At 42.8% G+C, this 53,204-nt stretch overlaps 2 protein-coding genes across 2 annotated transcripts; both read left to right on the top strand.

The window, feature by feature from the left end:
- The first annotated feature begins 11,480 nt into the window (after window positions 1-11,480).
- LOC116504912 (CCN family member 1-like) lies at window positions 11,481-24,558 on the top strand. The gene is made up of 4 exons (XM_032212157.1): window positions 11,481-11,949; window positions 14,773-15,099; window positions 19,468-19,673; window positions 20,491-24,558. Exons 1-4 carry the CDS (start codon window positions 11,673-11,675, stop codon window positions 20,797-20,799), a joined length of 1,119 nt encoding a protein of 372 aa, XP_032068048.1. The 5' UTR covers window positions 11,481-11,672; the 3' UTR covers window positions 20,800-24,558.
- A 10,908-nt stretch (window positions 24,559-35,466) lies between these two features.
- Window positions 35,467-49,379, top strand: PRR36 (proline rich 36). Its single transcript, XM_032239032.1, has 6 exons — window positions 35,467-35,501; window positions 36,051-36,523; window positions 36,974-37,019; window positions 40,550-40,704; window positions 41,849-44,419; window positions 47,219-49,379. Exons 2-6 carry the CDS (start codon window positions 36,124-36,126, stop codon window positions 47,629-47,631), a joined length of 3,585 nt encoding a protein of 1,194 aa, XP_032094923.1. The 5' UTR covers window positions 35,467-35,501; window positions 36,051-36,123; the 3' UTR covers window positions 47,632-49,379.
- Window positions 49,380-53,204: the final 3,825 nt, after the last annotated feature.

Raw genomic sequence — 53,204 nt, 5'->3', positions numbered from 1 at the left:
GATTTGCACACACACACACACAGTGTGCATCGCCTGCGTGATGCTCCACCGAGCAGCTAGAGCATTGCAGGGCAGTGGGTGTGCATGCATGTGCAATGCGTGTGCCTGTGGTGGACGCCCAGCCCATGAAAGCCAGCTGGGGGGCCTTGGGCCAGTCATTCTTTCTCAGCCCAACTCAAGGATTTTTTATTATGGGGGAAATAAGAGGAAGATGTATTGGATATGTTTGGCACCTTGGCTGGTTTGTAAATATAATAAAGGAGGGATACAAATCAGTAGTGGTATTCAATTTTTTTTTTACTACCGGTTCCGTGGGCGTGATTTTGTGGGTGTGACTGTGTGACTTAGTTTGGTGGGCATGGTTTGGTTGGCGTGGCAGGGGAGGGATACTGTAAAATCTCCATTCCCATCCCACTCCAGGGGAAGGTTGCTGCAAAATCCCCATTCCCTCCCAGGAGGCAGAGAATAGAAGGGGGCAGGGCCAGTCCGAGGTGGTATTTGCCGGTTCTCTGAACTACTCAAAATTTCCGATACCGGTTCTCCAGAACTGGTCAGAACCTGCTGAATACTACCTCTGATACAAATAAATAAAACTTGTAAGTTTCTCTGTAATTTCTTTGATCTTAAAAAGCTTTCCTTTCCTCCTTTCTTTTTATATTTCACTAGAATATTGTAGACATTATTGACTAAGATATTTATCGTTGTCTCTTTTTGCTTAATGTAAGAAGTTTGCATTCATATAATGTTTTTACATAATACATACTCTTGTTACTTAAAGTCTTCCATCCTCCATCTTTTCCTAATTATGACAGTTTCTTCTGAAAGCAACCTACATCATTTCTTCTTTGAAATATGAGGACATTTCTTTACATTATACTTATATTGTGACACATGTACTACAAATGATATCTCTAATGGAGCCCATTTAGCTGCAAGATAAAAGAGGATGATTTTTTTTTTACCTTTTAAATATCTAATTTTCTTGGTCTGGGATTTTGAAAGAGGAAATTGAATGGAAACTTCAGACAGATTTGTTTAGTTGAGATCAGAAGAGGAAAAGAAAAAAATGATTTGTTTTTTTCATTATATATTTCTAAAACTCTCGCTGTCAATACCTTTTAACTAGGCAACATACAGCAACAATTTTTGAACTAAGGTACTACAATTGGGCTAACACAGAATGTGGCCAAAATCTGGGACACCTTAGGAAATGAAATTTGGGGAACTTTTGGCCACATCACCTATTGGTTGTGCTGGCTGCTGCTTCAGTCACATGATCTTCATTTTCAATATTGTGTGACAGTTTCCCAGCCAGTCTTGCAATCCCTTGCTCCCTCCCCCAACCAGCAGCAGTCACTTACCTATCTGCTGGGAAGGGAAAGGAAGGGAAAGGAAGGGAAGGGAAGGGAAGGGAAGGAAAGGAAAGGAAAGGAAAGGAAAGGAAAGGAAAGGAAAGGAAAGGAAAGGAAATACAATTGGGCTAACTTACAGAATGTGGCCAAAATCTGGATCACAACTACTTAAGAAATTAAATTTGGGGAATTTTTGGCCATCTCACCTATTGGTTGTGCTAGGCTACTGCTGCAGTCATATGATCTTCATTTTCAATGTTGTGTGACAGTTTCCCAGGCAGTCTTACAATCCCTTGCTCCCTCCCCCAACCACCAGCAGCTGCTTACCTGTCTCCTGGGAAGGGAAGGGAAGGGAAGAGAAAGGAAAGGAAAGTTCCAACACACCCTGCCAGATTATCACAAGGAAACTCAATGGGGAAACTGGCAGGAGGTTTATCCTGCTCCCACTGTTTTTTGTTTTTTTTTTGGTCTTGGTTATTCTGTTTCTTTGTTTAGATAGAAAAATATTTCTGAAACGATGATTCAATGGGGCATGAGCTGTCTAGTATTTACTATTTTTGTATTTGTTTTTGTTGGAAATTGGGGTGAGGAGGTTTATACTGTACTTTTGGCATTTCCATTCTGGGAATCTATGTTTTTCTAGTTGCTTTACTTTCTCCTCTCTTATTTTTATTGTTTTCCTTTTTTTCTGGTTATTTTTTTTAAATATATTTTTCAAATTTGCTCTAAAAATACTTTCTAAAACTCCTTCTTTCTTTTTATTCTATTTGGGAATTTTAATTGTATGGGTGGGTGTGTTCATGTCTAATGTGGCCTCAGTTGTATAAACATTACTTTTTTACTTCAGTCTTGACTCAGTTTTATAGTATGTCATTTTTAGTGGTTTCCTGGACTGCTAAAAGCTATAGGTGTCTTTTCAAGAGTAAACACATTTTAGTAAACTAAGTCATTTAAAACCCAAAGCTGCATTTTTACAAGAAATGGGGCAAAACTCACTTAACAAATGTCTCAGTTAATTGTGATTACAAATCGAGAACTATCTGTAAAGCATACCACAATCTATGTGGAATACACGTTGGTCCAGAAGGATGCCTGAGTCAAAGGAGATTTACTCGTCAAGTAAATATATAGGATGCTTGATTTTAAAAATCCCATTATTCCAGGCTAGTTTCGCCTTCTGTTACAGAATGGAGATGGCAAACTCTGTCTTCTAACCTCCAGGTAATCCCACAGGGAGAAAAACTGTACCTGTAATACCGGTAACCAGACACTGAGCTTATCGATCAGAAAGGTTGGCAGTTCAGTGGTTCGAATACCTAGTGCCGCGTAATGGAGTGAGCTCCCGTTACTTTCCTGGCTTCTGCCAACCTAGCAGTTCGAAAGCATGTAAATATGCAAGTAGAAAAATAGTAATCACCTTTGGTGGGAAGGTAACAGCATTCCATGCTCCTTCGGTGTTTAGTCATGCCGGCCATATGCCACGGAGACGCCTTCAGACAACGCTGGCTCTTCAGCTTTGAAACGGAGATGAGCACTGCCCCCAAGAATCGGGAATGATTAGCACATAAGTGTGAGGTGAACCCTTTACCTTTGATACCAGTAATAACCTGAGGCTGGAAAAGACCCAGAGAAGGGATTTGCACCCAAGGTCTTCAATAAGGAGAGGAGGTTGTAATGGGCCAAGGAACGGAAAGGAAGTTAGTAGTCTTGAAACTGGACCATGTAGAAGAGGAAGAACAGATAGAAGGCAAACACTGAATTAGGCGATCTCGGATTGCCAAAAGATGCAGGATACAGAATGATTCAAGACCACCAAAGCAGAATTCCTATGTCAGAGAGAGAAGGAATCAGCAGGGAATCTGTCTACCTAGCACTGATACCCAGAGAGATGCAAGAACCCAAAGGCATGGGGGGGGGGGAGGGAGATCAATGTGTCATAGATGTAATAGATGATTTAAGTTTAATTGAAAACCCTTGACTGGTTTTCTGGAGAATTTAATAATATCCATATTTTTAGCAATAGCTTAGTATAGGCACACTGCCATATTGGCAGAAGCAAGCAGGGAGATAGTTAACCTTGAAGTAGTAGAGCAATTAAGCCATTAAGTAATTCACTGCATTCCATTCTCCTTGGAAAGCAGATGCCAAAAGTGGGAGAGGGAACTGAAGTCTGGTATGGTTTGACTAAATCCACTTGCATTCAATTATGTGACCAGCAGAATCGTAGAGAAACCAATGTCTTCCTATCCCTGATATGCTACACATAAGGATTCACAAGAAAGACCCCATGTGTTGCGAAGCTCTGATCAATCCGGAGAATCTATATAACACTTACCATCAAATGTAATTCTGCATTCAAATTTTATTTCAAACTCTGCAGCGTGCACATTTGTCACAGAATTCATAAGTGAAGTCTATTAAATCGATTTGATTTTGAGTAAATATGCCTAGTAGCTTTCCCAAGTTGGTTGTCTCGTGTGTTAAATTAAAACTCCTGCAACATCTAACAGACCAGTTAATATTTATTTATTCATTCATTTATTTATAAATACAGAAATAATAGCTTCTAAGTAGAAGTTAATCCCATAAATATTTTCACTAAAGGCCTATACTATGCTCTAGAATCTTCTCCTAGTAGTACTTTTAAACTTCAAATGTCATCTTTCTTTTAACTTTTTTTGTGCTTCTATTTTGCCTTCAGTTGCATTTTTATTGCTAAATAAAAATAGCCACAAGGTGGAGACAAGGAGACGCGATCCAGTTAAGTGCTCCCTCCCCCCCCCCCGTTTGTCTGTGTGTGTGTGTGTGTGTGTGTGTGTGTGTGTGTGTGTGTGTGTGTTTTTCCCCCCTTAGGAAAGTTCTTTTCCCCAGGCTAAAAAAAATATTCTTCGTTTTTTTCTGATCCTACGTAGCATGCAGAGAAGTGAATCCTCTTCCTCACCAAAGGCTGCATAGATAGCACAGAATTAAGTGGATCCAAATCACAGTGGCTGATTATAGTGCCCCATATTTTTTTTTTACAGAAGAGCAATGTCTCTTGCAAGTCCCTGATGGAGAGACTGACAGATCTCCAAATCTGAGCACATAAAAAACTAGTAAGAATTGAAAATCAGATGGATTTAAGATACAGGATTTCGATAAGAGAAAAGTGTTGTGGGCCAACACTATTAAAAAGTGTTTGCCACACTGTTATTAATAGGCAGCGTGTTTATCAGTCTCGCTTTCGCAGGTATAGGGAGCTGGTGATCTGGCTCTGCCGATGGGCCACTTAATCCCAAGGGGCTTATAATGGGAGCCTTAGCCTAAATTTTCCATATGCTCCATTTTTATCCTGTTTGTAGGAAATCTCCACACACACAAACCCTTTGTTTACAATAGTTATTGAAACCCAAGCTGGGGGAGGGAAAAATAGAAGTTGGCAAAGGGCCATGTTTACAAGCTCTGTTAAGAATGTCGCTAAGGGAGCAATCCTATTCCTATTTATTTGAAGCAAGTCCCCTGACTTCAGCGGATCTTCTTTTAGAACAGCCACCCGTATGATTGCCATGTTTCTGGATTGTTGCCTATGACTGATCCGCAGCTCGAAACCTCACCCAGTTCCTGGTCCTTAAACTGTTTTGGTAGCCGGAATGAGAGCTCAGATGAAAGGGAAAAAATAGTGCCATCCCATTTCATAGAGTTTCTAGCTCCGGCTGTGTAATAGCTCTCGCCCTGTTGTCTCATTCCGTGGCAGCCTCCTGTTGCGGTACACAAACCACCAGTCCAAGATCTGCACCTAGGAATGCACAACCCGCCTCTCAGATGTTTATGCTGATTTCCATCTGTTGCACTCCCCCAAAGCGAACATCCACCGGTTTTGCTATGGTTTCCTGAGTGACAATCCAGCACTCTGAGCAGCAACATACCACCTTTCCATTCTTCAGAATTCTGGGGGTGCACATGTATGGTACGTGCACCTGGACCCTTCCACAGGGTGTGTGTGTGTGTGTGTGTGTGTGTGTGTGTGTGTGTGTGTGTGTGAAGGAACTGCACGGCCGATGCAAAGAGAGCTGCTTGCACACAGGATTCTTTGTCCTACAAGGAGGTTTGCCAAAAGGAAACTGCCTGAAGGTTCCACAAGCATTCCCGGAATCTACAGAGCACACAGGCTGATGGATGCATGGATAGGTAAGCAGCAAGAAGGAAGGTTAGGGTGGCCTCCATTTGTGTGTGTGAGTGTGTGTGTGTGTATCTATCTATCTATCCATCCATCTATCTATCTATCTATCTATCTATCTATCTATCTATCTATCATCTATCAATCTATCTATCTATCTATCTATCTATCATCTATCTATCTATCTATCTATCTATCTATCTATCTATCTATCTATCTATCTATCTATCTTCATTTTTTCAGACAGGATCACACCATTCCACAGAATGCAGATCCAGGTTAGATATAGGTGTCTGTTCTCCAGGTGAGAAGCATGCAGCCTAGCTGTAGCAATCGTGGCATGGGGTGGAGGGACTTGTGGGTCAGGGGTGTTTCCCTGAGAGCTTTTATTTGCACACAGGATATACATTGGCAGAGGGATGCGGTCGCTCAGTGGGCTTGTTGATCAGAAAGGTTGGCAGTTCGAATCCATAGCGCTGCATAATGGAGTGAGCTCCCGGTACTTGTCCCAGCTTCTGCCAACCTAGCAGTTTGAAAGCACGTAAAAAATGCAAGTAGAAAAACAGGGAAGGTATTGGTGGGAAGGTAACAGTGTTTCATGCACCTTTGGAGTTTAGTCATGCCGGCCACATGACCACAGAGAAGCCTTCGGATAGCGCTTTGGCTTAGAAACAGAGATGAGCACCGCCCCCTAGAGTCGGGAACGACTAGCACATATGTGGGAGGGGAACCTTTATACATTGGCAAGACAATTCTAGCTTTATCTGCTCTCAGCAGTTCCAAATCATTCTCCCTATTTCCCAGTCTCTCCCTGCTCCACCCCCTACAACATTTTTTGACTTGTTCACTTTTCAGAGATAGATCACCCAACATTTCCTTGTTCCTTAAAGTTCAGCATACCATAGCAACAGCCAACAACTTACTGGAAACAGTAAACAGAACAATTGGTAAGGCCAGTGTTTTCTCAACCTTTGCAACTTTAAGATGTGTGAATGTCAAGTTGCAGAGCATACATTCTTTGAGTTTGGGTGATCATGGTAGAGTAAAGTTTTAAAGAGGTTAAGGAACTGTACACAAGTAAATCACAAGATGTATTTGTAGTATAATGTTCTGGGCATATCCAGGAAGTTCTATGCTCGGGGATGGACTATTTCATCATAACTGAGTGGTGTGTGCCCAATTCCAAGGCAAATATTATGATCTATAAGAAAGAAAACTGACATATGGAGTGATCTGTGGAGGCCCAATGTCTCTGGGATGGCAATGAGAAAGTAGGAAACGACAGATCATAACTTGAATTATTCTAACAACTCTATGTCTCTCTGATGAGTTTTAATAAATGTAAAGTTTTAGACATGGACACCTTCCTTTTCACCCTCACTCTCACTAAACTCAGAGTGTAGGCTAATATATAGAACTGAGAGCAATATAATTACAATAGTAATAGCAGTAGCACTTAGATTTATGTACCACTTTACAGTGCTTTACAGCCCTCTCTAAGCGGTTTACAGAGTCAACATATTGTCCCAACAATTTGGGTCCTCATTTTACCTACCTCAGAAGGCTAGAAGGCTGAGTCAACCTTCAGCCTGGTGAGATTCGATCTGCCAAATTGCAGGCAGCTGACAGTCAGCAGAAATAGCCTGCAGTACTGCACTCTAACCACTGCGCCACTGTGACAATTTTATTAGCAGAAGGCTCTTTATCTCTTGGAGACATATTATAAAATAAAGGAGTTTAAAAAATAGACCTCTTTTATCCCAAAAATGTAGGAAGAAGGCATATCTTTGATAAAAGGTCCAGTCTTCAAAGCCATGTTCAAAGGCTGGGAGATTTGAGAAAAGCAGAAACAAACCAGAATATCCTGGGGTGAAATCAAAGTTGTTGGGAAAGGAAGGGTATTTGAGAGGATAAATTGGAGGCCAAAAAATAGCACTTGTGAAAGCTCAGGAAGGCCTCCCTGGATCTCTGGCTGCCTAGGCATGTGCTCCATAGAATTGCTTTGGACGAAGAACTTTGAGTGGATGTGGAGTAATTCCATGAAATCAGAATAGCCAGAAAGAAATATCTGAAAACAGAAAATGGTATAAGCCTTAGAACTGTAGACAAAAAAGGAAGGTATACATTTATTTTAGCTTGAAATGCCTTTTGCAGTGAGAGACGGGGGAGGGGGGGAAAGAGGGAGATTATGAAACAGAATCTCTTCAGAATTTAGAAACCATTTTGGTCCCATAGACATGGTACACGGCCAGAGTCTATCCCAGGGGTCAGCAACCTTAAACACCCAAAGAGCCATTTTGACCCATTTCCCACAGAAAACACATTGGGCCACAAAACCCTTCCGGTGCCTGACTATTTCTGGAGTGGCCACAAAACTAGCATATGTAGTTGAATTAAATGTTCTGTTTTCGTCTGAAACTTTTATTTTCTTGGATTTATCCATGGTTGGCCTACCGAGAGTTGAAAAGCTCAGTAAATCACGTGCTGGCAGGTGCGACACATTGGCGGTTGTGACATATATGTTGAGTGACAGGGAGCCGCAACAGAGGGATAAAAGAGCCACCTGTGGCTCCGGAACTGTGGGTTGCTGACCCCTGGTCTATCCACTCTCAGTACCCAGGCATGGCAGCTGGGAGGAGCTGTCCAAACTAGTTGGTGCTGGATTCCTGATGGGCTCTTCTTATCTTCTCAGGTGCATGTTATAATAGCCTCTTGTTTTCCTTGGGAAGCTATAAAGCAGCATGAGCCAAGATGAAAGAGTCTAGCTTCGTGTTATTTTGTTTGCAGTGCTGTGCAAGCAACTTGCAAGTGTTGTGAGATGTTGATTTGGCATGTTTCAGAAGACTAGGCAACAGCTGCTGAGCTGAGCATAGATTACAAGAAGGAAGATTATAAGAGAAGGACACAATACGCATAAGTCACCAAACACTGATTGCAAGGTGACAAAAATATGCTCCTTAGTGCAAGTAAACTAATACATTTCCTTATTCATCAAGTGTTAAGTAATTCTAAATCCATGTTTAAAACCTGTCCCAAAGCTTCAGTAAAAAGTGACAGGTTGGACTCACTTCACAGAATCATAGAATGGGAAGGAGCCATCAAGCAAGTCCCTTGCTAAAAGCAAGGAACTAAATTAAAACCACTCAATGGCTGTGCAGCTTTTACTTATGGTGATGGGAGGGGGAAGACTTCTTTTACTTCTCTGGCTAATTGCCTCCCCTGTTAAACTGCTCTTAAATTAGGAAGCTTTTTCTAACATCCAGTTGGATTCTCTCTTCCTGCAACTTAACTTAAGGCCGTTATTCCATGTCTTATGTTATGGAATGATGAATCAGAGATCCTGACCTTATTTGTGACACTATTTCAGCTATTAAAAGAATGCTCTCATATGCAGCCTCCATCTAACATTTGGTTAACATAGAAGCTGGCACAGTCATGATTATTGGAAGCCAGATACTCATCTTTGGTTGAGAAAAGTCTAAACCTGGCTCACAAAAGAACAAAATTAAGATCCACTCGACCCAGGCCTCTGCTGGACTCAGTTGAGGTCCCGAGGGCAGGCACTTTTGTCATTCTAATTCTAGTCTGCCCTTTGCAAAGATATTAATGGATACCCATTTCTGGGTATGTGGAAAAATAGGTCAACATGCGGGGATGCATGGGGAAAATTGTATTTTGAGAGGATCGAAGCTAGGAATAACCCCCAGGACTGTGCCAATTGTTCACCCAGGCAACTACTCTGTATAGCCAATAAAATCTAAGTTTGTTATCTTAAAGTTTTTTAAACATTTGCAGATAACGGAATGTGCTGTGTTTTATTTTCTTCTGAGAAATTGTTGTAGCAAAATCATTCTACATTTTATGGAAGTGGCAAAGGTTGTTTTTAAATTAGTTTATGATTTTATTTCCTTAGTTTAGAGATTTATTATCTTACAATCCAAAGTTATGCAATATAAGAGCTATATATATATACACACACATTCCAATATAATGAAAAACAAAGCCATCCTGCTTGTGGTTAAAACAGCAAAGAACATATTTCATAATTCCAAAGGTGGGCCTATTGAAAGGCCCTTCATCCCTCAGCATGAGATGTATCTGCATGAAACAGGACCGCAAAGATTGCCATATGGCTTCATAAAAAATGAAAGTTGATAAATTAAACCACAGTATGCAGGTAACCCTAGGAATTGTTTTTCTTCCTCCGAGGAGTTGCGAGCAGAATAGATGCCAGTCTTCTCCGCTTCATAATTGTGTTTTGCAGTACTTAGCCCTCATTCTTTCTGGTGCTGTCTATGTGCATTTAAGATTAAATCAGATTCATTGGTATAAATTCAGCCTGATCTGACACTTATGCATTCTCCCAAAACTGCACAGAACATCTCCCAGGCACCATTCCATTCAGATTATCCATAGGTATTTCAGGCATCTGATGTTCCCGATTCCTAGAGCCTTTGAATCTACCTGAGAATCAGATCAGAGATTCGCTCTGCGAAAGGCAGCGTTGGCCTCCTTCCGTTTATTTTTTCTTCTTCCATGAGGTTTTCCTTCTGCCCAATTTGTTTTTTTGCAGGTCAGGAATGTTTGTGGCTACTCCTCACACTGGATTGCCTATGCGGCGTGATGTGCCCCATGAGAGCAAGAACCTTAATTCAACAGTTTGCATAAAAAGTGCTTCTCTGCTAGCGGAACAGCTTGGCCCGCGCGAGACTAAATGCACATCGCCTCGGAATGCACTGGCTTTCTAATTTTATGAATGACTCTATTCATGCGGCCCCTCCTACCTTTCCCAAGTCCCACCCCTGGAATGTTTGGAAGTGCGCCACCGTTGCTATTGGCTGACAGGAGGTTCCTATTGGCCCTCAGCCCGGTAGGTGGGAGGGCCTGGGGAAAATATAAATACAGAAAGAAGGGAATTGCACTGTAGGTACTGAAAGTAGCATAAAAGGGGGTGTGCCAGGGTCCAGAGACTTTATAGAGGCAAGGGGCTGGGAGACAATTTTGCATCAGCTCTCAATTCTGGCTCATCCCGATCCTTCATCCTTCAGGAGTTTGCTTCCCTGGTGCTTTTGATTCTCTCCTTCAGCAATAGTCACCCTCCTCCTGGCCATCTTTTCTCATCGAACAGGAATGAGAGCGGCTGCCCTGACTCTCGTGGCTTTCCTGCTGGGTTTCTCTCAGGTGAGTAATCAGCTAGACTAGCCCTTTCCCCTCTACTTCGATAACTGAATTGGGGGTGCCACGTTATTGTCAATATGATAGTAAACAATGACTAGCTGTCAAACAGCGGAAATCATAATGGGTTTGGGTCAAATAGCAATAACACTTGTATACCGCTTCACAGTGCTTTACAGTCCTATCTAAGCGGTTTACAGAGTCAGCATATTGCCCCCAACAATCTGGGTCCTCATTTTACCCACCTCGGAAGGGTGGAAATTCTCATTAAATGCCCAGTAGCAGCTTCTAGCTTGTTTAGCCCCTAACGCTCACCTTCCCTGCCCGGAAATTTGCCTGACTCGGAACATAACCAGGTGACAGGTGTACTTCCATTCGTGTTCCGGCTTCATCTGGCCACCGAATTCGGCTTGACAGAGTAACAGAACGACCGAATTGGAAGGGACTTTGGAGGTCGTCTAGTCCAACCCCAAGCTCAGGCAGGAAGCTCCACTACACCATTTGACGTCCGAGCTCTTGCTGAGGGTGTTCCGCAACGCACCAGGAGGGGATCCGGCCAAACGTCACCGCTTGCTTAAATCCGGCAGCTCCACGTCGGGCGAGATCGGGAATAGCAGCAGCCCGTCGAGGGTGCGCAGCGCTTTTGTTTTCCGCCTCCGCCGAGTTCCAGAGGTGCGGGTCGCATGGCCTCCGCTTGTCACTGTGGCCGGACGCTTTGATTTGTCTCCAGAACGATATCCCCGCGAGGTCGACGGGATGGAGACCTCGGCGCGGTTGGTGGAGGGGGCTGGGGAGGGCGAGGGGAGAATGCCGGGATTGCGCGGCACGCAGCGCCCTCTAGGAAACGGTGTCGCCTTTAAAAGGGGTGGGTAGGTGGGTGGAAGCAATGAGTGGGAAGGCGAAAGCCTTCGCTCCTGAAGAGCCAAAGGTACGAAGGGGATTCGTGGTTTCCTTCCGAGCTTGGAGGCTGCTGGGAGTCGTTTAGCTGGATGTTTTCCTCCCGCGGCTGCCGAAAGAAGTCGCCTTTCCCGGCCGCTCTCGCTCTTTTGCAGGTCGCGGGCCGCTGCCCTTTCCCATGCCGCTGCGCGCCGCGTCCCCTTCGCTGCCGTCCGGGTGTCAGCTCGGTTTTCGACGACTGTGGCTGCTGCCAAGTATGCGCCCGCCAGCTCAACGAGGACTGCGATAAGCTGTCGCCCTGCGATCCTCATAAAGGCCTGGAGTGCAATTTTGGGGCCGACCCCTTTGCGAACCGGGGCATCTGTTGGGGTAAGAGCGGCACGATAGCCTTAGCTCAGCATATGACCTGGAGCTGGAGGAGGCGTTGCTAATTGGGTGCTTCTAGATGAGGTGGGTGGCAGCTTCCTCCATTCCCAGCGACCATAGACGGTACCATGCTGGAAGAGGGGGTCAACAGATTAACAGAGTTGGAAGGGACCTTGCAGGACATCTAGTCCATCCCCCTGCCCAAGCAGGAGACCCTACATCTGCCTCTACCGAGGATCGAACTCACAACCTCCCCGTTGAGAGCTCCACCTCTAGGTCAGAGCAGCCCAGAAGTGGCCCTCTGAATGGCAGAAGGTTGGAGTTCCAGGCAGGAGTTGTATGTCTAAAAATCTACTGCTGGGAGAGAAGTATCAGTGGATTATTTTTAGCAAACTTTTAAAAAGTCAGATAAAACAATTGTGTAAGCTTTTATACTGGGATTCCTGCATGTTTGTCCTATTAGAATACCTGTGTTAATAATTAAGAATTTGCAGTGAAGTTTTAAATGGTTCTGGCTCATAATAGACAGTGTCCACCCCAGTGAAGTTTCTAGGTGATTAATGCTTGACTGAAAAATGCTTGAGATAGTGAACAACGGATTAGTTACCCTGAGTTTCACAAGAAGCAGCATTTTATTTGGGTAGCAGGGAATGGATCCAAATCCATCTGTCTTAGAAAGCTGCCTTCATTCAGTGCTTTGTGGCTGATTTGATAGGGCACAATCTTTGCAAACCAAAGGTCACAATATGCTGGATGGCTGGTGGCAGGCTTATAGCACCACTGCTCATCAATGTGTGTAGACATATTTGGCTAGATGGACCAATGGTTTAACAGAAGGCAAGTCTGTCTGTTCAGGCTATTTGTCATATAAATGTGAGCTGGACTGATTTTGATGCCCAGTGATATGTTAGGTGAATTATTGGAAATAGGGAGATCATTCAGAGCTAATGAAGATAACTTGTGTGATGGAATGTACACCTGGAGGAGCAATGGGGGGGGGGGGCACGGCAACAAAGAGCTTTCCCAGAAAAAGGCCCAGATTAAGAGACTGCACAGTCGTGAGCTGGATGCAGAAAGGGGAAAGTGGTTCAGGATAATCACACCCTAGAATCTCTCAGGATACATCTATTAGCTTAGAAAGTTACAGCTTTAGTTTGGCAAGAGCCTGCCCATTAGGTGCAAGCAAATAAAGCGTTGGACTTGATTGGATATCAGTGTCTTGTCTCTGGGTTTCGACCTTACAGTAAATTTCCAAAGTACTGTGTCTTATCCCAGCTTCCTCTAGATTGCTGGCAAATAAGATCACTCTGTAGTACCTTGTAACTTCTGTACTCAATAGTAGAGTAGTATAGAAAGAGATCGGGGCAGTGATATAAATCCAGAGATTTGAGAAAAGAGACATTTATGCCGAAGTGAAAGTAGAAAGAATGCACATAGAAAACCAGATTGCATAACCGAAGGAGGTTTGCTTCTTAATAAGCAGAGCAGATGAAACTTTTTATTTCCACAGGTAAGACTTCCAGGATGTACATATATGAGCAGACTTGCTTTAAAAACTGACTTCCAGATGATCTAGCCCAGGGATGTCAAACTCGATTTCATTGAGGGCTGCATCAGAGTTTGACCTCGGGGTGGCCGAGGTGGGTGTGGCCATCTCAATGTCACTCATCAAGACTCCGTTTTTGGCTGAGACAACCTTCCCAGGTTCCGTTTTCAGGCATGATGGCCTCCTGCAGTCCTCTGCCAGTGAAAACGGAAGTCAGAGAGGCCACGTTCAGCCTGCTTGGGCTTCGTTTTAGCTGGCAGAGGGCTGCAGGAGGCCATCGTGGCCGGAATGGAGCCCAGGAGGGCCACCAATAGCCCTCCCAAGGTCCATTTTCATTGTCAGAGCCACTTTGGATTGGTCCTTTGCTGTTTCTAGGGTGGGCCCTTGGGCCAGATCTAAGCATCCCATGAGCCAGATCCAGCCCGAGGGCCTTGAGTTTGATACCCCTGATCTAGCCAAAGCTTCACACACCCAGTGGAAAAATATACAGGAAATAAAAGAAAACCTTATAAGCACATATAGAACAAGTAAAAAAGAGAACAACTTGTTGCAGAGCATGGAGGTGAAGACCCCGTCCTTTTATGCTAGAATTCTTCTCACCAGCCCCTCCAGCAGAAGGCTTCCAGCCCTGTCCCAAGCCACTGTAACCTGATCCGAGGTTGTGTGTGCTTTTCACATCCTGTTTTTACATGTCTATTTAAAGCTCAGAACACTCGCCTCTTGTTGACATGGCCCCTAAAAACCCAGTTCTGCAGATAAATATTTTCATCTGACTTCTAATGGTGATAGCCAGGGACTTGCTGTGTTTTTCACTTCTGCGTAATCTAACTCCGAGGTTTCAGGTACCACTCCCAGCTTCAACTGAAGTTGTATGTTAGCGCAGACCAGTGGGATGTGACCTTGAAGTCTTCTCAGTACCTCTTGGTTATTTTTCTGGTCTGTTTGTGTGAACAGTGTTCCCTGGTGACTATGAAGGTGGAATCTTAATTAGATGCAGGTTGGGAAATCTTCGTGCTGAAGTTCAGGATGATTAATGACTTCTTTCTGCAGCTATTTCAAAGGATTGTATGTATGTTTGTTTGGAAACAGATTAATAAGAAACTACCTAGTTTGGGGGAGAGGATGATTAGTGATAGCTTGCTCCAACACAGTACCTTGGTAGTCCATGCAATTTGTAACTTCTAACAGGATCCTCTCTTATAAATGTGTACGTTATATATGATTACACCTTTAAACACACAACTACTAAAGTGGAGCGTCTTTTTTCTTCCCTTCCCCAGCAAAGCAAGAAGGTCGGACCTGTGAATACAACGGCCGTATTTACCAAAATGGAGAGAACTTCCAGCCTAGTTGCAAACATCAATGCACTTGCATTGATGGAGCCGTGGGTTGCCAGCCTCTTTGCCCACTGGAACTGCCTCTGACTTCACTAGGCTGTCCCAGTCCCCGGCTCCTTAAAGTACCTGGTCAATGCTGCAAGAAATTTGTGTGCAGCAAAGGACCCAAGAAGTACAAAGGTGTCACCTTTGACCACAACTCAAATGGAGAGGCCAGTAGCAATGAAATCATCTATGTGGGCAAAGGCGGACACTGGAAGAACCTCCCAGGTGAGTGGGCAGAAGACAGAAACTCAGCAAACTTGAGTTACTGAAGGCCCAGCAGGGTTAGTGGGTATGTTCAGTTAGGGGCTTTAAGTACTGCCCTTATTCAACTGAAAGAAATATTTATCTTGGTAAAGTTGGGAAGAAATCATAGGGAAAGAGAATTTTGCTACTTATAATTGCTTCAAAGGTCTAGATAGGGGTAACTATAAGATCACAGAGTTGCATCGGTCAGTATTCTTCTTCTGAGGAACAGCTTCTGTGGGTACCAGGATATCCACTAGTCATCCTCTTTTTTAAGGCTGCAATGTCATAGACCCATGATGGCGAACCTAAGGCACATGCGCCAGAAATAGAAGCACCGGAAACCAGAAGAGAAGTTGGTGCGCATGCACGCAGGAAACCAGAAGATCAGCTTGCTGGCATGCGCATGTGCACCGGGAAACTGTTCTTCCGGTTTCTGGTGCTCCCACACGTGTGTGCACCAGTGGTAGGTTTGAAAATTTTTTAGAACCTCTTCTGTAGGTGTGGCCTGCTTTGTGGGAGTGCCTTGCTGGCCATGTGACTGGGTGGGAGTGGCTTGCCAGTCATGTGACCAAGTGGGAGTGGCCAACTTGTAAAATGTGGTGAAACTCACTTAACAATGCTCTTGCTTAGCAACCAAAATGTTGGCTCAGAAACTGGCATTTGAAGAACACAAGTCTTAAAGCTGTCAAGTTACAAGACCCTTGCACCCCTAACCCTTTAGGGGAAAAAAACCCCAGGGGTGTTCAAACTTGACAGCTTTAAGACTTGTGGACTTCAACTCCCAGAATTCCTCCTCTCGCTCTTCATCTTGATGATGTGCAGACGGACAGGGGGAGGGAGCTGGAACTGGTTCTAAACGGCACTGTAGATTTGTGGAACCTCTTCTGTAGAAGAGGTTAGAACTGGCAGGAACCCACCCCTGGTGTGCGTCCATTTCAGCACTTGGTGCCAAAAAGGTTTACCAACACTGCCATAGGCTCTCTGCATGGGGCTACTGCTTCAGGACAAACTTATTGTTCTTAAAGTAGTTCATAGCGATACTTTCTTTTACGATTATATAATGGAAATAATACTTCATAGGCCTACAGTAGGTCTTATTCGAATTAGGTTTACAGGGGCAGTACATAGAAAACTGCAGCAATGTAATCTTAAATGTGACTGGGTGTGAAGTCAATGGCCAAGGCAGCCTCCTAAATTTGTTGTCTGTTAAAATTTTCTGGTTGAGGTTGAGTCTTGCAATCTTGCTTTTACTGCCTATGTGCAATCTGTGCACTCTCAAACATTTGTGCTTTGAGAGGGTAGCATAGAATAGAATTCTTTATTGGCCAAGTGTGATTGAACGGACACACAAGGAATTTGTGTCCGGTGCAAAAGCTCTCAATGTAGATACAAACAAGAAGATGTGCATAGGATATAATGAGCTGATCTTGAAATAGTTTTGTTTCAACAACAAGAGATAAAAAAGCTAACCCTGCATTGGGAGGTGATCCTAAGTAGCATGGGAACACCAAACAAAAATAGGGGTAAGAATGGCAGTAGCCTGTTGCCCTTTTGGGTTCTAAATCTGATGCTTCTCAGGGTCATGAAATGTGATACTTTTATTTGCATTTTGCTTTGGTTTCCAGCTGCTATTTGTATTGAACATGACTGTGGTGAGGGTGGAGTCAGAAAGCACTGCATCCATATGGACATCAGATGGATGCCACCTGATGTCCAGAATGTAACCTTTCTCAAGATCTCAGGGGATTGCAAGATAATTCTGGGGGTTCAGTCTCACATCCTGCTTGATGCAGCACAAAGATGTCTGATTGTTTTGGTGGGGCAGATCCTAACAGCATTACTTCCTTCTCATCCCATAACTGAGGCAACCCATTCTTAGTTGGAAGAATTGTTTCCTTTCCGAGTGCAAACCTTCTTATGTAATATTGTATTTGCATTTGTTAATTTGTCAAACATGTACAAGATAGCAGATATAAATATAAACATGGATATATATGAAAAAAATGAATACAAATAAATCGGGATAGTAGGACAGGGACATTAGGCACGCTGGTGCGCTTATGCACGCCCCCTTTACAGACCTCTTAGGAATGGGGTAAGGTCCATGGTAGACAGTTTAAGGTTGAAGCTGTGGGGGTTTGAGGATGTAACAACAGAGTCAGGTAGAGCATTCCAGGCGTTGATTACTCTGTTGCTGAAGTCGTATTTTCTGCCATTGAGTTTGGGGCGGTTCTTGGAGTGGGTTGGTCAGGGACATTGCCTGCTCAATTCCAATTGGCTCAGCAGGTCAGCCATAGGAACACCTCTCCCCATTAATTGTCGGGCACTTTACATGAGTATTTTGGTTTTGGCTGCAACCTGGTCTTTTTATCTTTACAATATTGGATTCCCAGGACACCTATAGATCTTCAAACAGGAATCTTGCTATCTGGTATGAGTGTACAGTGTGTGTGTGTGTGTTTTGAGAAGATTGTAAATAAATATAGAAAATATATATAAAAAGCCTAAGAGGCACATAGACCGTCAGGGAATGGGAGGGAGAAAAGATATTTTACTTGATCAAAAATGATTTGCAGAGGAAATATTCTTTAGAGGGGGGAAGTTTAAAAAAAAAATCTAGAGGCAAATATTGTAAAGGCACAATAGCATTGAGTTCTTTCTGGTTCAGGCATTTCTGCACTTCCAATGAGCTCCTATGATCTTTTAGACAGACTTTTTGGGTGGGAAGACACAAATTCTTTGATGTAGGCTAGAATGTATTTTTAATTAGCGCTCTATAATGGTTTCATAGATACTGCCATCTAGTGGTTATTTGGATCATCGCAGGCTTTATAGAGGATTGTGTATTTCCTGGGAGTTTGATGTTTGTCAGAACCATGTAGTAAATGATAAAAATTAGATGTTGATTTATCAGTGCACTCTGCACATGTTCAGAAGACTGATAGGTGGCTGATTCTCCTTCTGGAAAAACTAGCAAGAAATCCAGCAGTCACTATCCTGAAACTACTTTGTGTTGAAAGTTGCAGGAGGGAGCATCATTCTCCACTCATGTTGCTGAGTCATGGTGAAGATACCGTAGTTGGTGGGAGTAACACAATTTACCTCAATATAACTTCTTCCCAGCAGAAGGACAGCAGGAAAAAAAAACATGGCTGTAAGAGTCAGCCCTGACTCTTGTTTAATTTTCCATGCAAAATAGAATAAGAAATGTCCCCAGACATTCTTTTTTTTTAATTAAAGTTTTTTTTATTTTTAATTTTCAAAACAAACACAACACATAAAATCTTCCTTTTTTACATACTGTAGAAAGTGTATCAGTTGGTTACAAAAAACGTTCATGCATCTCTTCCACAGTCATCAAGCATAATTTATATTAACTCAAGTATTTTAACTCAGATATTTATACAGGTTACCGTCATCATACCTCCATTTTCATTTGACTACAATTGTTTAAACATCCTTCATCATAAAATATACCGAGATTTAATACATAACCACATACTGGCATTTCATTTACTATTTCTAAAATCCTCCAATGACACTAAATCCTTATGTCCTATGCTAGCTAAACATCCATAATATTTAACAACAAAGTTTTCTATCCTTCTTTCCAAATCGCTGTTTACAATTCACATCTCATTTCCTTATATTGTACCCATACATATATATAGGTTGTCATCATTATCCCTCCTTTATTTGACTATATCCTGCATCATATCATTTTCCCCCTAGTAATCAAGACTTGAGTAAATCTAACTTAATTCATTATTATTATTATTATTATTATTATTATTATTATTATTATTATTATTATTATTAACCTTTATATATAATCCAAAAGGGTTTCTAATCTTCCTTTCATGGGTACCACCCAGACATTCTTAACATTACAAGAGTATGGAAGAGGAAGGCAGATATGAGGTGAGCCCCACTGACCTGAGACATTGCTCAGTCACCAAAATTTTAAACACAGAAAAGTTGGTACCCGAACCCCAGAACTCAATTTTGCTTTCTTCTTCAGTTTTCTATGCTATAACCATCTGATGCATGGTTTGCTTTGACCTCTTCATGAAATACCCAGTGGAGTAGCAGAACTGCCACAGAGGCTCTTCTTGGCAGAAGAAGAACTTTGCTGGACAAATCTGAGTATCTAAATAATTAATTCCTCAGTTTCCGAAAGTGCCCAGCCCTGAGCTACTCACTAGCAGTGCACTAATAGCTGCTCACTACTGGTCCATCAACAGCATCTTGTTGTCTGCAGTCATTCCAGTTGTTGGGATGTTGTTTTGCTCAAGTCTCCCTTGGGATCCCTATGATGGTGAAGTAATTTTCTATCTCTCTCTTCAGCATGGAGACCATTCTTCCAGGATCAGGAGACCAAGCAAGAGCGCAAATGCTTGGCCCAGACCACACCCTGGTCGCCGTGCTCTAAGAGTTGTGGTTTTGGCATCTCTACCCGCATCAACAGCAACAATCCCCAATGCAAGCTGATCAAAGAAACCCGATTGTGTCAGGTCAGGCCCTGTGAGCAGCCTGATTTTTCAAAGCTAAAGGTGAGATGGTGGAACCAAAAGAAAAGGTGGGCTAGTGTTGGGTTATAGCAGCCTTCCCTATTGATCCTAGCCAGGGGTGGGTTTCTCGCGAACCGGTTGGAACGGGGCCGGCGGCGTCCTCGTGCACACGCGCGGTGCATGCATGCGTACTAGCGTCTGTGCGATGCTCCAGCTGCTCCTGGAGGATCGCGCAGGCACTGTATGCGTCCTGCGCATGCGTGGAAGCGCAGAACTCGTCAAAACCGGGTAAGGAGCGCGGGCGGGCGGGTGGGCCCTTCGCCGTTCCCAGAAATTACTTACGTCCGGGTTCGCCAACCAACCGGTTCGCAGGGACCGCCGCGAACCGGTTGAAACCCACCCCTGATCCTAGCCATAGATTGTGCTGCGTGCAGTTGACAAGAGTTGCAGTCCAAATGGGGAAGAGACCTTACAATTATAACCCAGTTTCTGGAAATCATAATGGGAATGTATATGTTAATTTAAAAAAAAATGCGTTTCATGCAGGCAGGTATTGAAGAGTTCTGGGTAAGGAATGGGGTGTCCAATAATAGAAGTCAGCATTCCCTAACTAACGCTGATCTGTGGTTCTCACTTCAGGCACCCTAATTAAATGTTCTGTACTTTGATTTTCTTCAGGGATATTTGGGACAATATCTCCAGAGTTTTACTGTCCATGTTTGCAGGGAGTTTTGGATGGGTTGCCGCAGTGCACTACCCTGGGGAAAGCTGTACTAATTCATAGCAGTCTGGACCCAAGAGAGGACTAGATGGGTAGCATTAAATGCTTTCTCCCCCCCCCCTTTTTTTTTTTAAATAGAAAGGCAAGAAATGTCTGAGGACACACAAAGTGCAAGAGCCGGTGAGATTCAGTCATGCCGGTTGCAAGAGCCCACGTCGTTACCAGCCAAGTTTCTGTGGGTCCTGCCTGGATGGCCACTGCTGTGTACCCCTGCACACTCGTACACTAAATGTACCCTTCCGTTGTCCTGATGGGAGCACTTTCACCAAGAAGGTCATGATGATCCATACTTGCCAGTGTGGGGCAGCTCACTGCCCGCTGCTGAGTGAAGCTGCCATGGGCCCCCGGTATCAGCTGAATGGGGACATTCACAAATTCCTGGAATGATGGGGCATGCCGACCTCTCTGCTGATGGCTCTGACGGAGTTCCCAAATGACTTTGGATCACGATCCAGGCCCCCTGCTTGATCTATGAAGCTAAGACATGCTGTAGTTGCTCTGCTTCCCTGAATGCAAATCCGGAAGACAAGACGGCATTTGGAATTGGCCTAACCCTTCGGTATTTGGAAAATGCATTGGGCTATGTTGGGAGTATGGCTATCCAGTGACTGGGAACGGATCGCGTGGCACTGATTTCAGTCTCTCAATTCAGTCCAGCCAGGCTCAGGCTGGGACTGAGTCTCTCATGCTACTATAGTAGTAGAAGATCAAAGACTTCTGATTTTATTTTATTTTTTGGATTTCTTGGCTCTCATGCTGGAAAGGTTGAGGAAGCACAGCATTATGCACTATCGGTAGCTGGGGATGGGGTGGGGGCTGTGGTTCAGGTTGCTAAATCCCAAATTGGGCAGTTTTGACAGATTCAAGATCCCAGAATTCGGGGGAAATAGTACATTTTAAGTTAGATAAGAATCAACTATGGTGGAATAAGTTGTCTCTCAAAAGGACCACAATTCTGATGAGTTTGAGATCTGGCAATAAAACCTTAAAGCAACTTAATGGATAAGAAATTAAAAGGAGATGAGAAACAAAACTCAGATAACACAGCATGTATTCCCTGCCCTGCCCTGCCTCCGCCCTTCCAGCCTCCTGTGACTTTTCTGACCCACTGGCCGGAAAGAGATGCGGTTGGGTCTTTCTCTCCCTTATCTCACTATTGTTTTCTTCTGCTCCTTGGTTTGCTTCCTCCTTGTCCTTTAGCTTGAAACCGGCTTGCTAGTTTGCCCATCTTTACATCCAAAGGCTGCCTTCCTGACTGCCCACAGTGCCCCCTAATGGCAAGATGTTTCCAGGAAGGAGCCACACGCAATGACTCAGCAGGAAGGGAAATCCGTATAAAGACACTGCTCATCCATGGTCCACCTTCTTCAGTCCTCTCTAGTTTGCACTCTGTTAGGCTACCAGGCTGTTGTTGCCAGTCTAGATTTTAAGCTTCATGAATCTCAAAGAGAGGACAAAAGAAATTACTTTATGGGCACGTTTTAAAATGAGTTGAAGTAGAGTTGAAAGAGGATTGTTCCATATGTGCAGCCACTCTACTCTCTGCTTTTGAAAGTTTGTACAAAGATGATAGTTGCACAAAGAATTATGTGTTGGGCTGCCCTTTACCAAAAGCACTTTTTTAAAAACAAACATCCTATTCCCATTCTGTTCCTGGTGAACAGCAAAAGGAAGGCTGAAAGAAAACAAATCAGGGCACAGTATTAGAAGGCACTTGAGATATTTTGGGACAGTTAGGAAAACCTATATTTATACGTGCAGCAAAGTACTCTGCTCTGAAGATTATTTTATGGATTTTTTTTAATTTTGTTTGTTTTGCATAAAGAAAAGCTTCAACGATAGATTGGAGTGATGGCTATTATAGCTTCATAATGAAGCCTTCTGTGCATTACCTTCTGTATGCAAGGCTTTTATTCCTATTTTATCTTAAGAGTTGCTACAGTGATAGTTCAGTGTTTCTCATTTTAGTCTCTTGTTTTATGACCCTTCCTGCTTGATAGAAGGCTTTGTAGCAGAAAAAAACAACAGGATAATTCCCTTTCAAAATGATATTCAAAATGGGCTTGATGTAATGCTTCCAAAACAATCTTAGGCCAGAGATAGACAATGGAATGGATGCATCTTATGGATTTTGATTTCGCTTGATCACTTGTAGGTATATGATGCCCACTAAATGTATTCCATCATAATTACGAGTCAAAATGAATAGCACAAGAGATTGTGGAGCCACCAATGGTCCTCCAGGATGGGCTGTAAGGTATACACATGAACATATACGCACAGCTCAAATCTAGTGAGATTACAAAACCTTGTGAAAGGGTGTTATTGCTGACAACCTGAAACTTTGACATTCTTTATTTTGGCCTTTTATTTTAAGATTAAAACTAATTTTTATTTAGTTTAGTCCCATGGACTATGTGTGTTAGGAGCAGGAGTCACATACCATGGTGAGTGCAGGCATCACATGGCTGATCTGTGGCTTATGTGTCAGTCCTCAAAAAAAAACAACCCCACCTTTCGTTGTAGGGCTTAAAATTAAGGAAAAAATGAGAGTCACTTGGAAGGCACCAGCATGTTTTTGATTCTTGGAACCATCAATTCTGATGATCTGCAACTCTCTCAAAATGACTTTAGAGATGGTTATAGTACAAGTAGCTGACTATTCTTGGGCTTGTTAGGAATGAACATTGCTATGCTACTTGCATTGAAATTGTACTTTGGATTCCCCCACCCCCAACTCTGTAAGGGAACAGGCAGGACCTGCCTTATTTGGAATGCTTCTGCTATTTTAAAATATATTTTATTCAAAGCTATGCTGATCCTTTGTTTCAATGAATATGGCTATAATTCTGTACATTGTCATGTCCACTAATGAAGGCAGATTTAAGTGTCCCAGGATAATGTTGTAGGATCCAATCTGAGTCGGTCACTGTGACCAGAGTTTTAGTCTTTCAAGCTTTTAGACTCCTGCTGGAGCCCATCCATTGTCAAGTCCCTCCCCCTGCCCTTTTGGTGGAAGATATACAACCCCTTAAAGAAGAACATTGAGAGAAGTAAAATACTTCTGAATATCTGGAGCAGAGCAAGGAATTCCTGATTCCTTCCAGATAAACTCCTCACACCCCTCGTTTTACAGAAAGCATCAACAGGTATTGAATAATTAACTGAGCAATCCCTCAGCATTTGGGAGCACAGCAGCAGAAGGCAGAAGCATAATTGTTGAAACAATGCCCATTTGGAAAAACAAACAAACCTGCTGATGAGTATTGCCAAGTAAAGCATCCTCATGAGTTGGAATATTCAAAGGCAACTTTGCATAGTATTCAGCCAAACCCTGTGCTTTTGGAAGTCAGATTTAAATGTGTTTGCATCAGGGATGCAGGTTCAACAATATTTTTTTTTAGTTCAGCCCTCAGTTTGTAGGATTCATTTTGCTGCATTTCTGTAGGTAGGCTGTGCTTTGTACTTAGCAGAATGCAGACATGCACATATACACATGTGCTAGTAAATTAGACCCACAAACCCTATTTCTAAGAAAACATAGTTACTGGTATGTCCTAACACAGTTAGCCTGAGATTAGAAGGATCAATAATAATGGAGCACACCCCCACCCAACACTATTAATACCAGCTGTATATAGTCCCTACTGTGTTACAATTACCAAAGTTCTTTAATATTTTCTCAATTGTGGAAAAATAATTGAAAAATACTAGGCTGGAAAAGATGTCATCTGGCAAATTTTGTTGACTCAAGATCCCGTCAATTCCAGTCAACATAATAAAAACATAGGAATGAGTTGAGGTTATACCCGACATCTTTTAAAAAAAAAAATCACAGCAGGATTATTTTCTGATAAAATCTACAGAGATCAATGTTTCTGTTGTCCCTCATTGTTCATTTAGTATAATGATTAAACTGTTGGATAAAGATAGAGGTTGGGTGAATAATATTATCTTCACCTCAAAGAGATGTTGTGAAGATAATTTCAGAGCAATCCTACTTACTAAATGCAACATAGAAACCGACATGTATAAATAGATAATGTTTACATGGGTAAATCATTTATGAATTTTAAATTTTAAATTTTCCTTTACTTCTTGGATTAGGAAGAGATAGGGAAAGATGGCATAAATGATTATATTATATAATATATATATATAATTTTTACTAAAGGCTTTTTAAAACAATAAAAACAACTCAAATTTTGAGAAAAAAAATGAAGAAAAATAATGTGAAAATGTACAAAGAAAGAAAGAGAGAGAGAAGACAAAGGAAAGTTATAAAGAAGATGTTTCTGATTTTCTTAACAGCCATTGCAAATACCTTTATACCTTTTCTCTATAGAGAAGGTATAGAGAGAATTCTGATTACAGCAAAATTTGCTTCTTTCTATAGTCTACCTTTTCCAATCATCAAATCCATAAATCACTACTTCATTTTTTCTTGTTTCAACAAAAAGCCAATAAGTGGTTTCCAGTCACAAATAAATATACTTATTGTCCCTTCCCTAGTCAGGCAACTAAATTTCTTGATCTCATAAGTTTGTCATCCTCGTTAGCCATTCCTGTATTGTGAATATTTCAGTCTTTCCATTTTTGTGCATATAATAATCTTCTAGCAGTGATTGTATGTAAAAGCAACCTTTAAAAAAAACTCTAATTATCTGCCCATTAGTCCCAACATGAAAAGTTCTGGTTTCAATTGAACAGCAGATCTCCAAGGATTTTCAGTCTATGATCCCAAACACTGTCCTTTGCTGAGTTCTTTATCTAAGCTATATTTATGATATTGCGTGTTGATCTCCATGATCATTCAGGAAAGACAACTTTTATTTATTCACTCTAGGACTGAGATCTGGTTAAGAGTGCTAATAGAACTTGTGAAAACTATTTTTTTGCTATCAAAACTATCTCAAGAATCATAAAGAGGGAATAAAACAAACGAAAGGCAAAGTTTTCTCTGTGTTTTAGTAGGCGGTTTCACCTATCATAACATAGAGGCCCCAACTTTCTATGTCCTGACTTTGCATGCAGACCATTTCTTCCCATAACCGCCCTCCCTTCTCCAATTACAACAGGAATTATAGCATAAAACACATCTGTTATATTATAGTAATTATAGTATTATATACCCTGTTATACAAATCCTGGGGCTTCACTTCCTGGGATATTGCTCCCTGTCCTGTCCTTGTAGAGGCAATATCTCAACGATTCTCTTCTTCCAATAGGCTGCAAGAGTTGACAGATTTTTAGGTGAGGTTGAAGGACAGTCAGATATTATAATGTTATATTGATATAATGTATATTATGCTTTAGACCTTCTTCCAAACAGTGAGATAATTTTAAGAAGCAATTTTGAAAGATATTTTCATTAACTCTTCTATTTTGCCATTTCAACAAAAATAAATATTTTTATATATTATTTCTATATTACATATAAATATTATTAAATATTGATATATATATATAAATATATATTATTTATAAAAGAAGATCAGGATATTTTCTAAGATAAATAAGCAATTGGCCATGCCCGGTTTAGTGAAGGTGGGAAAAGTCCCGATACATCACGTGACACTGCCATGATGAGAGTTTGACATCCCTGGCATGTCTTCCTTTCTGCTAACTTTAAAGAAAGAGAATCATCTTAGTTTCTGGGTTACTAAGATGCGTAATTTCACTCATATTCTGTCAATAGTTAACATGTTTTCTGTTATCTTCTGGTTTCATATCTGCCTCTATTTCTGCTCATTCATATATTTCCCTTCTCTCTTATGTAAATGTTTGCAGTGGGGAAAAAAACACCACATTAAAAATATCTGTGAAAAATGAAACATAGGCAATATAAGTAAAAATAAACTTGGAACGTTTTAGAACAGTTGAATTTGGCACTGTTGATATAATTAGCCTTGTGTGTAATTCTTGAGAAATAGTATTAAATCTGATAAAATTCAAGTTTTGCTGTCAGGATTCCAAATAGCATCCAAAAGTAAATCAGAGTCCAAGGAAACATATTGCTCAAAGTTCCAATTTATTAAGAGAGCCATGTTCGCACATCTGGGAAAACCCAAACCTGAAAGCTTCCCGGTTTTCCCCACCCAGTTGAAAGTTCAAGATCTTGCCCCCACATCCACAAGTCCATCCCATGGTCCAATCTCCCACTGCCACTCCCATTTCCACTCCCATTGCCGTGCTGGCAGTTCCACCCAATCAATTCCGGTCAGATGCAGCGGTGCAGAGACAAAGGATGACCTTGGCTTTCTAGAAAGAATTTTGTTGTGACTACATAATATGTGACTCCTTGCAATCCCCCCTCCCATTTTCCCACAATAGAAAATGCATAGCAGAATAATAGAAAGTGTGTCAGGCCAAAGACCCAAAAGAAAAGATGGCTGCAGGACATCTGCTTTGAAAGCCCACCTGAAATCAGTAAAATGCCCTGGAAAGCTCACAGAGAACATGCATTTTCAGAAGTGAAAAATTCTCTCTCTATATATATATGAGTAAGTAAATGTAGACTTGCCATTTCAGAATTAGCATTATTTACCTTTGCCTTTAAAAAGGTAACAACAGGTAGCAGTTCTTAGCCAAATTTGATTAGATCAGAACAGCAGGGATGAGAGGCTACCATGAATCTCAGTCAGAGACTAGACTTGGAAGCTGAAAATAAAATACTTGGAAGAAGGTACTGGTGAACATTTCTGTCTCCTGTTGCCAAGAACATTATATGGTCATTCATGTTCACAGAGTCACCAAGATTCGAGTTTCAGTCTGTTGGAAGAAAAGTCCTTCTGGGTTCAGTTCCAAGTGGGGAAAAAGACACTGGAAACATGGAGGCTGCTTGGAAAGATGGTTTAATGGTGGACAGAATCACATGGCTTGAGCTTCTAAACAGAAAAGCAAGAGCTGCTGAGAGTGCCCTGATTTTATGCCCTCTCTGGGTCCCACCCCAGAGCTTCCCCTTCCTGTGGAAGAAATGTATTCTGATTGGTTGTCAGACTCCCAGGGGACAGGGGGGGGGTGTCTTAGCTAACTTTGTAGGCTATCCTGAGACCCAAGCTTGTTTGCCTTGCTGGCTGATGTAATTTTCCCAGGTGCCTTATGATGAGTTTCTGTTTGCTAGATGGGTCTGCCTGAAAGGATAGATCTTTGTTATGTAGAATAGACTGGCTCAGGCCTTAATGGCCCATTGACAAAGGTGGGGAAGGGAGAGCTGAGTTTCTGCCTCCATTTTAGAGGAAATATTCTGCCCTTTTAATATTTCCTAAGATATTTCATTTTCTAATAGAGGGGTGGGTTTTAACTTCCTACAAGTTAAAGGCAACATTTTAGTAACAACAGACAAAATTTCTAGCTGATTAAAATGGTTAATTTTAAGTCATTACATTTGCTTCATCATGGGTTTCTATCTTGTGCTAATTCCAAAAAAAAATACAGGAAGGGGGAAATGGAAGACAACACAACTCTCTTTCCAAATGACAGTAGCTTAGTCTGTACAGGAAGCTATTGACTTATGAAAATAATCAAGTACAGCTGTTCTTCCCAGATTCTTTCCTAGAACTCTCAAAGACTAAAAGCTGTTGAAAGCTAAAGCTGCCTTTCGGCTGGAGGGAATACTTTGGGTTTTACCAATTAAAGGTAGGCAATCTTTCATACTCATCACTGTTGGAAGACTTAAAAGACCAGGTAAGAGACAAATCCTCTGGGAGACTATCTATTGTGGTTGCTAAGAGTCAACAACGACTTGATGGCAAATAACCAATCAAATGGTAACCAGGCAAGTTAGGACTTATGCATACAACAACAGGATTGTAGTAAATACCCATAAAGGTATTTTATGGGCTTTAATAAAGCCCCTTTAATAAAGAATTACTTTCGGTGGAATGTCTTTGGGGGTGGGAGTTGTTTTGGGCACCTCACTTTTCTCATGAGGGAATTTTAAATTAGAGAAATAACTTAGATAAATATATACTAAGAAAAAAGAGCAATGGTTAGGCGTGAGGGCGCCCGCAATATCCTGAGGGCCTGGATACAGATTCACCTAGGATCCCGCCCGGCCTATCAGATGAGCTCTTTGGCCGAGCCTCAACTCCCCCTCCGGAAAAGTAGAGCCTCCTCACGCAGCTCTGCCCCTGTTGAACCCCTGAAGCTGGTTTATTCTTGGGACTTGCGAAACAGGGGCACCCCCTCCCTCCTCGCCTCCGGTCCTTTGCAAGGAATCCTTTTCACACTCCTAGCCACAGACCGCCGCGAACGTCCCCCGGGGTGCGTGAACCCGACCTATATTTCCTACGCGAGTTAGGTTAAGGGGTCTTCAGAGGTCGCCTCATAGAACGGCGGCAGCGAAAGGGTTAATTCACTCCCTCGCTTCTTCTCCCCCTCCCTCCTCCCCCCCTCCGGCTGAATTGATCTATTAACCAGCTGCCACATTAGTTGGGGTGGGGTGGGGGTGGGGCAAGGGGTACAATAGCTGCCTCTTGCAGCCGGAGACAATCGATCAGCTCAGCCCCGGCCTCTTCGCGGGAGTGACATCATCCCTTCCAAATACCAACCGGCAACTGCCATTGGCTGGCCAGGTAACTGAGCTGGGCATTTCTGCTCCCCCCCCTCCCCGCCCTCACGCCCATTGCCTACTTTGCGGCGGTGGCGCTGTTGCTCGTCCTCTACACACGCCCTGTACGAGCGGCCGCCGGCACCAGCAAGCGGCACCGACCGGCCTCTTATTCTAGAGTTTGCGCTCGGTCTGCGCTGCACGGACGGTTAGCGCTGCTCCCCGGCGCAAGGCGAGCGAGGTAAAGAGCCGTCCACACATGCACTGGGGCTGGGGGACGATGCCGAAACACTGCGGGGCTGGCGAGGCGGTTCCCGGGGCCGAAGGAACTGCAAGCACGAGTGGGGGGGGGGGGGACGGAAGGACGCTGGGTGACTCCTTCTGTCTCCCCCTGGCTTGGTGCTTTCGGGGAGTCGCTTGTGGGAAGCGGGGGGAACGGGCGGGTGGCGTGGCTGAGGGAATTAGGCGGCGGCGGCGGCCGCGCGTCTAGAGGCGACTCGCCTGCAGGTGCAGCGAGAGCCCGAGCCGCGCCTCGTTTGGGTGGGTGGGGTGGGCTGTTGGCTTTGTTAAACCGGGCAGTTTTTGCACGGCTTCTTTGCCTTCCGGCCGAAAGGAAAGTCAGGAAAAGGAGCCGGAGTCTCTTCTGGCCACGAACCCCGCTTTCCTTTGTGGCTACCCCGGTGGGTGGGTGGGTGGATGGGGGTGGGAAGAATCGCGTTTTAACCCCGTCAGTTTCCATCCCGCCTTTGCCTGCCTTGGTTGCTGCCCTGCTGAACTTAAAAAGGAGGCTTGTCTCTGTTTGCCATCTGCGTTTGTGGCTGGTTTGTTGGATGGATCCGGGGTAATTTTTAGGAAACGGGATTCAGACGATAAGTGCTGAAAGGGGAATGGAGGTCGGTGGGAAGACTCTTGGCGGAGAAATAAAAGCAGCCGGACCGCCGGAACAGTCCCCATCTCTCGAAGTGTCTCCATTGAGAGTCTGGGAGGGGGGGGGGGTTAGAGGCGCGGTCGCCGGTCCCTTTTCTTTGTTAAGGGAGGGGTCTACGCGGTGGTAATGGGCGGCAGCCTCGCCCCTATGCTGCTTTGTTGGATAGAATAGTTATTTTTTGTTCCTCTCCTTTTGAGTAAATCTCATACATATATATGTATATTCCCACAGTTAAAAAAAAACAAGCTGAGCGAAATTGTTATTTGCTCATTCACCAACAGCCAATTGATTTTTTTTAAAAATCTTCACATGGGCTCTTGCAGCTTCCATTAAACAAAGGGGTTGTGGTCTTCTGGGAGAGAAATATATAAAGGCTCTTCTAGTCTTAAAATTGCCATTAAAGCTGGGGAAATGTGAACATTTTGTATTAAAAATAAAGATAAAGAGCCCCTGTTCTTCTGAGATGGAGTAAGGGCAGCTAAGCTGTGGTAGTAATAATAATGGCACGCTGAGTAGAATTGAAGCAAAATGAGGCTCTTGATGAATTAGCAGTTTTTAAAATGAAGTGAGCTGTTCTAAAACAATTTTTTTTTTTTGATGGTTAAGAGAAATGGATGCTTTTTGGGGATAGATGTTTAACCTCCCATTTTCCAGCTGGCACTTCTAGAGGGCACTGGGTTGGGGAAAGCTGCCCTAACTTTTGTTGCCAAAGAAACTGGATGATTTTAAAAAAGCGTTGATGAGGTCAAGAAGATGGGCAAATGGAAAAGAGACGCAGTGTTCAAACAATTGATTTTAGATAGTGGTAGAAAAGAGAAAATGGTTTCCAAGTGCAGCTGCTGGCAACAGATGATGTGAAAGGTTATAAAACTTAGTTCAACACAGATATTGCAATTGATTGTGACTTGGAAGTGTGAGGAAATGATGCAGAGATCCACTAAATGCACTCTGGCTCTGTTTCGCATCTGCTCCACTTCCACCCTCCCCCTAAAAAAAAAGACAAGAGCTAATGCTTGGGAGTTGTTTCCACTGCAAGAACCAAACAAATGGATGAGATGATTCAGCTGACTCTTTAGTAGAGGCAACTGAAGACGAGCAAATGCCCTTGTTCCATCATGGCGTTGAGTAGCTGTGTTCTCCCAAGTGGGCTTTTGGACCCAGTTTGCAAAGCCAATTAACACAGACTAGAGATTAAATGACTTTATTTGTGCAAATAAAGTGTGGCAGGAAAAAAATGTTCCAAAGCACGTACACTCTAAGCCAGTGTTTCTCAACCTTGGCAACTTGAAGATGTCTGGACTTCAACTCCCAGAATTCCCCAGCCAGCGAATGCGAATGCTGGCTGGGGAATTCTGGGAGTTGAAGTCCGGACATCTTCAAGTTGCCAAGGTTGAGAAACAATGTTCTAAGCCTTGGATAAGCTTAGGATGGATTCTTGCAAGGAAACAAAATTAAAACAATTTTTTTCCCTGTACAGCTTTGTTCACAGACACCCATGCCTGTGTGGCCTCTCATCTGGATTACTGCAATGTGCTCTCCATAGGGCTGACCTTGAAGAGGATGTAGAAGCTCCCAGGTGGCGCAGAATGCAGTTGCATGGGTAGCGAATGGTGTCAGATATTCAACATATGTAACACACCCCTGCTACTTGGGCCACATTGACTGCCAGTCTGCTTCCAGGTGCAATTCAAGGTTTTGGGATAGATAACTGGGAGCTAACAAACAATACTTTATTTGCACACTTTATTTGCACAAATAAAATCATTTATTTTAAAGCCCTTCATGGCTTGGGAATGGGTTACCTAAAGGTCCATCTTCTCCCAGTGATTGGTTTCTGTCCAGCTCAATCTGTTATGGGTCCCGGGAGATTTGTCTTCTCTACTGCAGCCCCATTCTCCCCTTTGAGATTAGGATAAGCCTGTCTGTCCATGCTGGCCTTGAAGCCTTGGCTGTATGCCAAGCCTGGGGCCTCCAGTGGAATTGTTTTTAATTTTTTTTGTGGTGTGTGCTGCCCAGAGTCACTTGTTGAGACTACATCTATGGAGATTCTCAATCATCCAGGTCATGGTTGTCCCAAAGCTGCTTTTTTCCAAGAGGCAACTGGACTTCCTTTGTTTTCCCTCTTGAAGACATTTTGCTTCTCATCCAACAAGCTTCTTCAATTCTGAAGTTGTTGAGACTATAAAAATAGGATGGGTATAGAAATCATACCTATCCTTCCATTCCCCTCCAGCACCATCATCACTACTGATGAGGTTTCTTGGATGAGAAACAAAACATTTTGTTGTTCCTCAAGAGGAGAAAAAAAGTCCAGTTGCTTTTTGAAAAAGCATCTTTGAGACACAACCATGACCTGGGTGTCTTGAGACTCTCCACAGACTATAGAAACAAAATAAAATGCCATAAATTAGGTCTTTGACCACAGTGATGTTTGTTTTACTGCCCCTTTGTTCTCACCATAACTGTTAATAGGAACCTACAATTAACTTGTTCTCAGCTTATCTCTTTCCTACGGAAATTGTCTGTCAGCTCCCCGTTATCTTGTTCAGTAATGGGCAGAACAATCATGAGTGTCTTTTCCTCCTCCAACTCCAGCTGCACATGGAACCACAACAGCTGCCTCCCTTTTTATTCCCATGCATTCTATTATCTCTGTTATCCTTCACAACTCTAAGCTACAAGGGCCTCTCCTGCAAAAAGGTCATGGTTGAAGGGGATAGCTAAGTAAACTATTTCAACAGCTGGGCAGAGGAGGGAATAAAATACATTCTTGATCAAGCAAGGGGGAAGGGATGGGATTTTGTGATCCTGGTTTACTATGTGTATAAAAAGCTTTATTATGTGAATTAAAATTGCATTTCCATGTGATGTTCTCTAACTTCTACATGTACATCCTGTACACCGAGGAGGCTCTCCTGTGAATTTTCTTAAATTTCTACCTTCTAACTACATAACCGGTTTCCTTCAGCCACTGGTACATTCGCCAGATGCCTTTTCACACAGCAGCTTTCTTCAGCCTCGGCACATCCTTTCTCTAGAGGTAGCCAGGTTGGCTGGAAACAGTGAAAGGTGCATTACAAACACATCTAACTACACAACATGAACATCAGGAAATCGTCTTGTGTGGTGTACTAACAGTTGCTATTAATGATCTCAAAATGCTTGGGTACGCAGGCTGACAAGACCATGAGGCTGATCACTCAGATAAGAATTGGGGAAAATAAAGAAAACCAGGGGTGGTGTAGTTCTCCTGTGGATAGTCCTAGATGTATAAGTGTTGCCCTTGGGTTACCAGGTTGACTTTGGGTACTTGCTTTGGCATGGCAATTACTAGATCACATATTAGTAGTTAGCAACCCTTTGTATTCTTTTTTGAAAAAGATTTTACTAGGATGATGGGCCAAAGGAGCCCAGAGATATTCTGGTAAAACCAGACAACTTTATTCAACACAATTTCCCATGAACTAGGAGAGAAGGTGACAATATGGGTTGGACCATGTTATGGTTTAATGGATACTAGAGATGTTGAACATTTACACATCAAAGAAAGTACTGAGTGGCATACCAAAGGGCTCTGTTTTAGGCACCTTGCTATTGAATATATTCATAATTTAATGACTGTTTTAAAATGTTATTATCTTTGCAGATGATATTAGGGGGTTGCAAAGTCTTTGGAGGACAATTTCAAGACTGAATGGGATCTAGTACAATGGAACATTGGGCGAAATCCAAAAAATAAATTTCAGTAGAAACACATTTATTTAAATTTATTGGCTGCGCAACTCTAGTGGAGTCTGGGCAACATACAAAATTTAAAAATCATAAACGGTGAGAAATGTTAAATCAAAAGGCAGCCCAGGATAGAATATTCACAAAGCAAAACCCACAAAACAAAAGAGGAGCCATTAACAATGAGAACTGTCAACCCCAGGCCTGGGACCAGAGCCAGGATTTTAAGGCTTTCCAGACTCCCAGGAGAGAGAGAAAACCATCCTTGTCTCTTGGGAGGGAGGGCAGGAGAATGCTGTTCCAGTAGATGGGGGCTGTAACAGAGAAGGCCCACTTCGTAAGTCTCACAAGATAACCATATTTAATGGAGGAGACCTGAGTGCTCCTGCTCTGCTTCATTGCATTGGACAGGCCGAAACTTGGAGATAAGTGGTCTCTCAAATATCCAGGCTCCATGCCATGCAATGCGAATGAAAAGTGTTACACTTAGGTACTGTGTTTCCCTGAAAATAAGACAGGGTCTTATTTTCTTTTGACCCCTGAAATAAGTGCTTGGCCGCCTTATTATTTTTGAGGTGCAGGAGGCAGCAAGCGTGGTCACCTCATGGGTGCTGCTGTGTTGCAATATTTTTGGGGAGGGCTTATTTTCAGGGGAGAGTTTATTTTAGCGCATGCGGTCAAAAGCCCGATTGGGCTTATTATCCGGGGAGGTCTTATTTTCAGGGAAACAGGATGGGGAAATTGGAGTATAGTGAAGGATGACAGAGTACATAGAAATATATATCTGAATGCCAGTCACATAGAATATGGAACAGGTAAAGTTGGTCCAGAAGACATGGCACAAGAGAATGGTTTAAATTATATGGGAATAGATTTTGGTCAAGAAAAATTTCCTAAGCTGCTAAGCAAGGGAAGGGCTGGATAATCTCCTGTTGGGGATATTGTCGTTGTTAATTCATGCATTGGATGAGAGACTGCATGGGATAAGGGTGGTCTCTTCCAAACCTGACCTTCCGTGTTGGATAACTGCTGCCTTGCTTATTATATCCTCAAACCAAATTAGATTAGAGACTAATAAGGAAACTTGTCCTCCTAAACCGTCTCTTGGAGTGATTTGTGTTGAAAGGAAAGATAGGATATATGGTAAATGTGATGTATTATTGTAAGTTTTGCAGGGATGCCTCTGTCTCTCTATGAGTAGTAGTAGTTCCAAGCAGTGTATATGCATATACTGTTAGTGGCTTGGACTCCTTTCTGCATTCAATGTAGCCTGAATCTAATAGTTGCTGATTCTGATTCTTGTTGTAATTAGTTGATGTTTCATAGATAACAATTCACAAATTGGCAGAGATAATAGGGGCATAAGTAAGATCAACACTAATCTAAGGAACCTGTGTTGTGTGCCAGTTATTAAATTTGTATACCTCTCACAGATAAATATGCATCGATGCTTTCTGGGGTAACAATTAGAGAGAAGAAAAGCTCCCATTTCCCATTCAGAATCTCCTTTATCACATTGTAGATTCTGGAAGGGCAAAGCCTCCTTATTCAGAAAGCTAATTGCTTCTGCCTCCCTCCCACCGCCCCATACACACACACACTGGTGTTTGTATATATCGTAGGACTGCTGGGTCAATTTCTTTTGCCATATTCTTTTTATAGGCAGTAATACTTAGAGGAGAGCAGAAGTGTGAATATGCTTTAGATGAAAATGAATCAACAGTGTGTATAGGAATCTAATTTCACTCTTTTAAACTGTACCTTGATCTGGGTCCATCTGGTTTTCTTTGGAATGCAGCTGCTGGCAGTGTGCGGTTTGAATGAGGTGGTTTACCTTGGCCACAGCAAGTTGCTTTGCTCTTGACGTGGGCTCCCTAAAAGGTGAGTTTTGTGACACCCTAGCTATTATTATTGTACGTCCTTTCAGACATGAATATTGTTGTAAAAGCCTTTGACAATAAAGTGAGGGTAGTAGTATCAGTGAACAGATGACGGCGTATTTGGATTTCCTTGTGTGTTTTGTCAGTACAGACTTCAATCCCATTTGCATCCAGTGTCATCTTCCAGAATTGGTAAGGAGGATAGTCACAGTCTCTCTCTCTCTCTCTCTCCCCCCCCCTCTCTCTCTCTCCCTCTCCCTCCCTCTCTCTCTCTCTCTCTCTCCCTCCCTTCCTCTCCCTCCCTCCCCCTCCCTCCCCCCTCCCTCCCCCTCCCTCCCCCCTCCCTCCCTCCCCCCCCTCCCTCCCTCCCTCTCTCTCTCTCTCTCTCTCTCTCTCTCTCTCTCTCCCCTCCCTCCCTCCCTCCCCTCCCTCCCCCCTCCCCTCCCTCCCTCCCTCTCTCTCTCTCTCTCTCTATTTATATAATGAGTTGTCTTGGGGGTCCAGCAGTAGGTATGGTTTGTGTCACCTTGGTAGTGCTCCTCTTTTTCAGGACCAAAGTGAAAACTACAACCTGCCAAGCCATTCAGACACATCCCACCCGCCTGGAGCCTGTGAATGTGAAGATGGATGACGGTGGCAGAGCTGCTAGCGGAACCTCAGTTTCGCAGACCAGTGGGGTGGCAACTGCTTGTCCCCCTGCTGCCAAGCAAAAGGGCAGCAAGCCCCCCCAGCCACCAAACAGGGTTCCCAGCAAGAAGCAGCCAGCAGCCCCTGTAGCTGCTCTTCCTTCGGTTCCTAGTGGAGCTTCCAGAACACTTGGAAATGGACCTGCTCGGAAGGCCAACATGCAGCAGCCAAAGCAGCCGGCATCCAAGACTAGTAGTAACGTTGACAACTTGTCTGCTAGAGCGACAATGAAAAAGACAACAGGGGACAAGGCGAGTGGACTGAAGCCTTCGGAAAAGACAGCTGCGGAGAAGGAAGTGCAGCCGAAACCCCCAAAGGTGACCACACAGCCCACAGGTATGCTTTGCCTGTTTTTCAGCATGGGGTAATTAATCCTGGACTTGGTTCATTCCTGCATCTTTTGAGGATGGCTTTAGTCCTGTTTTTCAAAGTGTACTAAATGTTCCAAAGTTAATGATTTTTTTTTAATTCAGAAAAAAGCATTGAGAGCCATCTAGTATTAACTGTTGGGAAGAATGCAAGATCTCTTTTCCTAGATCTCTAGATACTTTTTTAACTTGTAATCAGGCAAGCAGTATTCCCGGCATTAAACTGTGGTAGACTAAATTCTGAGGATGCGGAATCTTCCTATTTTCTCTGATGTTTCTCTAAAAGCCACGTGATACTGTTTAACCCTGTGAAAAAGGAAGCCTCCCTTGTCCTACATTCATTAGATAACCCTTGCATGCGTTCATTGCAATTTGTCAGTTGTTAAAGCTGTTGCCTTTTTTTTTCTTCTCCCATCAGCACTTCCAACAAAGCCCAGCAGAGCTGAACAGACTAAAACTTCCAGGTATCGGCTTTGGGTATCAGTTTCAGATGCACCAGTCAAAGAGTTGGGACTTTAAATGTTCTGTACGGTTGGGCTAATTTGCGGAGTACACTTTGAAGTTTAAAGCAGAGTCTTGGTGGAGGGAATAGTTGTGAAATTATGGTGGGAGCAATTGTTTGTACATCAATATAATGTATTCCTTCAGACAGGTCAGGTTGCATATATGAAAGCATACGCACGTGTCCTATTAAATCAGTCCTTGTAGCATATGAGTGTCGTGTCTGTATCTTGTTAGAAGCCTGGATTTTTGCAGGGCCACTCTGCCCATGGCACCACTGTCTCTCTTGACATCAAAGCAATGTGATATGACCCCAATTAAAAGCATTAGAAATAAAGAAGGGAATATCGCAAACAGTGCACAAGCTTATTTAGATCAGTAATGTAGTAAGAGTAAATCATATTAGTAGCCGAATGGAGGGCTGCCAGCTTATTGATGTTAAAGCCAAGGGACACCTCTATAACAAGGCAAACCACTTAATTGTCTAGTATACAAGTGTACATACTATTGCATACTATCATTGATGCAGTTGTAAATCTAATGAGGGGCTCTAACTATCCACAATCAGTGGATAAAAGTATTAAATAAGCTGTTCCAGTGCAAGGGCTTCCGTTTGGTGGGATCCACTGTCCTGAGCCCAGATAGCTGGACTGTTGTGTTCCTGGCCTGGAGTGCTGCTGATCTAGGCTAAGTCTAATGTTATCTTCATGACTTAGTGGTGGACCAACAGGCACAGGGGTAGGGTACAACCGGTACGCCCTAGTACGGGTGTACCGGTGCCTGATGGGAGCACCAGGTACCCTTCTGGTGGTGCTCCGGAGGGCCCACCCACCTGCCCACCTTCCTTACCTGTATTTGAGACAATCAGGGCTTCTGCGCACACACACGGAGCATACAGTACCTGCGTGATGCTCCATCGAGCAGCTGGAGCATCGCGGAGCCATCGCAGGTAGTAAGTACGCATGTGCATGCTGAGCCTGTGCATGTGGTGGACACCCGGCCCGCTGCACTGTACCGGTTGCACCGGGATTCGGAACCCACCAATGAACAGGCATATCTGGTTAATAACTCCGATTGGTTAGGCAAAGGCTGCAGTGCCACCCTATCTTAAATCTGCCTTGGTGGATTTTGGGCCCATGGTTGGAAAGAAAAGCTGGTGTTGATGTCTTGAGACCTTATACATAAACTGAGTTCATATTCCTCAGATAGTGGGGTGTGAATGCCTATGATTTAGATTGGATTGGTTGCTGATGTACCAGCTACTGTGCTGCCACCAAAATCCTGTGCTGGGCTCCTGGATTTGTTCTTAGGCTTATGATGGAGAGTTCTTTCACCCATCAGTGCTGAAGAACTTCACTTCTGTGACCAGGAGGCCATGGCAATCATGAAGTTATCCTGGGAAATTCTAGGCCCTACACATGCAGAAGGACAGATACGGTAGCCCTTGTTTGACCTCAAAGCAGACGTCCATATGTAGAGGGAATTTCTATTATCCCTTAGCCATGATTAGATCACATCCTGGACCAAATGAAATTGGCAGTCACCCTTTTGGATTATATTGTGGTCTTGCCATGTTAGTTGAGACTCCTTTTGGCCTGTGACAATAAAGTGGATAGGATGCTTTCCAGGGCATAGCCTCTGCCTCTTGGGGGCTGGCTCCTTGTCCTACCTGCATCTGTGACTGGGGAAGAGGTGCTTATGTGAATCTAGGAGGTGGTCAACATTATTAGGGACGTGGGGCTGCCAGTAGTTTGAAAGGGGGGTGAGAAAGAAGGGCTGGGGTCAGGAGGCAGTGTGTCAGGCAGGAAGACCAGGATTACACCAGGACCACATGTGAAGTTCCAATTAAACTGATTTTTTGCTTGTGCCTATGCACAGGAATCTACTCAACTAAAAATTAGCACGATTTTGGCCCTAGAGTAGATAAAAATTAATGGGATTCAAGGGAAGTTGGATTTAGTTTGTGGCTATCTAGAATCTCTAGAGCGGTGGGTCTCAACCTTCCTAATGCCGCGACCCTTTAATACAGTTCCTCATGTTGTGGTGACCTCCAACCATAAGATTATTTTATGCTTTCCATATTTTTTGAAAATATGTGTTTTCCAATGGTCTTAAGCAGCCCCTGTGAAAGGGCCGTTTGACCCCCAAAGGGGTCCTGACCCACAGGTTGAGAACCACTGATCTAGACTGATTTCTCTTTTGATTCTGCTCCCATATTCTGCCACTCCTTCTCTTACACAATGCTTCTCAGCCCCAGCCTATTGAAATGGCATCCTGGTTAGAATTCGATTAGCTCTCTCTATAACAGACTTCTGCAAACAGGTTAAAACAGAGCTTTTTCATATAATGTTTGAAGATCCAACACCATTGATAGTTACTTTTGTTTATATTTGTTTTTCTATTATGTTATTTTTTTACTTTGAAAGATTTAATCATATATATGTATATCTGTGTGAGATCTTAATTGGATTGAAGTGAGATATAAATGAAATAAATGGCGAAACACTAACTTAGTGGTACAGTATTTAGCCTCATAGTCTCTAACGCATTACAGTCATTCTGATAAAGAAGGAATATGTAATTTTGTCACATTTGGATTCCTTAGAGAAGCCCACCAGATTAGCTAATTCAGCCTTCCTGCAACTTGGTGCCTTTCAGAAATGTTTTTGACTATAGCTGAGAATTCTCAATCAGTATGCAAAACTGGAGTGGTAATTAACACATCTAAAGGGCATCAGGTTAAGAAAGACTCGATTAAACCACACCCTGAACTGTATTGGGGGTTGTGCTAGTTGTGTAGAAGTGAGGTGGTTTTCTGAAAGAGAAATCTCAGTCCAGCCTTAAATGCCAGTCTCGGAGAATGTAGTTGGAAACAAAGGTTTGGGCAGAGATCAAACATTCTGAAATTCTAATTGCTCCAAATTAAAGATAATTGAATATGCACTCCGATTATATTGCTGCAACCTCACATTTTTTAGCCTCAGCAAAGATTGAGAGGAGATGGGTGAACAGTAAAGCGATAAGAGTAGGTTAGAATATATGCCAGATGCAGGGAATCTGAAATGACTCCAGTTCAGATACTGAAAATAATTGGAGGAAATGGCTCCATTGCTATTTTGTGTTTTTTTCTCCCTTGCCCCAGTTTATTTGAATACTGGAAGATGCCATCCGATGCAAGAGGTAGGTGGGCAGCTAGAAGGAGTATATTTCAAGCTGTTAACCAACATGGAAACACCCCATCTGGTTCTTAATCTAATGTCTGAGATAATTGAAGGTTTTTTTTTTAAAAAAAACTGTAGTCCTTTTCTTTTTACTGCAAGCGATAAAAGCTGGTACTTTCAGGATAAACTTGGCTCATAGACTCTGAACTGGCAAAAGCTTCGAGTGCATTTGTATTGAGGCACCAGATTGCTGAGACAATTGTGCCTTCTATGTTTTCTAAGGGTTTGGACAAGGTTTTCTGCTGTGCATAATTGTTTGCTGTCTGTTTCAGGACTTGGTTGCCAGGAACAAAGAATTCAACTGCATCCTCTTTAAACAGAACTGCCACTAATGATAAGAACCTGGGCAAACATAAGCCGACACCACCATCTGCTGGTCAGGCCACGTCAGCGCAGCAGCAGAAAAACCCACTGGCAACACAGAGAGGTATGTAGCCTGTGGTCCCAACACAAATGCTTTACCAAAACCTGAACTTTGCACCGTCTAAATGGGAAAGGTCTTATTTCACAGAAATATTAGATACTACATGTAACTGGGAGTGATCAGGCTAAAGGCAGGTCATTATATAAATGTTATTTCAATACTTTTACAGTGATGTTTGTTTTCAAAACATACAATTCAAGGATCATAACTCTCTAAGATCAATCTACGTTGCAAATGGAGTATCAGGGAGGCAAAGGGTAGCTTCGCTAAGAACACCTAGTAAGCAGTGGTGGGATTCAAATTTTTTACTACCAGTTCTGTGGGTGTAGCTTGGTTGGACTGGCATGGCATGGTGAGCGTGGCAGGGGAAGGATACTGCAAAATCCCCATTTCCTCCCGATCAGCTGGGACTTGGGAGGCAGAGAATAGATGGGGGCAGGAGCAGTCAGAGGTGATATTTACCGGTTCTCCAAACTACTCAAAACCTCCGTTACTGATTCTCCAGAACCGGTCAGAACCTGCTAAGTACCACCTCTGCTAGTAAGTTCTTGGCAGGGTTTTCCCACCCCTTAGATAATTAGAACTATGTTCCCATTTCATCATTTTCCTCTAATGCTTTCCAATGTTTTTTACTTCAGCTTCCATAATTTCCAATCATTGTGGCTTTTTTGAGGGGGGCACGTAGCAGCTTTTGTTGGTGTGACTTCCGAAGAGATCGTGCTGAATTCTAACTGCCATAACAATTGGCTAGCAAAACCACAAGTGATGTGGAATAGTTAATATTCCACATCTGGATAAGTTAGGGAGGTCACACTCAGCATTAAATACTTTAAAAAGTGCAGCTTATTCCAAAACGGACTTGGGGCCTGCCAAGTACAAGGAGCGAAAAATGACATCCATCGGTAAGCCCATTGAGAAAGGGACAATGACCACTGAAGCATGGCCACTATATTATTTTTATGAACAAATCAGTTCTAAAATGGAAGGTCATGTTCAGTTGCAAGGGAATATGAACCTTGAAGCAGGAGGGCAGCTGTAGTTAGAAACAAGCCTTAGGCTACTGGAGGGCTTTCAGGCATTCTGCATAGATTACGTGTAAAGCTTTTCGAGTCCAAACAAATATGTAAAATGTCTTTTCTTACTCCAGATGCCTCTAGAGCTGCCACAGTTTTAAAGGCCAAGGTTTCAAGCTCCAAATCCTCTGGGAAGATGACACCTACCTTAAAGCATCCCAAACACTCGGCCTCCAAATCACAATCTGAGCAAAATCTCGGAGAGAGAAACGTGGCTGCACCTATGAAAAGCAGGCTTGCAACAAAGAAGATTTCAGACCCCGGTAAGCCCCAAATTCCAGCCAAGGCAACTGGTGGGAGTCTCCATCCAACCACTCTTCCAAGAGCTGTTGCTTCTTCTCCCAAACCTCTGTCTCCTTCAGGCAAGAAGCTTCTGAAGAAAGATACTCCTTCCAGTCGTGAGCAAGTATCCCCGCAAAAGAAGCCTCAAGAGACCATTGCCAAGGAAGGGAATGGCAAGAAAACCACCAAGGAAGCAGAAAGTGCTTTGAACAAGGATACAAAGTTTCTAGAAAAGTTGGAATCAGCAGCAGCAGAAGAAACTGTTGACCAGCCACTCTCCCAGGAGACTGCAAACTGTTGCATAACAGCAGTGGGGACGGAGCAGATGGAAGCAGGAGACTCAGAAGAAGGCAGAGCTGAACAGACAAACATAAATGCTTCAGAAGGGCTGCCTCCAACACCCCTTGAAGCACCTCTGGTTTGCCCTGAACCACAAATTATCGGTATATCCTCTGTTAGTGAGATGCCTCACTTGTCCACTGCTGATGTCCTGGAGGTATGTTGTGGTAGTAGTGATGAAACACATAATTTAGAGCCAGAACTCCCTTGTGAAATATTTTCTCCCATTCAGTTGGAGCTCTCTCACCAAACTTTTCCAGCAGAAACCTTATGGCATGAAGAAGGAGGCATGGACTCTGAGCATCTCAGAAAACAAGCATCTCATTTCGATGCTCCAGTGGCTATTGAGCCGCCCCATTTCTTGCACAGCCCTGACACATCTTCTCTTGATGTACATGATATTTCAACAACATCCTTTCCAGCTGAGGATTCCCAGATTTTAATACACGAGTCCATTCCTATGCTTGAGCGATCTCCTTCTTCTGAATCCTTGACCTTAGAGTCTGAGTTGCTTGAAGAGACTCAAACTATAAAGCTAGTAGTTCTGGCAGAGCCACAGGAGGAGTCCAGTCTTTCAGCAGAGCACTCTCTCTCAGTTAGCCAGTTTGACCCTACCTTAAAAACTGTAACAGAATCTCTAGCAGCCGGCCACAATGACAGCACTGAATTGGTGGAAATGATGAACAGGGTATTGAATTTGGGTCAGAACTCAGAGGAAGAACTGCAGAAGGAAGTGGCATCTCTAGAGGTAGGAAATGCAAGACTGAAGAGCCCCCTAGATCTTGCAACTAAAGATAGTGAGTTTGCACAGAAAATAGCCCCTTCTCAGCAGGTGGATGATGTGCATTGTGTCCCCACTCATGCTGAAAATGAAGAGCTAATGGAAGTTCTCCAAGTAGCAGATCATTTAATAATGGGAGCAGCTAATCAGTACCAAACCCGTCTCCCTGTGTTTGTGGCAGCAACCTCAATTCCTACACAGTTGCCTGGAGAGCCCTTTGCAGGCTATGATGATCAGTCTAGCAGCTTAGATGAATATCCCACCATTGGAGAACTTGAGGACGATGCAGTCATTCCAGAAGAATGCATGAGTAACATGAAGCAAGAAGAGGCCACCCAATACGAAACTCCAGACTTCTTGTTTCATCCTTCAGGGGAGCTCTCACCAAATAGTGGTACTGCTCAGCTGTCAATGCACAAACCTCAGAGCTTGCCTTTGAAGAGCTTGGAGTTGTTACAAGAATACCCAACTGAGTTGACTGAAATGCCAGAGTTGCTCTTAAGTAGCACAGGGCTGAAAGCTCTGTCCCCGGAGAAGGGGGGCTCATCTTCCAAATCCAGCACCTTAAGTGGGCCTGATCTGGCAGGTAAGAGCAGCAGTGAAACTAGCACACCTGAAGAGCTGCGGGAGTATGACAGTAGCTCTGGAGTGGAGTCCAAGTCAGATGAGAAACTGGAACAAACTTGTCATCAGCTCCTGAGTCCCTTGGAGGACCTTCCTGGTGAGCTTGATCTGGGCATCCACATGGAAAAGGGAGATGATGAGGCAGAGACCCTGCCAGCAGATGAAGTCCTTGGAGACCCACCTACTGAACCCACTGTGTCCTCCGAGGAGGAAGCGGAACTGGACGCAGATCTTCTGAAGGAAGCAGGCTTTCCCAAAACAGTATGCCTCTTGACGTCACCTCTCCCAACCAAGTCCCATTTGCCCCATTCGGTAGATGAGTCAGATGAACCAGGTTCTGGTGATGCTGGCACAGAAACCCCAGCCTCGACCAACTCTGCAGCTTCCTGTGATGTTTTCGGTGCCTTCCATCTCCATTCAACTGACAGCTGTGGCAAAAGTCCTGGGCTCTCTTCCCTGGACAGCGAAGAGCATTCCACTGAGGGCGCCAAGGAGACCTGTGGCAAGATCCCCATGGATTGGGAGCAACACTTGCATCTCACCCCAACGCCCTTGAAGACTGGAGGGCATGAAGAAGAGTCGTCACAGCCTTTCCCTGCCGCTCATAGTCTGGCTGCAGGTAATGTATAGAAATCCTGCCCTGTCTGTGTTGGATGGGCCAACCTGTGGTATGTTAATGTGCAATAGTATCCTGTAGGGAAGGGAGATGACTTCCTTCCTCCTTGTGTATCTGTTCCATCTATGTCTCTAGCCAAATGGGCATTTTCTTGTTTTTGTGTGTCTTAAAATCTTTTCTCTCAACTTCTTACAGACTTCTTTTGGAAAAGTTGTGTATATTTTAGTGCTTTTCTTAGTGGTGGTGGTAATGGTGGGAATAAACTTCTTCTTAGCCTTTCAATATGTAAAATAAAGCATCACTTTGTCTATCTGATGTGGCCTGTATTGTTTTTCCAGGGAATCTGTCTTCTCCACCTACCCGTCCATACCACTTGCAGTTTTTAACTTGGAAAGAAGGGTGCCAAATAAAATAGCTGTAATGATTTGTCTCTGAAGTCCCACCAAGATGTTGTGGGTATAAGAAAGAAAATAACAAATAGCATCTAGAATGCAAACATTTTGCTATATATGAACTGGAAAAATACATGAGTGGCATGTGGGAGAAGCAAACTTTATTTAGAATATATGAATAAGTATCAGGAAAGTTTGATCCATCGGAATAGCCTGAGGTCCTCGTCCTGCTCAGCAGCCATGAGCTCCTGGGGGATGACTTCTTTAATTATCCTTTGATAAAGGTTCTTTTTTGCAATTTCTTCATGCCATTGGATTTTGCATCTTTTGGTGCATTAGGCTCCGAGAACATTTAGAGCAGAGATCTCCAACCTTAGCAACTATAAGCCTGGAGGGCTTCAACTTCCAGAATTCAACTCTCAGCAAAGCTGGCTGGGGAATTCTGGGAGTTGAAGTCCTCCAGGATTAAAGTTGCCAAGGTTGGAGACCTCTGATTTAGAGAGCAGAGCAGGGACTAAGCAACATAATAGTGTTAAGAGTTCCACAAAATGCTTGGGCTGTTAGATGTTTTATGGGGCTCACAATTAATTTGATTTAAGTTGTCCAGCAGCCTGAACCTACCATTCCTCTGGAATCATGCACATTTCTGTTTTTAGTAGGCAAATATCCTAACCTTGGGTGGATTCATTAACATACTAAGCCAAAACCAAACATGCCATATTGACATTTAGGAGAACACAAACCCAGCCATAAAAAGCACATTTATTGTCTATACCCTAGAAATCAGGGCTAAATTTAATAGATTTTTGATTGAATGTTAAGAAAAAAAATCCCCACAACAAAAAGAGCTGAACATAAGAAGCAAATCATTGAAACTATCATGTTTCTATCACAGGAAGTCTAGACAACCATTTGTTAAGAATACCCTGCTTTACTGGAATGAACAAAAGGTTGATTAGCTTAAAAGTCCCTTGCTAATTAACCAAGGCAAATTTCCTTTAATGAAATCTCAGTCTTTAAATGTAGTAAACAATCACAATTATTCTACAGGAGATAAATTGCATCTAGATCTTTTCAGGCCATAGATGTACTGGAATAGCAGGAAGGCCATTGAGGAAAACTCACATTGTAATTTCCTGTCATAGCATGTTTGTGGATGCAAAAATGATTCAGCTTTGATATCTACTTTAGTATTCATAATAAGATAAATAATTTCAGACTAATTGGTTTGCTAATAGAAGCTGAGAAACAAATTAAATCCTCAAGTCCTTCAACTTCTCTTTGCTTCATTATTGCTGGTTGGTAGAACCTGGAACCAAGCAGTCTATAGATAAATTAGATCCTGGTAAAATGAAGTTTTAATCAGTCCTGAGAACCTTTGCATCTCTCTGATTCTGACAAAGTTTGAGGTGATTGTTGTGAACAGTTCCTAGGGGGGGAAGCGATTCAGGAAGTAAAGGGTTGCTGATTTTATATATACCGTATTTTTTTGGACTGTAAGACACACCAGAGTATAAGACGCACCTAGATTTTGGAGAGGAAAACAAGAAAAAAATAGTTTTTGGCCTTCACGCGTCTGGTTTTTGCCCTCCTCAGCCCCCAGTAGCACTCTGCAGGGCTCCAAAACCCTCTGTCCTGTTTTTGCCAAAAATTGGCCTGCTTTCAGCCTCCCAACCCCCCCCATGCATCATGTTTGTGCCCCCCCAGTCCCCAGGAGCACTCTGCAGGCCTCCCAAAGCCTTCACGCATCCTGTTTTCACTGAAAATGGGCCCATTTTTGGTGAAAACACAGGACATGCAGGGCGGGGGAGTTGGGAAGCTAAAAACAGGGCCGCATTCGGTCTATAAGACGCACAGACATTTCCACCCACTTTTTTAGGGGGGGAAAGTGTGTCTTATAGTTTGAAAAATATGGTATATATATATATATATATATATATATATATATATATATATATTATATATATATATATATATATATATATATATATATATATATATATATATATATATATATATATATATATATATATATATATATATATATATAGGTCTTCCAAAAAGTTAGTCCTAGCAGATCCCATTCATAGCCAGTGGAGCCAACTAGCAGTACGCAAGCATGCAAAAATTGTACTGGAGACATGCCCCAATACAATCTCTGAACCCATTTTAAAATGAATTAGTTGGGACCACAACATTTATCAGCCGAGCATTGGCACTATAACTGCAATGGAATGTATTTCTTGCAAATCTGAGAAGCATCTCCTTTTTTCCCCCCTTTAAAATCTAGTCTCTTTCCACTTTCCCTTTTCTTTTTTGTTCTTGTCTGTCACTTCCTTTGTGTCTGTTGTGACCGCTACCAATCCTGAGGGCCATCCTTTCCAACCCAAGCTCCTTGCCCTATTTGTAGGTGACAATGGGGCTGGCTTGCCCTTCCCCTGGGATCCATGTCCACCAGAGATCCTCTCCACTATCTATGAAGTAGAAAGTGGTGCTGAAACACCTGGCCCAGATGAAGAGGATGGGAGCCGTTGCTTGCGTGCCACCTCCCGAGAACAGGCTCTTCAGCTAGGAAACATCCAGGCTACAGTCGTACAGCAGCTAATCAGCCGAGCCCTGCTCTTCCCAACAGAAGCACCTCCTGGGGCTGTCAGTGGGAAGGGGGCCATGAACAGCGAAGCAGAGATTGGCAAATGGACAGAACTGATCTCCCCTTTGGAAGAATCTCGAGCCAGCATCACTTCTGTGACAAGCTTCTCCCCAGAGGACATGTCATCCCCCCATGGGGATTGGACTGTGGTAGAGGTAGAAACCTTCCACTGATTATTTCCCCCCTCCCCCTCGCAAGTTATATATAAGGCATTTTTTTTTGTAGGCGAACCACTACTTTTCATCCAAGTGTATCTATTAAATGTCCAGGAAGGGTCAAGTATTAGCTGACTGGAGATACTGCTCTCCCCTTAGTCTTCAGCAGCTAATGGTAGGAGTAGTTAAGCACTTGTGAATCATAATTATTTTTGCCCCTGGCAGTTTTAGGCCTTAGATTGTTTTTGGTTCAGTAGAATGACCAACTTTTCATGTTTGGGACTTCCAGGGCATACATTTATTTCCAGAGGGTAAGGCCCACCTTTTTTAGTCATAACATGTGATTGTGCCAATTATTGATATCACCATCTGTCAAACATGATAAAAATAAAGCTCCCTCCCCCATATACTTTGATAAGTGCCAGGCTGCTAATATTTGATTTTTTTTTGTCATAGCAAACTTTCAAAAGCAAATTTCCTGGCAAAGATGTTTTACCTTGAGAGTTTTTTTTTAAAGAAAGGAGCATCACACAATACACTTAGGATGAGACCCAACAGATGAATTTGTATATTATCAAACAGCCTGGATTTGCACAATCTGTTTGGTACAAGGACATGGATTAATTCAAAAAGTAGCTTAAATGGGTTGTGTGAATGTAGCCAGCATGGAAGAGAAATTTACAAATGAGGACATCTTAAGTGTTTTTGAATGATTGTTGTATCTACTATTTAGAATGTGATCACTCTTGTCTACTTCTATGAAGTGGACAACTCCTCAACATATGCAATCTATACAGGGGCTGGAAGATTCTTTGGATTCAAAGGGAGATGCACTTTAGCATCCTAAACAAGACTAGGTAAGAAAAAGCTGCTAAAGAATCGGTTTTGGAATTTTTTTTCAGATACAATTTTCAGACCACTTGAACTTCTTATCTGAAATGGAAAAGTTTAGAAAATGTAGGGACCAAGTTTCATTTTGATGCAAGAGATTCTTATATTTGTTCTAGCCCAAGCTCCATGTTATGTAGCTGTAGGTAACTCCATTTTTTTTTGTCTTTGTGACAGGGGGTATGCTTGCCCAAGTAGAGCTGTGTGTGTGTCATTGTGAGGGGCTTGATCGGGGCCAATGCAGTGGTGGGATGAGGAATGTCTGGCACAACTCTTTCCAAAGGGGAGATTTGTGAATTACAATTCCAAGCTGCCTCTTGTCAATTTGTTTAACTGTTCAACATTAAGACATTTTTCAGTAGCACCTAGAGAGTCATAGATTGGCAGTGAAACCATGCTAATTTTGCTCTGGCATTTGTTAGTAAGAGTAGTATGAAACTGCACAGCAGCTACAGGATGATGTCCAGCAGCATGAATAGATAAACAGACTCCAATCACACAACAGCAATTGCTTAATGGTTCCCTTTTGCCCTGCTATATTTTTTTGTTGGTACCACATTTGAGAGTCGACATTAAACTGCCTAAATTCAGAGCAGAGATCTCTAAGTTAGTCTGCCCTTCTAACCCACTACCAGATAAACAATGTGAAAAAGCTTTTTCTAATTGCCATATTAAAAAGAGGTACTGTACTCATGAAGCTAATCTGTTGCAATACTGCTGCTCTCCTAAAAACTGAATGTGAAATGTGTTTTTAAAAATGTTCATCTCAGTAACTCTGCCATCTTCCTATACCTGCCTTCCCAGTAGTTCCACTAATTAACATTGATATGGAGCCTTATTGTCTGTAACAAAGTATTAATGTGTGCAACTTTTTTTTGTAACGTAGAAAAGTGTGATAAATTATAGTAGATTTTTGAAATAAAAATAAATTTGAGGTTATTCTAGTGTCCCTCTTTGAAAATCATTTGGTTTTTAGTCAGAATGCAGTGCAAAAATTGGGTACATTTTTAATGGCTCAGGGCCTCTTGAGTCTATCTAAAATAAGGTAGTTGATTACTTGACTAATTCTTGAGAAGCCACTCTGCAGATTAAAGTTCTTCTGCCGAACCAGAGCCTTGTTAAAAGATACAGGCCAGGTCTGCTTTTGTGTAGATAACAAATGACTAAACTGCCATGGCTGTAACTGTGCTTTAAATTTATTAAAATTCTAGGTAGGCTCAAAGAAGTTCACAATCTGAATTTTCAATACTACAGGTGAAACTCAAAAAATTAGAATATCGTGCAAAAGTTCATTTATTCCAGTAATGCAACTTAAAAGATGAAACTAATATATGAGATAGACTCATTAAATGCAAAGCAAGATAGTTCAAGCTGTGATTTGTCATAATTGTGATGATTATGACTTACAGCTCATAAAAACCCCAAATTCACAATCTCAGAAAATTAGAATATTGTGAAAAGGTGCAATGTTCTAGGCTCAAAGTGTCCCATTCTGATCAGCTAATTAAGCCATAACACCTGCAAAGGGTTCCTGAGCCTTTAAATCAGTGGTTCTCAACCTGTGGGTCAGGACTCCTTTGGGGGTCGAAGGATCCTTTCACAGGGATCGCCTAAGACCATCAGAAAACACATTTTCAAAAAAATACGGAAAACATAATTTTATGGTTGGGGGTCACCACAACATGAGGAACTGTATTAAAGGGTCACGGCATTGGAAGGTTGAGACCCACTGCTTTAAATGGTCTCTCAGTCTGGTTCAGTAGGAATCACAATCATGGGAAAGACTGCTGACCTGACAGTTGTGCATAAAACCATCACTGACACCCTCCATAAGGAGGGAAAGCCTCAAAAGGTAATTGCAAAAGAAGTTGGATGTTCCCAAAGTGCTGTATCAAAGCACATTAATAGAAAGTAATGTAGAAGGGAAAAAGCGTGGAAGAAAAAGGTGCACAAGCAGCAGGGATGACCGCAGCCTGGAGAGGATTGTCAGGAAAAGGCCATTCAAGTGTGTTGGGGACTTTCACAAGGAGTGGACTGAGGCTGGGTGCATCAAGAGCCACCACACACAGACGGATCCTGGATATGGGCTTCAAGTGTCGTATTCCTCTTGTAAAGCCGCTCCTGAACAACAAACGACGTCAGAAGCGTCTTACTTGGCTAAAGAAAAACAGACCTGGGTCTGTTGCTCTGTGGTCCAAAATCCTCTTTTCTGATGAGAGCAACTTTTGCATCTCATTTGGAAACCAAGAACCCAGAGTATGGAGGAAGAATGGAGAGGCACACAGTGCAAGAGACTTGAAGTCCAGTGTGAAGTTTCCAGTTTGTGTTTTGGGGAAGCCCATGTCATTGCTGGTGTTGGTCCATTGTGCTTCATTAAGTCCAGGGTCAATGCAGCCGTCTACCAGATTTTGGAGCACTTCATGCTTCCTTCTGCAGACGAGCTTTATGGGGATGCTGACTTCATTTTCCAGCAAGACGTGGCACCTTCCCACACTGCCAAAAGCACCAAAACCTGGTTCATTGACCGTGGGATTACTGTGCTTGATTGGCAGCAAACTCACCTATCTGAACCCCCTAGATAATCTATGGGGCATTGCCAAGAGAAAAATGAGAGACATGAGACCGAACAATGCAGAAGAGCTGAAGGCCGCTATTGAAGCATCCTGGTCTTCCATAACACCTCAGCAGTGCCACAGGCTGATAGCTTTCATGCCACGCCGCATTGAGGCAGTAATTGCTGCAAAAGGGGCCCAAACCAAGTACTGAGTACATATGCATTTCAGAGGTCCGATATTGTTCTATGTACCATCCTTATTTTATTGATTGCATGTAATGTTCTAATTTTCTGAGATTGTGGATTTGGGGTTTTCATGAGCTGTAAGCCATAATCATGACAATTATGACAAATCACGGCTTGAACTATCTTGCTTTGCATGTAATGAGTTTATCTCATGTATTAGTTTCACCTTTTAAGTTGCATTACTGAAATAAATGAACTTTTGCACGATATTCTAATTTTTCGAGTTTCACCTGTAGGTACTCATGATTGCATAGACATGTGGCATTAAGTCTTCTTCCATGGCGGAAATCTCTCTCTAGCCCTTTTCACTTAAGCTGCTGTACAATTGTAACAAATGTCACTTGTAGAGCAAAAGTAGCTGAGGTAGTTCTAATTCTTTAACTGGGATTAGTCAATAAATCAGAGTAAGGGTGAGTTTAAAAGATTATACCAATCACACTAAACTTGATACAGCATCTCAACCTCAGCCTGCTGATAGAAAATGAGAATCTCGAACTGCAGGAGGAAGGGACAGTAGCGGTAGTCCTTGACTTGCAACCTTTTGAAGTTACAGCAGATATAAACCAGTTCCGACGTTCCAGTGCCCTGCCACGTGATCGCATTTTGGCAACTGATCCATCTTTACAGATGTTTGCAGTGCCCCATGTTCACTACAGATGGCTACAATTTCCTTTTTTGCCATAAAAGGGGGCTTTATTTCTGGGTTTTGGCAAAAATGTCCAGTTGGTGAACAATAAGTTTGCTTCACCACCACCACAAAAAAAGATGGGGTTGATGTCATGGGTGAATTGCTTTACAATCATTACAACTTATGACTCTTAATGGGCAGACTCCATTATGGTTGTTAAATACAGTACTATCTGTATCGAATATTCTGATCTTTGCTATCTACTTTCCTGTACTAAACTAATTGTGGTAAACCTTTGCCTGGGGCCTAGAAGAGTTTTCAGCCTTCCATACGTATAAATCATAAAATGGGCGATATTCACATGTAGCTTGCAAAACCTAAGTATTTTTACATGTTCTGCTACTAAGTTTGTGCTCGGTTTCCAAAATGTCTCTTTAAAGCATGTAATGTGCTATGCATGCTTACTACGTAGTCTTTTAGTCATTGGTCATTCTCAGGGAAAAGCTCTCCATAACAAAATAGGAAGTTGTATCATGTTTTCCTATTCCTTGCCTTTTTTTCTTCTTCTTCTTCTTCACTAAATCAAGATTAAGCATTGTTAATTGTGAACTGTTCAAACACTTGAAGGCAATTTCTCAAAATGGCTGCAAACACAACCCTACACCTGAAGCTGATTTCCTATGGAAGCTTAGCAGGCATGTGAGATGAGTTGAAAGGTATATGTTTGAAATGGAGTTTACCTTTGGAGCACAGCGAAGGTATTTATTGGAAATCTTTGCAAGAGATGGTATCAGCCCTATGATTGTCCACATTGAAAAATATTGAAAAAGAACATTAAAGAGTTCTGCTGGATTATATTGTAGCTATGCCCAAATCAGCATCCTATTTGTGCAGGCAATGCTCCAAGACAAACTCCCATCTCGCCCTCAACATCCATGTTCTGCTTCCAAGTTGGAAATTCTTTTTCAAGTTATCATGGGGCTAATAGCAAGGGAGAGTCCTAGTCTCTCTAAAGGTGGCACATTTAGGAAAGGAAATTCAACCAATTCATTGTAGCACATGATAAAATAGTTCTGAACAGCACAGGACTGTCCATCATTACAATTAGATGCCCCTGAGTAATTCGGAGGGAAGTGTCCATTTTTCCCCATCCCAGAGAGAATTAACAATGTTTGTGCTTCTCCAGTTCAATAAAAAATTGCAATGCTTCCACCTCAAGTTGGATACTTAACTGTTTTTGTAATAAGGCATAGCATGATGCAGGGACATCTCATA

This window comes from Thamnophis elegans, chromosome 2, assembly GCF_009769535.1.
Source record: "Thamnophis elegans isolate rThaEle1 chromosome 2, rThaEle1.pri, whole genome shotgun sequence".
Lineage (NCBI taxonomy): Eukaryota > Metazoa > Chordata > Lepidosauria > Squamata > Colubridae > Thamnophis > Thamnophis elegans.
The sequence above is the reverse complement of the archived record's forward strand: the minus strand, read 5'-3'. Positions and strand labels throughout refer to the sequence as shown.

Coding starts and splice junctions, on each gene's coding strand:
- LOC116504912 (XM_032212157.1), top strand. CDS start 11,673: ATGTTTTCCTCCCGCGGCTGCCGAAAGAAGTCGCCTTTCCCGGCCGCT. Junction 11,950..14,772: donor GAACCGGGGCATCTGTTGGG/GTAAGAGCGGCA, acceptor TCCCTTCCCCAG/CAAAGCAAGAAGGTCGGACC. Junction 19,674..20,490: donor CTGATTTTTCAAAGCTAAAG/GTGAGATGGTGG, acceptor TTTTTTAAATAG/AAAGGCAAGAAATGTCTGAG.
- PRR36 (XM_032239032.1), top strand. CDS start 36,124: ATGGATGACGGTGGCAGAGCTGCTAGCGGAACCTCAGTTTCGCAGACC. Junction 36,524..36,973: donor GGTGACCACACAGCCCACAG/GTATGCTTTGCC, acceptor TTCTCCCATCAG/CACTTCCAACAAAGCCCAGC. Junction 37,020..40,549: donor GAACAGACTAAAACTTCCAG/GTATCGGCTTTG, acceptor TGTCTGTTTCAG/GACTTGGTTGCCAGGAACAA.